This window comes from Chlorocebus sabaeus, chromosome 11 (assembly GCF_047675955.1).
Source record: "Chlorocebus sabaeus isolate Y175 chromosome 11, mChlSab1.0.hap1, whole genome shotgun sequence".
In the NCBI taxonomy this organism is placed as follows: Eukaryota; Metazoa; Chordata; class Mammalia; order Primates; family Cercopithecidae; genus Chlorocebus; species Chlorocebus sabaeus.
In genome coordinates this window covers 104834759-104896925 of record NC_132914.1, presented here as the reverse complement: position 1 = coordinate 104896925, position 62167 = coordinate 104834759, and the positions used below count along the sequence as shown (strand labels likewise).

Genomic DNA, 62167 nt, shown 5'->3' with positions numbered 1-62167 from the left:
GTCTGCAGTGGAGAGTTGGGGGATGTGTTGTGGATGGTTAGGGGTGGCTGCTGACACTGGGTCGTGACACTTCCCTCAGGGCAGCTTTATACTCAGCCTTTTGCCGAAGGCATCCAGCTGGCAGGTTCCCCCATTCTCAGGAAACCACTGGTACTGGAACTCTAAGCTCTCTTTCTTCCTTTATCTCAGTAGCACACACTGGGTTAATTTCCTTCATTCCCAAGACTGAAATGATGCCCAAGATCGTTATGCCTAGTGTCACAGAAACACAAACAGCTGAGGAAGCTTGGAAACTTTTTTAGTGAAAATGTAGCTGTTAGTGCTTAGTATTTACAACTGTCTCTCCATTTTTTTACCTCTTAGTTTTAAATTCTAAGTCATTTTCACAAGATGAATAAATGAGTAAGTGCCCTTTGATATGAATATATTCAGCTTTTTCTGCCCATTTTGGGTGGCCTTATTGCTGCTGTTTAGTAAATGGTCACGGTGAGAGGCAGGATATGTATGTAGACGCTAGAGCCCTGCAGAATGTTCTCTAGTGTGGGCTGTGCTGTGTGATGAAGGTTTGTAACCTTAGCCAAATTATGTAAGCTCTCTATGCCTCTTCCCTTAACTGTAAATGGAAAGTATTAAGAGCGCCTCTTCATTATACTGTTTAGATGTTAAGTTCATACATGTCAGTGGCTCCCGCAGTGTTCAATGTAGAGTAAACAGTAGCTGATATTCTTTAGTTTCCCATTAGTCTACATTTTTCATTTTAACATAGGTTTCTACACTAAAAAAATTGAGGTGTAGAATACCCAAGAAGCCTTAGATTTTAGTAATATAAATAAGACTGGAATAATTTGAGTTTTCAAGGCCAAAGCCTATAAACTAGTTGAGAGTATTCTTGTAGCTCACTGTATGCTTGGCATTTCCTTCTCAAAAAGGTGAGTTGCTCATAATCCTGGCATTTTTGTTGTGCTGAGATTCTCCGCGGGCAAAGAGGTAACAGGAACTAGAGTCTTTGTCAGCCTTTTCACGCTTGACCTGTGTCCCTGCTTTCTAGTAAACACTCCTTTACCTGTGTCCCGAGAAGCATAAACATGCCAGAAGCTGTCAGCCCCTCATCAAGTATGTAAACTTGATTTAATCACCAAACTGCATCTTGGAGGCACACACTAAGGAACGACATATCTCCATATACATAAGTGATTATGGTCTGTTATGGGCTGAACACACCGCCCACCACCAGATTCATATGGTGAAGTCCTAACCTCCAGTAATCTCAAAATGTGACTGTAGTTGGAGATATGGTCTTTAAAGAAGGCATTAAGTTAAAATGAAGTCCTTAAGTTAGGACCTAACCCAATATGACTGGTGTCCTTAGAAAAAGAAAATTTGGACAAAGCCTTATACAGAGGGAAGATGATGTGAAAACAGAGGGAGAAGACATCTACAAGCCCAAGGAAAGAGGCCTGGAACAGGTCCTTCCCTCACAGCCCTCCAAACAACCCTGTCCTTGCTCAGATCTCAGACTTCCAGCCTCTAGAACTGTGAGACAATAAATTTCTGTTTAGTCGACCCAGTCCATGGCAATTTGTTGTGGCAGCCCTGGCACACTAAACAGTCTAATCAAATATATGCTCTTGATAATGATTGCTTAAAGAGGAGCAGCTTCCAGTATAGTGACTTCATTTTAACCCCAGCTTTACAGATGAGCATGAGCAATATAAAGGCAGTCACCATTTCTAGCGGTGTATATTGCCGCCAGCAGATTTCCCTACTAGTGAAAGGGATGAAATCACTCCTTAACAGCTTTTTTGCTCCTTAGTTTTTCTTGCATATGCACTGTTGAGGATCATTAGGCACTCAGGCCTGTGTAGTCCTCAGACAAGGAGAGCGTTCTTTTCAAAAACCCATTTATTAAGTGCTGGCACACTTTAAGGCATTGTAGGGGGAACAGAAAAATGACTAGGGCTCTGATCCTGCCTTTGGATACTCAAAGTTTTGCAGTAGCTCAAAGATCTGTCCTCACATCAGGATTATCTAAGGAAATAAGAGATGTTTAAGTGTCCAGGTGAGCCCCAGCCCTACTGATGAGCTTCCAAGGCTCCCTAGGTGATTGTGAAGCAGTCCACAGGAGTCTTATGCTGGGAACCATGCAAGGTATAGATGGCAGATATCTATACTAATGCAAGCCAGACTGTGGTCAGCCTTATAATAAAGGAACAGAATTTCTTAAGATCTAGGGGCAGGAGCGAAAAGTCACTCCTAAGAAGTCTAAGAAAACTGGTAAAGTTTTAATTAGATGCACTCATGTGAGACTTAGATTCAGAACTGAATTAGGCAGGGAGAGAAGCAGGGCCTGAGGTATCTACTGTGCAGGCTTGGATATTACCAGTGAGGTGTGGTTTTAGAGCTGGTGGTGATGGTGGATGGAGGCTTTCTGATGTGGTAGGTGGCTTCTTGACCATAGAAGCAGCAGATGCACCTTGTGAGTTCATGTCTGTGGTATGGGATTAGGAGTCATTCCTAGAACTCAGCTTAGACTCCATTTTGTCAGCCTTTTCAGTGAGTGATTCCAAGAGTGATCTATATTGCTCAGTAAATTCTTTTTGCTTAAACTAGAGGAGTTGTCTGAAAATATTGCAGATAACAGATCCTTAAGGAAATGACATCTTGAACTACTTATCTGACCTGGCTGGTTTCAAGGCAGTAAAGATCCAGTTACTGTTAGAGGAGGGGAGACAGAATTGTACCTGGCATGCGTGGGTGGGACATGGGTTAGATTATCACCCATGATCACCTGCAATTAAATGTATCCATATCAATAAACAGTTTAAACTGTGTTTTCCTTCCCTGGTCTAGAATCTTCAGAATCTTGCTGACACATATTCCTTAAGATTTTGCCAATATGTTAGGAAATTCTTGCAATTCTGTTAACATGTAAACTTTCTTTTCCAAGGTTTGACTTCGGAATTATAGAGAATTTGAGGGCTTCACCTTGTCATAGGTCAGAAACAATAAGAGGTGGTAGAAGTGGTAAATGTAGAGAATGGGGGACTATTTTAGAAGATAACTACCTGAGGTGTCGTCTTGTATCTTGTATCTTGAATACAAGATATTCAAGAAAATCAGAACCGTTCTCATTAGATAGGGGAGGAGCTACTTCTGTTGGCACATCTTTGGAGTTTTGGGTACTTGGTCATTGTAATGTTCTCAGATATCACCATTCTACTTTTTGGGTTTGCATTCTTTCTTCCAAAATAATCTAATTGTTATTTAAGAAACCTGCTGAAGCAGTGAATTCAACTTACCTTGTATATCAGTAACCTGCAGGATCAGACTCTTTTCTGGTTTTTCACTGTATAACTCTATGGCTACAGAGAGAAGAAATTATTTCAGGGCAGTCACTGCTTCTTTGACCTAGCTAAACATGTCTGTTGTATATGAATAAGAAGCATGCTTCAATATTCAAATTTTCTAAGTTATGTTTTTCTAGGAATTTGTCTATTTAATATACATCTTCAAATTTAATCACAAAAATTGTTCATATCTTCTTAGTGTTTAGTGTCTGTAGTGTTTGTAGTGATGTCTTCCTTTTCAAGTCTGATGTTAATAATTTGTGTTATGTTCACTATTGCTATAGGTTTATCAACTTTCTTAGTATTATAAATAATCCATTTTTTCTTTGATAATTTTCTATATTGTATTTGTTGTGTATCACATTTTTACTCTGTTATTTCCTTCTATCCACATTTTTGGGTTTAAATTACCGGTCTTTTTCTAACTTTTCTTTTTGGAGGGGAGCGGGGACAGGGTCTCACTTTGTCACCCAGGCTGGAGTGCAGTGGCATGATCTTGGCTCACTGCAACCTCTGCCGCCTGGGTTAAAACAGTTCTGCCTCAGCCTCCTGAGTAGCTAGGACTACAGGCACATGCTACCATGCCCAGCTCATATTTGTGTTTTTGGTAGAAATGGGGTTTCACTATGTTGGCCAGGCTGGTCTTGAACTCCTGACCTCAGGTGATTGACCCACCTCAGCCTCCCAAAGTGCTGGGATTACAAGCATGAGCCATTGTGCCTGGCCTCCTCGCTGCTTTTGAATTAATCAAGTATTGTTCGCTTTCTCCCCTTTTGGCTTTTTTCAGTACTCTTGTAGTTCACCTAGAGATTACAACATGCATCCTTGATTTATTAGAGTGTAATAGTGATACTTTTATCCCTTCCAAAACAATGCTGAGATCTTAGAATACCTTAACTCTATTTGTCTCCTTCTAGCCTTTTGTCAGGCATTTTAATCTTCCAGGTATTTTAAGCCCTATATAACATTATTATTACTGTTTTCTGTGGTAATATTCACTTAAATTTACCCATGTTGACCATTATTCCTTCTTGCATTTCTGTATTCCCATCTGGGATCGTTTACTATTATTGTTGTTTGAGACAGGGTCTTACTCTGTTGCCCAGGCTGGAGTGCAATGGTGTGATCTTGGCTCACTGCAACCTCCACTTCCCATGCTCAAGCAGTCCTCCCACCTCAGCTTCTGAAGTAACTGGGACTACAGGTGAGCGCCACCGCACCCAGGTAATTTTTGGATATTTTATAGAGATTTTTTATAGAGATGGGGTTTTGCCCAGGCTGGTCTGGAACTCCCAGGCTCAAATAATCTGCTTACTTTGGCCTCCCAAAATGCTGGAATTATAGGTGTGAGCCATCATGCTCAGCCAAAGTGTCTTCATCTTTTTAAAGAAAGTATTTTACTTACCATAAAATTCACCCATTTAAAGTGTACAATCCATTGGTTTTTAGGATATTCAAAATAGTGCAACTAGTGCAACCATCACCACAATCCTATTTTAAATCACTTCCACCACCCAAAAAGATCATTTTTGTTCATTTGCAGTCACACCCTATTCTCACTCCCAATCCCAGGAAATGACAAGGTACTGTCTGTATGGATTTGCCTTTTCCTCTGAAAATTTCATATAAATGGAATTATATAATATATGGCCTCATGTCCAACTTCTGTCATTTAGCATGTCTTAAAGGTTCATCTATGTTGCAATATGTATTAGTGCATTCCTTTTTATCACGGAACAGAAATCCATTTTATGGCTATCCCACAATTTGTTTATTCATTCACCCACTGATGAACATTTGGATTGTTTCCACTTTGGGGCTATTAAGAATGACACTGCTGCTGAACATCTGCATATAAGTCTCTGTAAGGACATGTTTTGTTTCTCTTGGATATATACCAAGGAGTAGTTTCAGGTTCATAAACTTGTGTTTAACTTTTGCCATAATCTTTTTGGATATTGCTCTCCCTCATCCTATTCTGATTCCAGTTACATGTATGTTAGACTTTTGTACCATGCCTGATATGCATCTTATACTTTTTTATACTTTTTACTCTTTGTATTTTAGTGTGGATATTTCCCATTGACCTACCCTCACACTCACTAATCCTTCTTCAACTCTAATGTTGTTAGTCTCATATATAAAATTCTCAAGTTCTAGAGTTCTCATTTAATTCTTTATAGATTCCAATTCCTTGATGATATATTCAATCTTGTTTTTTCTTACATTTACCAATCCTGCCCATTTCAAAGTTCATGTCCAACATAAGTCCAATGTGTGAATTTATTGTAGGTCTATTTTTCTCATGGTGCTATTTCTTAGTATGCTTAGAAATTTTTGCTGGAATGCCAGAGATTGTGTATGAAAAACTCTAGAAGCTGTGGACGAAATTATCCTCTTCCAGGGAGGATTCACCCTGTCCTCTGTCAAACTAGAGCAGGGACACCTCAATCCAGTCAAAAGCTGAGCTTACTCAAGGCTGGGCTTCAGATTCCTAAAGTTAGCTCTACTGGTTTATCTCAACTTTTGGGGTATAGCCTTTGAAGGATCACAATGAGAGAGCTTGGAGTGTTTTGAGAGAACTTCCTTTTTGAAATGAAGTTCAATTTTTGTCTTTGCTCTGCTCCTTTTTTCAGTTTTCTTACCTTGTACAACATAAAAATTGGTAAATGCTTAAGAAAGTCAGCATAGGCACATGGGTTAATTCTCTGTACATCCCTTCTCCCAGGATCTTTGCCCTCAAGTCCTGGCTGCCTTAGAAGCACTTCAGTGCCTTCAAATAGATGTTGCATGCCTCTTGTTCAGCTTTTGTTTCGTGTAAGCTATACTGTCACATCTAGAAATGGAAGTATGAAACAAGTTGTTTTTGAAATAAAATCTGGCTATTTGTTCTGATAGGATGTTTTAAAAGTACTTATTTTGAAAAGACCTCCCTTGGCCGGGCATGGTGGCTCATGCCTGTAATCCCAGCACTCTGGGAGGCAAGGCAGGCAGATCACCTGAGGTCAGGAGTTTGAGACCAGTCTGGCCAACATGGTGAAACCCCATCTCCACTAAAAATACAAAAATTAGCTGGGCATGGTGGCAAATGCCTGTAATCCCAGCTACTCAGGAGGCTGAGGCAGGAGAATTGTTCAAACCCAGGAGGCGGAGGTTGCAGTGAGCCGAGACCACGCCACTGCACTCCAGCCTGGGTAACCGAGCAACATTCCATCTTAAAACAAACAAAAAACCTCCCTCCACCTAAAAGAGTATAGTATACATTTCATACACCACCTTTACTGAAAAGAGCTTCGTAAGATGTAGTTTGGGTTGTCCTGAAAAATTGAGGCCTTTAAGTTCTACCTGTATAATGCTCATACAATATAGTATCATAGAAGTTGATATTTCTACTTTATAAAACAATTGGTTTTGCAGAATTTGAACTCCCAGATATAATTAGCTGGCACCTGCCTACATCTGGGTATTTTTTTTTTTTCTTTGAGACGGAGTTTTGCTCCTGTTGCCCAGGCTGGAGTGCAATGACGTGGTCTCAGCTCACTGCAATCTCCGCCTCCCAGGTTCAAATGATCCTCCTGCCTCAGCCTCCCAAGTAGCTGGGATTAATAGGCACCCACCACCACACTCAGCTAATTTTTGTATTTTTAGTAGAGACAGGGTTTCACCATGTTGGCCAGGATGGTCTTGGACTCCTGACCTTGGGTGACCTGCCCACCACGGCCTCCCAAAGTGCTGGGATTACAGGCATGCCCAGCCATCTGGGTAAAATTGTTTAATAGTATTGGGTTTTCACTTTGACAAATATGATTGGCTCCATGGCATTTCCACATGCTATGTAATGAAAACACCAGTCACCAACAAACTACCAGTGGTGAAAATGTTTCACGTTGTTCCCCCACTTTCTATGCCAGACAAGCATTCTAAGCCACACATCTTTGGGCTCAGATCTACCCACACTTAGGTGCAAAATGTACCCACAGTAGGAAGTGATGTGGTTACTCTTTCTTCAGTCAGTACGACACAATGGAGCCTCCTTTTACATTTATAATCTGGGCTTGGATTTTAATCCCCATTTTACCTAGTTCCCACAGCTTGACTACCTCTATTGCTTGTCTACTCAGATGTCTTACCCACTGCCTGCACTGGCTTTTATCAGTAACTGCAGGTCCCGGCCAGCACTCTTCTGGTCCCAGGTGCTCAGATCTGCTCCAACCAGCTGCTTCAGAGGCACATTCTTTTGGCTCAGAAAACACCCCATGCATAGCATTCATCACACTAGCACTTTGAAGTTGGAAACAGGTGTCAACTTCATTTACCATTTGAAAATTTGGTATTTATTAAATACAAATTCTTATTTTAGGCAGATCTATATGACTACATAAAGCAGTGAGGGTTATTTTTTATACATAACTGGGTCTTTTCCTGAGAACTGAAAGTCCTGGGAAGATGCCTATTTTAGAGTTACTATTTATAGAAGAAAACATCAAATTTGAGAGAGAATTGAGTTTAAATCTATTAGAGGACTCCCTCTGTTATTTTTAGTGATCTGGGCCTTATTTTGATACTTAAAAGCCAAATCAAAAGAAAGAAACAGAATACTCTATCCTTTAATCTCTTTAATTCACACATCTGTCCTTTGTATAAAGAGGTGTTTTGGTGAACCCAAGTTGTTACACCAATGACATTCCACAGTGTCAACACTAGAATGATTAAAGTCACATTCATGAATTATACAGGAAATATCAAAGGTTCATGAACTGGTTATTCTTCTGGCAAGTTAGGGTTGGGTCTCATATTATCAAACTAATTTTTAATGCCTACTAAAATTCATGCTTTAGACAATCTACAATTAAAATTGTCCCTTGTTAGGTGGAGAGCAAAGACTTATTCACACTGAATCTTCCATGCCTTGTATAGCACTAGGCACAGAATGGCATTCAGTGTTTTGAGAATGAATGAATGGTCTGCCTCCTGTCTTTGATAACAGTGAATATCACGCTAGGAAAACAGGGGCATGTAACTTTTACTTACCAAACTACGAGTTGCATTGAGCATATTTCTCAATCACGAGCATTAATTTGAGAACAGTTAGGAAGGAAAGTGGAGTCTGTGGGGGCACTTGCCTCTGTTTGTGGCCTCCTGTGCAATCTTAGCCAAATAACCACCTTTCCAGGCCTAGGTTTACCTTAATATTACAGGATTTTACGCTTTAAAAATTCTATAAATTACTACTTATTTACAAACCTAGATTAACTGTGAGAGATTACAGTATGTTTAAGGAATTACTTTTTAAAAATCCTTTTTATTCCTCTTTTTTAAGAAATGCAACAAGAGCCTTACAAACCATCCATTTGAAGAGCAAGCACAAAGACCGGCTCTGTTTGTGGTGCCACCACAGTTGCAGAAAGGAATGTTAGGCAGTCAGAAATGAATTGTGTTTCAGTCACTCTGCATGGTTGCTGCCACATATGGAACATTTTTAAGCCAACTTTTCAAAATTTCCAGTTAAGGTAAACAGGAAATTAGATGATCTTCATTAAGACTCCATGGGTGTGTCTGAGCTCCTGCTGCCAAAAGGGCCACTAATAGATGAATTTCTTGCACTCCCGAGAACAAGCCTCTCTCGTCTTCCAAATGCTTCATTTACTAAAATACAAACAAACAGTTAAACTAACAGATCAGGAAATTAAGTCAGAATATAAAAAGACACTAAAATGCAGACTTGAGCAATGAGGTTCTCTATTCTGGGGCAGAAATTTTATGAAAATATACTTAGTACTTTATAAATGGTAAAGTGAGTAACCAACTCAGAAGTCCAAGTTAATGTTCTGAATGAAGTGAATTTTTTAAATGGTCCAATTTATTTTTGTACTTTACTTTCTTTGCCATGTCCTGGATTTATCTGATCTGCCTTGGTAACAGATGTCCCATTCCTTGTAAGTGACTCTCTCCTAGCCTTATTCTACTTCTGATTGCTTCCTACTTTTTCTTTCACTTTTCTCTGATCATAACCAGGACAGAACTTTTTAGACTTAGGACTCACATCAGAGTAACCCAGAGAAAAATCTCAGGATCCTTGTTTTGCATGGAAGGGAGGATGCAGGAATCACATAGTGGGGATACATATATATTATCTCTGTGTTTATAAAATGCACCAGACTACCTCAAAGTAATAAATAAGCAGCCAGGATCCCCTGAAGGGAGAAGAGTGGCCTCTTTCGGAAAGTTGAATTTTGTAGAATTTTATAGTTGAGCAAAGGGTGGATTTATTGACACTGGTAACTGTGGGGCAGAGGGCTATTTGTTGAGACCATGCTGTATTTCTTTCCAGCTTTCCCCAAATATCTTTCAATTTTAAGATATGTATTTGTTAAATGATGTACACTTAAAGTGTGAAGACAGACTTATTTGTGAACATGAACATTACCAATTACATCTGATCTTGTCTCTTTCCTAAGAAGACTACACTACTTTTGCTATCTTCCTGATGTAGTCAGGTCACATATTCTGCACTTGGTCTTAGCCAAAATGCTGAGAAACAATTCGAGTCACACATTCTGTGTCAGTCCTTATAGAACTCATTCAGAAAAAGGAGAGGCCAGCACGATGGCTCACACCTGTAATCCCAGCTACACAGAAGGCTGAGGACCAAGGATTGCTTAAGGTCAGGAGTTTGAGACCAGCCTGGGCAACATAGTGAGACCCTTTTTTTTTTTTTTTTTTAAAGGGGCGGGGGGAGGTGTGCAGAGAACTAAAAATCCTTACCTGAAGAGACTGTGCTTATATCCCAGACCCGAAGCCCTTCTTTTTGACCTCCAAAGGCATAAATAAATGGCAAATCAGGGCAACATGAAGAACAGAAGAGAACTCCCTAGAGAGAGAACAGGAAGATGGTGATTTCAATCTCTTCGGAGAGCCCTAATATCTAGATCTTCACTCTTGTCTCTAAGAACCTATGATTTAAATGGTTACTCAAAACCAATATCACTTTCAAGCCTACTGCACAGGTAGCTCAGAGTCAAGTCAGAAGGGCTATTACAACAATATGAAGCCAGACAAGCACAGCACGCTGGTTCTTCCACGATGGTATGTGCATCTTCTGACCACCCAGGCTGCTCATCTTCATTATCACTCTGTCTCTTAGGGATTTCCTAATATACCTAACGTGTCATGTATTTCCAGAAACTTTAGCTCTCCTTTTAAACAATGACAATGATGCCAGTTTAAATCATTTTTAAACTTTAATTTTTTTTTTACATTTTCATTAATAGGTAATATATATTTGTTACAGAAAATATGAACAAGAAAAATACATGAAAATCTCTCAGGGAGATAACCAGTTTATGTTCTGGGATATAATCTACTAGAGTTAAATGGAAGCATTTAGGCAATTATGCATTTAAAAATAAGCATGAGATGGTACTACAAAAATTGCTTCTGTAACCTGTTTTTCCATTATATTTACATATATTCATTTATTCATACACAATTTTGAACAGCTGTGCAGTGTTATTATGTCTGCAGTCTAACTTATATAACTCAGTGGTTGGCATACCATAGATGCTCAGTGTTACTTGAGTGAATCTGGTTATTTCTAAATTTTTCCTACTATACAGTAATTCAGTGTAGTCAAAACTAGTTATGCAAAGAGATAAAGATACATAAACTGACCCTAATAGCTACAGTGCCCTGAGGTTCAAGATTTCTTGGGATGGTCTTGATTTCAGGGTGAAAAAAAAAAAGCGGCCATTTCATGTGTCCTAGAAAAGCCTCTCCCCAGAGTCCTTGGTCTTACCAAGCAACTGTTAATCATGTGAGTTGGAAAAGAACCAGTCACTGAATTCCCCACAAAGTATTCTAAGTCATAACATCCCACCAAATTTGACTAAACTCAAAATTCACTTCCCCAACACATCCATATTAGTTAATGCAATGGTTCCAACAGAAAAACATGCAACACAAGTTCCGAAGAAAGACAAAGTCAGAAACAGAATAAATAAAAAACAGATACCCAGGGAGATTCTTACCATTTTCATGTCCCTAGAATGAACTAGACTTGGCCTATCTCCTAAGATGTCCCAGATCTTCACGTATTTGTCAGCTGAAGCAGTCACGAGACAGCCCTTGATTTGACTGCTAAGATCAAGACCTAAGGGAAGATTAGTTCAGACACTCTCACTTTGAAATACAGATTTACTTAATCATAAGTTAATAAAAATGAAAGAAGCATTACTCTTGCTCACCAGAGATTTCATCATTGTGTGCATTAAGTGTAAAAATTGGCTTATCTGAACGTGCATCCAAATTATACACAAAGCCGTCATCTGTACTGGCCTAGAAAGAGTAAAAGATGGGCAAGGTCATGCTGCGTCACAAAATCTAACAATGGGTAAAAAGTCTAAGTCATAGTGAAAATCAGCTATATGACTTACTGGTGGAGCTTATGAAAAATTCACATGGACAGAAATCATTTACTTTTGGATGACCTGAGTTTGCACTCACATGGGCTAATTCAGTTGACATGTCTACTGGATATGAGTATGAAGTTGTGGTGAGTGGTCTGGAATGGGGCTAGAGAGGCAGAAGCAAAGAGGCCATAGTTACGTCCACGTGAACAGAGGCCTGGTGAGCATGGCTACTCAAGTTGTAGGCTGAGGAGGCATCCACAGAAGTGGGTCAGAGAGGGAAGAAGGGACAGGGAAGAGTGTCAGGGAACCAAGGCGTGACCAACAGTCTAATCGACCAGTGTGGCAGCAGAGAAATTCAATCAGATAAGGAACTTAAGACTGAAAGGCAGATTAGAGTGGGTTGTTACACTGTCAAGAAAGGAAGAAGAAATGAAGGAATTAAGAGACAGACACAGAGTCAAAAATGGGAGACAGAAACCTGAGCCTGTATACAGGCCAAGGGCAACAGCCAGTACAAGAAAAAAGGATAAAGAAAGAATGGCTGAGGCAGTCTGAAGGCTGGGCCAGGGAAGAGAAGGCTTGGCCCTTCTTTTGAAATGAGAGGGAAGCAGGTGAACCATTTGATCTACTTTAACCTCCCACTTCCCTAAATATTTGGGATTTTAGTATCTATGACCATTTGTTAGCAAATAATCTCTTAAGTTTCCGTGCCTGAAGAGTGAGAGCCGAAGTACAATACAACATTCAAGCACAACTGGAACTTCATTCCTGATCACTGTAAAATGAGTCTGGCTTCAGGCTGCCTGGCTAGGAACAACATGCACCTCTACTAATGGTGCAGAATTGAGATTAAGTATCTCAGAATCATTACTTCAGGAACCTTATTAAAACTGTCCACATCTTTTGAGAAAGCTGTTTTTAAAAAACTCTTTCCCACCTTTGCAACACACTACATATTTACTTGAGGAAAACTGGGCAACAGATTTAACTAATCTTCCCTCTGGATGAAAGCTGGGCTCTTCTTTTTACATGTACTGAAATGTCACTGGAATCTTTGGATGCTATGTGGAAAATCATCGTCCTCCCTAGATAATAAGAGTATTTAGAGAGAGGTCTTATACTTTTTTTCCTATTTGGGAGATAGTGCTATAAATTACACAGGTTAGCACTGTCATCACTAGAGCTCCATTTAAGCACGAGGATTTAAATAAAAGAATATCTTTTTGGACTGATTTAGCCATTAAAAAAACAAAAAAATTAACTATGCTTAGTATTTCAAACAACACTACAATAAAATGATCAAAATCATTAAATAAAACATGGCACACTTCGGAATGGCCGGCAACCAGCAAAATCATTTACATGTTCACTACTTTTAAAATAAGAGCCATTCTCTTATTTAAAAAAACAAAACAAAAACCTTATGCTTTCAACCCTAAACCCAAATACTTCATTCTGTTAAAACAGAAAAGGCGTTTCAGATAATTCTACTATGGAATTTAAAAAGTCATTAGTAACCTAGAAAAGCAAAACAATAATATGCGTACTCTTACCAAAAAATGACAAGGTGAAAAGTGATTCCAGGTCACTCTCTCTATCTGCCCGCTGAATCGCCACATTCGATGGCTTTCATCTGGACTTCGGCAGTCATACAAAGCCACTGACCTAGACACATTCAGGCAAAGTTACGGTTTTAAGAGTTCAATTCTCCTATATGTTTTATTTATAATGAAATAGTAATAAAATAGCACTAGTAATAAAATAGCACTGTGAAATCAAGATTCATTTAAAGCCTGTTTTAAGGTTCTAAATAAAGTAGAAGAAAAATGAGCTGAGTTTCAGTAATTGATGGATTCTGATCTTAACACTTGAAGGCACTGATGGCTCTAATGTTACAGTGGTTTTGACCTTCTCCAGGTCAAATCTTCCACTTGGAAGAAGAATCCTCTCTATGTCCAAAAGCCCAGGACAATTTCTAATTTCCCCTTCTCTGGTTGAGCTCAGAGCCGGGTTACTCATGTCTTAGGCACACTTACTCTCCACAAGCAGGTTATTGTGTTGGGGGAAGCAAGGGATGCACTTTGGTAATTCTGCATGAATCACAAGAAATGTAAACATACCACCAAGGGGGTAAGAAATGAAAATAAAGACTGCAAAGCTGGTTTTGGCTTCTACTATCTGTTTCTCCCACCCATAGACCCAATCTGTAAAAAGGAGCACTAATATGAGGTAGAAACCCCATGCTTGACCAGTGGTCCCAATTCTTCACATCTCTCTATATCCATGGCCTCTGTCATGTGACATGGGAATTCTTCCCATAAAGGCAAAGTACAGCCTCTAAAAGCCAAAGAAGTTCCTAGTTCCTACAGTTATATTATTATGACAGAACCATGTTCCCTTGTAGCCTGAAAGGACCAGAGTTAAAAGGAAAAATAAGTAGTGCAAATAATTTAAACACAAAGGTGGCCTCAGGGATACGTTCTGCCTGGGTATCAAGTGATACTTTTAAAATGACTTCTAGAGGATAAAAACAGAGCAGCAATCATTCCTGCTGTGCTTTCTTACTTATCATACGAGCCAGAAATCAGAGTCTGTGCTTCAAATGGATGAAACTGCAGTGTCTGGACCTAAAGGGAGGAAACACAAATGCAGAGATCTCTGTTTGTTTGCTTTTCGTAAAATTACCTAACATGTGGTAAGAATCTATTTGACAGTATTTTTATAAATGCTTCCCTTTGAAATAAACAAAAGAAACATAAATGTACTGCATAATCAAAGGGCAAACCATGCTCCCAAATAAAGACTGGGCACTTAAAGAAAATGTAGTTTCCCCAAACTGTTTGGCAGAATACTTAGGTCCCTCAAATGTTAGAAGATACTCAGAAGAAAAAGGGAAGTAGTCAAACCCATCTGGTGAATTCCCCATGCTCCAGAAGTCCCAAAACAATGTGCATTAGATCCCTGGGGAATAATGCAGTAATGGGTGTTAATTCTTTAATATCATGGTGACTGACAGCCCTCATCCTTTTTTAGGAGCCTCTATAAATATGTTATAGGGCACTAATGTTCCTAGTAACCGTACCTTTCTGTACCGAATTTTTCATCTCTAAGATGGGCATTATACCTACCACACAGGGCTTTGTGAAAATCCTAAGAGATAACAGGTGAAAGCATGCTGCAAGCCAGATAAAATTATTTTCAAAGCCATATATAAATGTTTGAGATTATTTTTAGCCAATATTTGTGTCCGATTTTTAAGAACCGCTGTGATCAACTAAATCACCATACCTTGTCTGTGTGTACAGCGAGGCTAGCTGCTGATTTCCCCAGGGACATATCCCACAGAATTACAGTGTTGTCCGCTGATGCACTTGCTAAAACATTTCTGAGAAAGGGAAGAATCCAATCAGGTCATCTTTTAAAAGTCAGGAGCATTAAATATGAGAAAAAGATTGCATTTACAATAGCATCGGAAAGATAAAATACTTAGGAATAAATTTAACAGAAGAAAGACTTACATAATGAAAACTACTGAAGATTATGAAAAGAAACAAGAGTATCTAAAGAAGTGGAAAGACACCCCATGTTCATGTATTAGAAGACTTAATAGTGTTAATATGGAAATACTACATCTACAGATGGAGCTATTAACTGATCTACAGATTCAACCAATCTCTTTCAAAATCCCTGATGACTTTTTTCTTTCTTTTTGCAGAAAGTGACAAGCTGATTCACAGCCAGGTACAGTGGCTCACACCTGTAATCCCAGCACTTTGGGAGGCTGAGGCATGTGGATCACTTGAGGTCAGGAGTTCAAGACCAGCCTGGCCAACATGGTGAAACCCCTTCTCTAAAAATACAAAAAATTAGCTAGACATGGTGGTGCACGCCTGTAATCCCAGTTACTCAGGAGTCTGAGGCAGGAGAATAGCTTGAACCCAAAAAGCAGAGGTCGCAATGAACCGAGATCACGTCACTGGACTCCAGCCTGAGCGACAGAGTGAGACTCTGTCTCAAAACAAAACAAGATGTACTACTATTAGTATTAGACTAATAATAATAAAAGCGACAAGCTGATTCCTAAAATGCAAGGAACCTAGAATAGCTAAAATAGTACTGAAAAAAAGAACAAAGTTGGCAAGCTCATACTTCCTGGCATCAAAACTTACTGAAAATCTACAGCAATCACAACAATATGCTACTGGCATAAGGACATACAGATTAATGGACTAAAACTAACAGTCCAGAAATAATCATTATAGTCACTGGTTTTTGACAAGGGTACTGAGGTAATTAAATGCTCAATGGGGAAAAAAGTCTTATCAACAAATGGGGCTGGGCATGGTGGCTCATGCCTATAATCCCAGCACTTTGCGAGGCAGAGGCAGGCAGATCACTTGAGGGGGCCAGACTTTGAGACAAGCCTGGCCTATATGGTGAAACGCTGTCTCTATTAAAAATACAAAAATTAGCCAGGCATAGTGGCATGCACCTGTAATCCCAGCTACTCAGGAGGCTGAGGCAGGAGAATCACTTGAACCCTGGAGGTGGGGGGGAGCAGTGAGCTGAGATCACACCACTGCACTCCAGCCTGGGTGACAGAGTAAGACCCTGTCTCAAACAAAACAAAACAAAAACACATGGTTCAGGGACAAATGAATCATCTTCATGAAAAAGAATGAAGGTGGTCCCCTACCTCACACCATACACACACTAAAAAACCTCAAAATGGATCATGGACCTCAATGTAAAAGCTAATACTATAAAACTCTCAGAAGGAAACATACACATAAACCTTCATGACCCTGATTTAGGCAATGGTTTCTTAGATACAACATCAAAAGCATGAACAACAAAATAAATACACACCATCACATGAAAAACCCGTGCTGCAAATGATAGCACCAAGAAAGTGAAAAAACAACCCACAGAAGAAAATATTTGCAAATCATGTATTTGGTAGGAGTTAGTATTCAGAATATATGAGAACTCCAAAAATTCAACATCAAACACAAAAAACAGGCAAAGGGAGGCCAGGCTTGGTGGCTCATGCCTGTTATCCCAGCACTTTGGGAGGCTGAGGTGGGAGGATCACCTAAGCCCCAGGAAGTCAAGACTACAGTGAGCAATGATTGTGCCACTGCACTCCAGCCTGGGTAACAGAGTGAGACGCCCGTCTCAAAAAAAGTAAGCAAACAACTTGAAAAACATTTCTCCCAAAGAAGATACACAAATGGCCAGTAAGTGCAAAACAAAGATGCTCAACATCACTAATCATTAAGAAATGCAGATTAGGCCAGGTGTGGTGGCAGCCCCTGTACTCCCAGTGACTTGGGAGGATGAGGCGGGGGGATTGCTTGAGCCCAAGAGTTTGAGACCAGCCTTAGCAACATAGTTAGACCCCCATCTTACTTAAAAAAAGGGGGGGGGGAATGCAAATTAAAACCGCAGTGAGATACCACTTCATACCCATTAAGATGGCTATTACAAAAAACAGAAAATAACAAATTTTGGAGATGCTAGAGCCCTTGTGTGCACTGTTGATGAAAATGTAAAATGGTGCAGCTACTATGGAAAATAGTATGGTGGCTCCTCAGAAAATTAAAAATAGAATCACCATAAGATCCAGTAATAACACTTCAGGGTACATACCCAAAATAATTGAAAGCAAGTACTTAAATATTTGTACACCCACATTCACAGCAGCAGCATTCACAGTATCCGAACGGCAGAAGCAGCAATCCAGGTGACCACACATAAATGAACGGGTAACATACTTTACATACAATTGAATGTTATTTAGCCTTAAAAAGGAAGGAAACTCTGATACTTATTAGAACATAACTGAACCTGAAGACATTAAGTCAGATAAGCCAGTTGCAAAGAAGTAAGTCTGTATGATTCCATTCATATGAGGTGCTTAGTCAAATTAATGGAGACAGAAAGTGGAGTGGTGGTTGCCGGGGCTGGGGGTTGGGGAAATGGGGGAGTCAGTGTTTAAAGGGCAGAGCTGCAGTGTGGAAAGATGAAAATGTTCTGGAGATGCATTGTGGTGATGGTTGCACAACTCTGTGAATGTACTGAAAGCCACTGAACTGCACACTTAAAAATGGTAAAAGTGGTGATATGATTTGGCTGTGTCCCCACCCAAATCTCATCTTGAATTGTAGCTCCCATAATTCCCACGTGTTGTGGGAGGGACCAGGTGGAAGGTAATTGAATCATGGGGACAGGTCTTTCCTGTGATGTTCTCGTGATAGTGAATGGGTCTCATGAAATCTGACGGTTTTATAAAGGAGTTCCTCTGCACATGCCCTTTCTCCTGCCTGCCACTACGTAAGACATGACTTTGCTCCTCATTTGCTTTCCGCCATGACTGTGAGGCCTCCCCAGCCATACAGAACTGAGTCAGTTAAACCTCTTTCCTTTACAAATTACCCAGCCTCGAGTATGTCTATATTAGCAGCATGAAAAGACTAATACAAGTGTAAACTTTTATGTTATATGTATTTTGCCATAATTTAAAGAAAAAAAGAATAAAGGAGTATATGGTGAGATGTGAAAACAGAGAAAAATGTCTCCTGGGAAGAAACACAATCCTATTGCACCATGGGCACTGCCAAACATCCTGTTTTTTCCCAGTGGTGGTGGAGAGAGGGCACTTGGTCACCAAACATGTAATGAGCACCCACAGTGATGAGCTGGCAGGTGACCTGGAGGATGCAAAGAAACAGATGGTAGAGCTCCTGCCTGCAAGCAGAGCATCCTACAAGAAAGGAAGATAGATAGACACAAAGGTCCATGGCACAAATAAAGAGATGAGTGTAGGCATGAGGTAAGATCACAATGGCTACAGTCTTTTACAGTCATTCAAATGTTATTTCTTTTTACCTGATTAGCTTATTCCATGAAAGGTCAAGGACAGCATCGGTATGCCCTTCTGCTGAGGAACTCTGCAATAATTGTTTTAATTATTTTTTGTATTAAAGTCCCCCCATAATAAAACTGAATATATTAATTTGCAAGATTCTTTAAACCTTAAGATTGTTTTGTTTTGAGATGGAATCTCGCTCTGTTGTCCTGGCTAGAGTGCAGTTACATGATCTCAGCTCACTGCAACCTCCACCTCCTGGGTTCAAGCAATTCTCCTGCCTTAGCCTCTTAAGTAGCTGGGATTACAGGCACACGCCCCCATGCCCAGCTAATTTTTATATTTTTTGTGGAGATGGGGTTTTGCCACGTTGGCTAGGGTGGTCTGGAACTCCTGACCTCATGATCCACTCTCGGCCTCCCAAAGTGTTGGGAGTGTGAGCTACTGCACCCGACCTATTGTTTTGATATTATATAAACTTTTGAAGACTAAAAGAAATAAAACCTTGTCGCCCTATTAGAGACTCACGATAAATTTCATTACAGGGGCTGGGCGTGGCGGCCCACACCATAATCCCAGGACCTTGGGAAGCTAATGTGGGAACATCGCTTAAGGCCAGGAGTTTGAGACCAGCCCAGCCAACATAGCAAAACTCTGCCTTTACAAAAAAGTCAAAACTTAGCCAGGCATGGCAGCATAAGCCTATAGTCTCAGCTACTTGGGAAGCTGAGGCAGGAGATCAGGAGGATCTTGAGCCCAGGAGTTTGAGGCTGCAGTGAATTATAATCGTGCCACTGCACTCCAGTCTTGGGAGACAGAGCAAGACCTTACCTCTTAAAAAAAAAAGAAAAAAATTTCTTTACAGGGAACAAGGAAGAAACTATAGCATTTTTAAAGATAAAATATCACTCTGTCACCCAGGTTGGAGTGCAGTGGCACACGATCATGGCTCACTGCAGCCTCGACCTCCTGGGCTCAAGCACTCCTCCCACCTAGGCCTCCCAAAGTGCTAGGACTATAGGCACGAGCTAGTTTATGACTGGCCTAGCAGTTCTTTTTTTCCCTTGAGACAGTCTCACTCTGTCACCCAGGCTGGAGTGCAGTGGTGCGATCTAAGCTCACTGCAACCTCTGCCTCCCAGGTTCAAGTGATTCTCCTGCCTCAGCCTCCCCAGTAGCTGGGATTACAGGCACACACCACCACACCCAGCTAATTTTTGTATTTTTAGTAAAGACAGAGTTTCACCATGTTGGCCAGGCTGGTCTCAAACTCCTGACCTCAGGTGATCCACCCACCTCAGCCTCCTAAAATGCTGGGATTACAACAGGTGTGAGCCATGTGCGTGGCCCAGCCTAGCAGTTCTTAATCTAGGTACTGTAATTATACAAATATCATTATGGCTCCCAACCCTCATAAAACCTAAGTTTTTAAAGTTGCAGGAGTTAATACATGGATAATTAGAATTCAACACAATAACAGAATTTTTTTTAAAGATTACTATATCTGTATAAATAGCTACTGTATTTGAAGGAGGCTCATAATCTGAGAGTCCATCTATGGTACCTATTCATATTAATATGCTAGCTTTGAACTAGTTTTGTGTAAGAAAGAACAACATGACAATGGAGGTTTTATGCAATCAGAAATAAGTTTTCTTTGGATGGGCTTTTCAAAACTAAAAATTACAATAATTTCATAACTACCTATCCTATCTCACCAAGAATACCTGATTGAAAAAGTGTATGTTCTTACCCTTCACCCCTACTCCCGAGTAAACTTATCTCTGACATTAGAGTTTAAGTATTTATTAACTTAAGTTTAAGTTATTTATTAACTTCTTTACCTTCTTTCCTTTCTTTTTCTTCTTTTTTGAAAGTTTACTTCCTAGTGTGAAGACTGGCTCTAAAGAGTCCACTATATCAAGGTCCCACACTTCAATAACAGGGGTCATGTTTCCTACAGCAATGTAATTTCCTATGGGAGGAAACAATGCATGTATGATTACACAAAAAAAGACATACAGAACTTCTAATCAAATACATTACACTGTAGATGAACTGAAAATTACTTTAGAGCAGTGCTTCTCAAACTTATATGCTATGTTACATCTGTATGTTACAAATGCAGATTGTATTTCAGGTGGTTCTGGGGGGGCGGTTCTAACTAGTTCACAGGTGATAACCATGCTGTGCTGCTGCTGGTCTTTGGGCCACAATTTGAGTAAGAAAGGCTCAATCTCTTGGCCCCAGTGTTTTCACTTACATAATGAGAATAACCCTCCTCCCTTCCTCCTTCATGGGGTGCTACGGGGATGAAGATCAGATCAGATCATGAATCGTGAACAAGGTTTGCAAACAAGATGTAAGATAGTATAATCAGTGTTTATTAAGCACTGACAGTATAATCAGTGTTTATCTTTATTAAAAAGTACGGACAGGGGCAACTAATAGTGTGCAGATGTGGTTACAAAGACTAACATGAGAACCTAATTACTTGTGACAAGCCTCTTCATTTCGGTTTTACCTTATGTTTTCTAAAACAGGTTATGCCACTGAAATGCAGCTGGTAACATCTCACACATCAGACCATTTATACAGAGTCTGTATGGGACCTTTACAGTTCTACAGTCCAAAAGGCTTCAGGCCCCATCCTTCAGCCTGTAGTAGAGCAGCTACCTCCTTATCTGTCTAAAGTCTGGGGATTTATGGACCCCAAACAATAAAGTGACGGTGTGTTAAGGACTCTAACTTCATAAAATAACAGTAACTTCAGAAAATATCAGCAACAATTCTGAAAACATTCAAGAGAATACATAATTTATGGAGCTAGGAGAAAATACATAAGACTGGAAATCACTGAACAACCTTAAGTTTTCTAATTACCAGTAGAATCATCTGGGCTAGGATCAAAATTCAGCCATTCCACACTCAGAGGATATGCAGACAAGAGTATATCATGGTGTACATAAAAAGAGTCTTCTTCTTGATTATAAACTGAAAAGATTGGGAAAAGAGACTTTAATGCATCAGAACAAGTCATCAAAAATCACATCCCACTCAAAAAAACAAATTCTATTAAATGTATATGAGCCATGTGCTTTAAAGTGAGACATCTGATATTATAAAGAGATTCCAGGCTGGGCGCGGTGGCTCACGCCTGTAATCCCAATACTTTGGGAGGCCACGGTGGGCAGATCACTTGAGGTCAGGAGTTCAAGACCAGCCTGGCCAACATGATGAAACCCTGTCTCTACTTAAAATACAAAATTAGCAAAAATTAGCAAAATTAGCAAAAATTTAAGTCTACTGAAAATACAAAAATTAGCTGGGTGTGGTGGTGCACGCCTCTAGTCCCAGCTACTAGGGAGGCTGAGGCAGGAGAATAGCTTGAACCCAGGAAGTGGAGGTTGCAGTGAGCTGAGATCGCACCACTGTACTCCAGCCTGGGCAACAGAGCAAGACTCCATCTCAAGAAAAAAAAAAAAAAAGATTCCAATATCATGACTAGGCAAAAATTCTGCTTGTCTAATACAGTCCCATCTTGTGGCATACCCCACAGGAGAAAATGAACACTGACATCTGATACTCCACCTGCATCCTTGTCAGATAAATGGTCCTGTCTTCTAGGTCATTCACAGAAAACAAATGTTCATAAGGTCTCCACAAGAAGTACTTATTTTATCTTTTAATGGTCTAGCTGCTTGTAAGCCAAAAAGAACAAACAAAAAATAGCACGGGAGAGAAATAACTCATATTTGGAAATGTAAATGCTTATCAAAAATTACTCTTCTTTAATATTTTTAAAAAAGGTTTATGAAGATGAACAATAGAAACAAAGCTCCCGAGAACATCCTTTTGGAATATGGCAACTAACAGCTCCTTAACATTCACGGCTGTAATGTTAAGCAGCAAAAACACTGTAAAATCAACGACTAAGAAGTCTTTTTAAAATCTGAAACACTGATAAAACAGAACCCACTAATCAGAACCCCTCCCCATATGCTTTTTATTAAGAAAGAGGTAAATATATAATAAGTTAAGGATTTTATTTTTAATTCCTCAGATCACTGCTTCTGGAATCGATTCCAGGATTAGCAGATTTGTGTAATGTTCTATCACATCCCTATGATGAGAATTCACGTTCAAAATCATTAGACTGTGGTACTACAAAAACCTCAACCATGTTCGATATACTCAGCTTACATTTTACATAAAATTGGTAATAATACTTTAAAACATACTCTTAACCACGTGAGATCAATATTCAGATCAGTTTTAGAATATAAATTTGAAGTTATTCTTATACATACTGGGAATTTGGAAATTCCTTCCAAACCCAAATAATAAAGTATATCTATAATAACCTAACTTAGAAGGAAATGGAAATACAACAGCTTTAACTTCTTTCTCAGCTCCTCTTTGATCCTCAGTTCAAAGGAATGACTGTAAGTTCTCAGATAGGAATGCATAAAAAAATCAATGATGACAAAAAAAACTGTAATAAGGTCTCAATTTTTTGAAAGTAGAATTGGTCTTAAAAGCAAAGTAAACAAATGGTTTTCATTTGAAATATGTAAAAGTTCAAAGATATCAAGAGTTAGAAAGAATAACTTCACATTAAATTGCCTGCTATGCATAAATAGATCACAATGAGCCATGGGATAAAACGGGCCTAATCTACAGGCTTCCCATGGACAGCCTTAAAGATTCTGAAGAGTTATAGAAATCCAAGCTAAACAATGGGCGCTGTGATGAAGCAACCTAGAAGATGCCGATAAACATTAAGCCTAAGGGTTTTATTTTTTCAAGCTGTGCAACTGTGTTTCCTGTAACAAAAGGACTTATCAGCCTCATAATCTCTTTGAATCTTCAAAGTTTCAAGATGATCTGAAGACTGCTGGGGGAGGACAGTATCAGGCAAGGATGGACTTGTCTGAAGATATAAGCACAGTGGAAGGGGCATGAAAAACAAAAGGGAGAATCTGTAGGCAGAGTGCTCCAGACATTGTGGAAGTCTACTTTTAGCATATAAAAAACAGATTTTACATTAAAAATACCAAAGTGAGGCAAGCCATTCAATTAATATTAAATCAAAAACAGCAACATTTAAAAATATAATTTAAAAATTCCTATTTTCAAGCCTACTTCTGATTACTGCAAAGCTTTGGCTTCTGGCTTTGGTACAAATATTCCTTGAAGTGGGAAAGGTGATCAAGATGTTTTGGTTCCAAAAAAGAAATGTGGCCCTTTGTGTTGAATTATTATGAAGAAAACAAAATGTTTTGCAAAGGGGAAATATCTAAAATAACTATTTAAAAAACATGAGAAAAACCTGTCTATCCAGTATAATCCACATAAAGAAAAAATAGCCAGAAAATAAATTAGGAGTAAAAATCCAAGGTGGCAAGTTATTAACTCAGGGGAATTGGATTATGCATTTTTATCTCCCTAAGAGATGGGGTCTGTCTTTGTCACCCGGGCTGGAGTACAGTGGCGCAAACACAGAATCATAGCTCACTGTAGCCTAGAACTCATGGGCTCAAGCGATCCTCCCGCCTTAGCCTCCCAAAGTGCTGGGATTACAAGTGTGAGGCACCACACCCAGCCTTCTATTTTCATATACAGTTTTACTTCCAGGTTTTTTATAGTGGGAGTAGGAGATGAGTGAAAAACAGGCAATCCTATTTGAATAAAAGATTAAAAACCTCTATGAGGCCAGGTGTGGTGGCTCACACCTGTAATACAGCACCTAGCACTTTGGGAGGTCAAAGCAGGATTGCTTGAGCCCAGTTCAGGACAGCCTGGGCAACATAGTGAGACCCTATTTATATATAAAAACAAAAAAAGACACCCCTATGAAAAATTTCCAGGGGACTTATTTCCACAAAAAATTCAGATACCAAAGTGATGTACTGGACTACACATGTCCAGAACAATAACCAAGAAATTGGCCACCTGTGTAAAAGTTAACTATGTAACCAACTTAAGCAAGATACAGTAGGATGTGGCACCTAAAAATGAAACGGTAACTAATTCACTTATTATTTTACCATGACTTAGAAAATCTTTTAGTTAGGGATTTGTCACTTACCATGCACCTCTAAATTGCACTGGTCCTGTTCAGCTCGGCCACAAACTATGAGATTATCACTGGGCTTAATCAAGAAATCTTCACGTTCATATTGTTCCTAAGTGAAAGGAAAAACATGTCATTGGCTAGAAGCACAGGGCCAGTAAGGTTTTTCAAACACTTAAGAGCATAGTTAGAAAAATGATGTAAATATTTACTGTATCTTTCAGAGTAACGTAAGGATCTTGATCATTACTCCCGTAGACCGTAAGACCCAAGAGAGATTCACCAAGAGTCTCAGCATCTGTAAGAAAAATTGACAAACTAAAATAATAAAATTGTCATCTTGACAAAAACATTTTTTCTTTTTTTTTTTTTTTTTTTTTTTTGAGACGGAGTCTCGCTTTGTCGCCCAGGCTGGAGTGCAGTGGCACGATCTCGGCTCACTGCAAGCTCTGCCTCCCGGGTTCACGCCATTCTCCTGCCTCAGCCTCCAAGTAGCTGGGACTACAGGCGCGCACCACCATGCCCGGCTAATTTTTTGTATTTTTAGTAGAGACGGGGTTTCACCGTGTTAGCCAGGATGGTCTCGATCTCCTGACCTCGTGATCCGCCCGCCTCGGCCTCCCAAAGTGCTGGGATTACAGGCGTGAGCCACCACGCCCGGCAAAAAACATTTTTTCTATGACATCCATTCTTGGACTGACATGCAACCATCTATTTTATAACTAACTCTGGATCATCTAGAGTTGGGAACGGAAACTACGTAAGAAGAAGCAGGAATTTAAAAGCCATTTGTATTTGACCTTTGGAATGGATTTCAGACAGTCTTGGAATTCAGGATCTTCCAATGAAAGAACTGTATTAGGGAATTAGACCCTTTTAGAAAATATGAGAACTCTCTTGAGATTCTCTACTAGCTCCCTGCATTCATGACTGAAGGTGCTACAGAGAGGCAGCCTTGAGGACCTGCAAATAAAATGACCCTAAAACACTGAAATCAACACAATAAATAAGGGTTGCCTGGTCAAATAAAATTGAGAAATGACTAGTTTCAAAAAATTAACCAGGTTACTCTACTGCACATGTTCTGATACGCTAATATGCCTTATAAGCATATGAAAAATGAAATACTGTATGCTTTTTCCACTAAACTTACTTGAAAATGAGATTGTTCTTTTATGGCACATCTACAATAGTAACGAAGGATAACTCAGGAAAGGAAGATACACTGAATTGTTAGAGGAAGCCACTTTGAGGAGGCAGGACTGATAGGTCTTAAACATCTGATAAGCAACAGGGAAAGCAATTTCTGCTACATGAGAAAGAGATGATTCTGAATGCCATCTCTCCAGGCTGGGTTAGCTCTTTGTTTCTCTGTATATCCATGGCACTCTGTCCCTAACAAGGTTGGAGCCCATAACCCAGAGTCCAGTGGAAAAAACTATCCTCTACTGGACTGTATCTACAGAAAAGATGCAGTAAAAAGAATGAAGGCTTTAGAGCCAGAGAGTGGTCAAAACTCAGCACCATCTTTAACCAGCTGTGTGCCACCGGTAAATGGAGGTAATGATTCCTTTCTAAGTACTGTGGATAATGAAAAACGAAGTTAATAGTAATCCATAGGACAGCTAGCCAAGGGAACAAGGAAAAAGGAGGAATGAACATCTAGATGGAAAAATGGATAAATGACAATTCAATTCAATTCAGATGGAGTGAAGAAATCAGGGTTACTTCTTGTCTGAAGGAAAAGAGGTACACCACCAATAATAAGATGGCAACTAGAGGTATCAATTCTGGAAGCATGCTGCAAAACTCCCAGCTACCTCTGCAATCCCTTTCTTCCATGTCCTCCTCCTCATTCCTAGTGCCCCAAGCCAGGCCCCTCATTGCTTCTGGCCTAATTTATCTTAAGTTTCTGCTCCTCTAAGAGATTCACCCTATCTCCCAACCTGTTCTCCACTGCTGCCAGAGTTAACTTCCTAAAGTGCATGTTCAATTATCATGTGTTCCATGCTCAAAAACCTTTAATGATTTCCTCCCGCACTGAGAACACACAGATTGCTAAGCCTGGTATCCTAAGTTTACTGGGACCCAGTAAGTCTTTTTCCCAGACTTCCCAGCAACTCCCCATCCACCTTCTCTGTGCTTCACTCATGCAGATCAACCTGCCAAGCATTTCCCCTTCTTTGGGTCTTTTTCCAGGCTGTTACCATCACACACATCAGGTCAAGCTCAACACTGCTCTGGCACTAAAGGCTTCCTATAGTTTGTCACATTCCACTAAATTTTCCTCTTACTTGGCTCAGTTCTACCTCCACAATGTTATCTACAGGCCTCAAACATGCCCCGCCTGAGGCATTCAGGCCAAGACAGCTAATTGACTTTGGTCAATCCCATCTCCATCCAGAACCTACTTCCTCATTTCTCATTGCATGTCCGTTGTTTACTGATCTTCGTGTGCCCAACACAGACCATGTCTCATGTCCTATTCTGCACGCACTCCAACCACACTGCTCTTCCAGATACCCCACAGATTGGGTATCTGGAAGTGCTCACCATCAACCCGTATGTGTCTGATTTTTTTTAAAACATTATAGAAATTTTGAAAAATGAACATTAGTAGAGAGGGCATCACGAACCTTGTATTACCTTGCTTTAACAATTAACACTATTTCCTCAATGTCATTTTCGACCCTTCCTCTCCCCATCTCTGGAGTTTTTCAGGCCAAGGCGGGCAGATCATGAGGTCAGGAGATCGAGACCATCCTGGCCAACATGGTGAAACCCGTCTCTATGAAAAATACAAAAATTAGTTGGGTGTGCTGGCGTGTGCCTGTAATCTCAGCACTCGGGAGGCTGAGGCAGGAGAATCGCTTGAACTAGGGATTGGGAGGCTGCAGTGAGCCGAGATCATGCCACAGCACTCTAGCCTGGGCAACAGAGCAAGATTCTGTCTCATACACACAAAAAGTATATTATTTTACTCAGCATTTCAATGATACTCTAACACATACGGATATTTTTAATTGTCTGATTATAATTGCTGTAAGACTCTTTAAAACTTTTTAAATTATTTAGACATGGTGTCTCGCTGTCATCCAAGATGGAGTGCAGTGTGATCTTAGTTCACTGCAGCCTTGAACTCCTGGGCTTGAGCGATTCTGCTGCCTTAGCCTCCCAAGTAGCTGGGATTACCGACATGAGCCACCACGCTCAGCTCTGCTGTGACTTTCTTATGTAGTATTTTAACCACCAATTTAACAGGTAGTTGCGATTTAACAGGTAGTTGTGATTTTACTTTGTCACAGATAACATTTGTATTGAGTTAATTTTTGTTTCAGATCATCTATATTTTGATTTTATAACTTGGAAGTAGCTGATTCTAGCTATCAGGATTCCAGGAGTCCCTTTAGCTCCCAAATATGCAGACTGAGATTTACAAGTTAAATAAATAACTTATTTAACCTGCTCAGTGTGCCAAATGCCTATTTCTCAAACCACTTAGGGTAGCACATTCCAAAAGAAACAAAGCGAGCTTACCCAGCTTTTGTCAGACCGTTTTCCATTTATCTTTATACTTACTTCCCTCAGAAAAGCAATCTACATAGTTGTCATCTCAGCTCACTTTATTCCCCACCAAGGCTTTCTACACAAACTTCTAATTCTAATCTGTCTTCTGCTCTATTTCCTTTTTCTCTTCCCACCCATGATTTTCTTTTGCTTTTTGAGATGGAGTCTCACCGTGTTACCCAGGCTGGAGCGCAGTGGTGCGATCTTGGCTCACTGTAGCCTCCGCCTCCCAGGTTCAAGCGATTCTCCTACCTCAGCCTCCTGAGTAGCTGGGATTACAGGGGCCTGCCACCATGCCTGGCTAATTTTTGTATTTTTAGTAGAGACGGGGTTTCGCCACGTTGGCCAGGCTGGTCTTGAACTCCTGACCTCAAGTGATCCACCCGTCTTGGCCTCCCAAAGTGCCAAGATTACAGGGGTGAGTCACCGCACCTGGTCTCTTTTTCTAATTATCTCCAACAACAGCATCTCAAAATGCACACAGTAGTCCCCTCTTATCCACAGGGGATACATTCCAAGACATTTAGTGGTGGTCTAAAACCGCAGATAGTACACAAACCTTATATACATTTTTTTTCCTATACGTACCTAGAAATCAAATAATTATAATAATGTACTGTAATAAAAGTTATATGAAAGTCATCTCTCTCAAAAAACTGTACTATACTCACCTATTTTCAGACTGCAGTTGACTGTGGCTAACTGAAACCAAAGAAAGCAAAACCGTGGATAAGGGGGCACTACTGTACTCTGAGAAAACCGACTGCAGTTGAGGAAAAGGTATATGGATGTAAGTTCAAGCACACCATAGCATTGTAACTACAAAACTCACAAGTGGGTTACAAATGATTAAACCTGATATATGCAATAAAATACACCATACTTTTTTTTTTTAGATCCTAGATTTGTATCTTACATTAGTGAGTTAAAGTTTATCTTCTAAACTAGTTTAGGAATCATGCTGTCTGCCCAAGTCTTCAACCAGATTATCTTACTGATACCAAGAACAATAAAATCTAAGAGTAAAGCTTTGGAACACCACAAACATGATCCAACATATTAAGCTTATAATTACAAACCAGTAGAAGTGGATACACTCTAACCTGGGTCATCTTCCTCATCATATTTATCTAAGTCGTACTCAGCCAGCTCATCCTCATCGAGCGTCCTGTCATCCTCTGGGTCACCATCCTCCAGGGGCTCTCTTGGGCGTGCCTGGGTGCGTGCACTCTGCATGCCATCTTCTGAAGGACTGCCTGTCTCCTCTTCATCACTGCCACCACCACCTTCTCTATGAGCACAGAAAGAAAAAGAGAATCACCCAAATGGCACCTTCCAATAACAAGACCACACCTGGTCATCATTTAAGATGCAGATTTCATCTGGTCCTAAACTTAACTGCAATTTCTCCTTTGCCTCAGCAATGAGACGTTTTACTTCTTCTTTACTCAGCTCTACCTGTAAGAGAGCAAAGATTTCATTACAATATGTGTAAGGAAATCATCAGAATTCTTTGAATTAAAAAGTAGTTTGCAAACAAATGTAAAATGTAACGCCAAGCAATGTCATCAAGATAAGAATCAAACATCCAGACTCTACATTAAAAAAATATAGATTTCATAGATCCTTACAATTAAGATCCCTCCCCACCTGAAACTTCAAAATTCATGCTCATTCTACTCTACCTCTCAGTCTTAAAACCCCAAAGACTGGTTTTGGTAAAGCGGCTCTGTGGTACTCCTCTGGTTTTCTTCCAACTATCTCTGACTCTATCTAGGGCACCTCCCTCTCTTCCCTGGGGGCATTCCTTAACAAACCACCCTTAAATTAGTCCTCTGTTTTCTGGGTTTTTTTGGTTTTTTTTTGAGACAGAGTGTCACTGTGTCACCCAGGCTGGAGTGCAATGGCGCTATCTCGGCTCACTGCAACCTCCACCTCCCGGGTTCAAGTGATTCTCCTGCCTCAGCCTCCTGAGTAGCTGGGATTACAGGCACGTGCCACCATGCCCGGATAATTTTTGTATTTTTAGTAGAGACAGGGGTCTCACCATGTTGGTCAGGCTGGTCTCGAACCCCTCACCTCGTGATCCACCCGCCTCGGCCTTCCAAAGTGCTGGGATTACAGGCGTGACCCACTGCGCCTGGCCGAGTCCTCTGTTCTTTTCCCTATTATCACTGCCACACGGTCACTCATCAGGCTCATGTCCTTGCAAAGCTCATTCATTCTCAAGACTGAAACCACCACCTCTGAACTGATTACTCCAAACTTTCTTCTCTCTAATCTTGTATTCCATTTTCCATTTCTCCAACTGCCTACAAGACTTCCCACCTGAATATCCTTTAGCCTAATAGTACCAGGTTCAAAGCTGAATTCAATCTCTCTACTTCACAACTGACATTCCCTCACCTAATCAATGCTTCAGTACCTTTTAAAAACACCCCTATCACAGCTTAGTGCAGTGGCTCATGCCTGTAATCCCAGCACTTTGGAAGGCTGAGGTGGGAGGATTCCTTGAGCCCAGGAGTTTGAGACCAGCCTGGGGAACACTGGGAGATCCCCATCTCTACAGAAAATTAAAAAATTAGTCGGGCATGGTGGTACATACCTGTAGTCACTTCAAGAGACTGAGGTGGTCAGATTACTTGGAACCCAGGAGGTTGAGGCTGCAGTGAGCCATGAATGCACCACTGCACTCCAGCCTGGGTTATAGAGCAAGACTATATCAAACAGAAACAAAAACACCCCTATTACAACTAAACTGTAAGCTCTCTGAAGACAGAAACTGGCTTGCCATTGTATACCTCAGCACGTAGTTCAGTGCCTGGCCAACGGTGGTGATGCTTAATGACTGATGAATAAATCAATCACCTAGTTTCTACTACAATGCCTCTAGTAATATGGAAATCCTCTTGAGAATTCCATTGTGGGATAGCTCCGGAAATTAGTTGCTTGATTAAAAGATGCTTATTTGTCCGGTTTATTTATTTTTATTTTTATTTTTTCTTTTGAGACGGAGTCTTGCTTTGTCGCCCAGGCTGGAGTGCAGTGGTGTGATCTCGGCTCACTGCAGCCTCCGCCTCCCGGGTTCAAGTGAATCTCCCACCTCAGCCTCCCCAGTAGCTGGGATTACAGGCGCGCACCACCACGCCCGGCTAATTTTTGTATTTTAGTAGAGACGGGGTTTCACCATGTTGGCCAGGCTGGTCTGGAACTCCTGACCTCAAGTGATCCACCTGCCTCAGCCTCCCAAAGTGCTGAGATTACAGGCATGAGCCACCGCGCCTGGCTTTAATTTTAATTTTTAAGAGATGTGGCACGGTCACAGCTCTCTGCAGCTGTGAACTCCTGGGCTCATGCGATCTTCCCACCTCAGCTTCCTGAATGACTGGGATTACGGGCACGAGCCACCGCAACTGGCTTGTCCAATTTCTCTTATTTGGTCCAAGTTTTCCGTTCTGGGATTTCATAAAATAAATTCAACCTCTTTTTCCTATAAACTCCTCAAATATTGGTTCCCAGACTTGTCTGTACATTAGAATCACCTAGGGAATCTTAAATAATTTAGGCTACACTCCAGGCTAATTACAACACAATACTTGGGAGTGGGACATAAACATCAGTATTTTTTTAACCTCCCCAAGTGTGAGATTTTCAATGCGTAGACTCTCTTGGAAATCACTGTCTTCAAGTATTTGAAAGGCTGTGTCTCTTTTTAACAACTGTTTCCTCCAACAATTTTTTGTGAGATAATTTTCTGTCCCTATCTATAAATATACACCGAGTGCCTACCATCAACCAAACCCTGGAGAAACCGTGGTAAATAAAACACAGTCTGTGCCCAGGTGGAATTTACAACTACTGGGACTACTCCCATCCCTCATTCCTGTTAACTCCATGTCCAAGTCAATCACATTCCTATCACCATCATTATTATCTTGGTCAATTACATTCAAATCAACCCCTTTTACTGTTTGGTTGCACTTACTCCCACTGATACACTATATGTGCACATGTCGACTCCATAAACGCAGGGACTTTTTCTGTTTTGTTTATGCCTATCCCAGGACCCTGAACAATGCCTGGCCTACAGAAAGCTCTTAGTATCCAATGAGTGAATTAGTTAAGTAATCTTCACCTCTGCTACAGTCTTAGTCTTCAACTCCTGTAGGTTTTTCACGTGTTACATTTACCTCTCATCCTCACTGCCACCATCAACATCTCACCTGGATTACTGCAAGAAATTCCCAATTCATCCCCCAGCCTCACGACATGTTAGTCTCCACACTTGTTTTTCTACACCACACTCATCCTCACTCCTTCAGACACGGAGCACAGGAGTGGAAAGTGGAGTTTTCATGCTCTCTTCCCACTTATGCTTGAAAATGCATTTGGGTGCTAGTGAAGCTGTGGTGTGGTCAAAAAGCCTTTGGGGTATTACCAAAACAGCAGCTCACACCTTTCCGGCCCGCTAAGTCCACGTGCTTGCGAATTTGGGGATAGGGCTGGGCTTGAGGGTGGGAACAGTGAGGAGGCGCGGCCCCTGACTCCCCAGGCTCAGGCGAACCAGACTCTCTGAACTGCAGCTCTAATCGCGACAATCCGGGCAAAGCCGCCCTCACCCCAGCCAGTCGCACCAGCCAATCCACCACGTTCCGGGTCCACGTTCCCCTAGCCGGGCGGACCCACAGTGCCGTAAAGACGCTGCTCCCCTTGTCTCCCAGCGACCAGGCCTCACCTTGTCTGGTGTCTCTTTGGCCACGCCGCAGCGGACCCAGGCCACGCACGTCACCTGGCGGCTGCGGTTCATGATCTTAGGTCAAGGGCGTGTCAGGCTAGAAACCCGGCCGCAGCGGGCTGGACCACAGCCTCGCTGCGGCCACACGCTCGGGCTCAGCACAGGGTCGCTGCCAGGGCAGAGCGCATGCGCGGGCTCCTACTCGGGCAGCGTTGGCGCTGGTTTTGACGTCATTTTGAGGCGCCGAACGGGAAATGGGAGGGGACAGAATGGAAGCGGAAGCAGCCCCGCGAGGAATCCACGTGGTGTGGGCTGGGCTGTGTTGAGTATCGAGAAAAGGCTTTTCAGTACTGCATGTGACGATGCCTGCGGGCTTTGTAAAGGCCAAGAAAATATTTGGGACTGTAGGGGTCAGTCAGAAGCAAAGTTCCACCAGTCTTTATTTTGCTTGCAGTTCCGTAGACTTCAAGCTGACAAATGGCAGAGGTTTCTGGTTTGCGTTTTTTTAAAGGTTTCTCCAAAATGAATTTGTCGTTTCATGGAGATCCCACCATTACATTCTTAAATGTTACTTTCTCACTTTAAAACATTGAGCACCAATTATATACTAAGTATGCGGTAGTGATTTAGTATTGGCAAACACAAAGTGCTTGCTTATGTTGAAGTCGCTGTTTTGAGTGCGGTATATTCACGTGATTACTTACCCCTTTGTGGGAGGTCCTATTTCCCTTTTACACCTGGGAAAACAGGGAAAACAGCGATCCTTCCCAAGGTCACACTGCTAGTAAGTGGTGCATCTGGGATATGAACCCAGGCAGTGTGACTCCCTTGTATTTATGTCACGCTTCTCAGCTAAGATCAGTCATCAGTTAGAACTTGTGAGTGGCTGGACGACTGTAGAATGGAAAATCTCAAACTAGCATCCCAGAAAAAACTGGGTTTTGATCTCTTTTTCTTGGCTATGTGGCTCTGTACTGGTCGTTTACCCTCAATGCATCTACCTCTGAGAGAGGCAAGCAAAAGAAACAGGAAGGTGGCTGCTATGGGGAAACAGTGGCTAGGATAAACTGGCAGTACACATGATCTTCCCCAGTAGCATTGTCAAACGGGGGGTGTCCACCTGTGGGCTCTATTCGGGGACCTTTTTGCAACACATTTATCTTTATATACAATATTTTACTTGGTTCTCACAACACTTTGTTTTAAAGATGAAGTTACAGTCCCCAGTGGTCAAATACTTTCCTACTCAGATCACACACACAGGAGCTGATACAACTACGAGTTCTGTCACCAGCTCTACCCAGCCTAGTGCCTTTGGCAATCTCCCAGCCTGAGGAGAGACCCTCCCAGGAGTAAATTGCTCATTGTTTGTGTAGGCAGATTTGTTCATTAAGGCTTCTCCCCCTGCTGTGTTTCTGTAAGATGATTCTTCTGTGGTTTCTTTGCTTTTAATCCATTTTAGAAAGATCATATGGCAGATAATATTTTTCAAGGATGGCTGCAACAATATAGTCCTTCACACATGTTTACCTGCAATGTGATCTTGATATTCCTGCATCAAAGCACACCCCCGCCCCCAACTTGAATCTGGGTAGTTGTAGGTCTGTTTTGGCCAATAAAGTATGACAGAAATGACACTTCCAAGGTTAAGTCATAAATGGGATGCAGGTTTTGCTTCTGCACCTCCACACCCACTTCTCCACCTCTACACTCCCCTTCCCCGCCACTGCCCACTGGTAGAACACTAATGTTTGGAGCCCTGAGCCACCATATAAAGTTTGGCTACTGTATTAGTCTGTTCTCACACTGCTAATAAAGACATACCCAAGACTTGGTAATTTATAAAGAAAAAGAGGTTTAATGGACTCACAGTTTCAGTTGGCTGGGGAAGCCTCACAACCATTACAGAAGGCAAAAGAGAAGAAAGGCATGTCTTACATGGCAGCAGGCAAGAAGAGAGCATGTGCAGGGGAACTCCCCTTTATAAAACCATCAGATCTCGGCTGGGTGCAGTGGCTCACGCCTGTAATCTCAGCACTTTGGGAGGCCAAGGCAGGTGGATCACAAGGTCAGGAGTTCAAGACCAGCCTGGCCAATATAGTGAAACCCCATCTCTACTAAAAATACAAAAATTAGCCAGGCATGGTAGTGCATGCCTGTAGTCCCAGCTACTTGAGAGGCTGAGGCAGGAGAATTGCTTGAATCCAGTAGGCAGAGGTTGAGGTGAGCCAAGATCACGCCACTGTACTCCAGCCCAGGCAACAGAGCAAGACTCTGTCTCAAAAAAAAAATACTAAATATAAATAAATAATAAAACCATCAGATCTCATGAGACTCATTATCATGAGAAATGCACAGGAAAACCCCGCCCCCATGATTCAGTTGCCTCCCACTGGGTCCCTCCTACCACACATGGGGATTATTACAATTCAAGGTGAGATTTGGATGGGGACACAGAGCCAAATCATATCAGCTACCCTGAGCCCACTATGCTGTAAGGAAACCAAACCACATGGACAGACCACATGTGGTACTCCAGTAGACAGTTCTGGTTTTTGAGTTAACCCAGACCTATAAATATGAGTGCCTTTAGATGAATCCAGCTACCAGACATTGATTCACTCCCAGCCTTTGAGTTTGCTCAGCTGAGACTTAGCCATCCTGGAACAGAGACAAGCCATCCCCATTGACCCCTGCCTAAAGTTCTGACCCCCAGAATCTGTGAGTTTAGTAAAATATTGTTTCTAACCACTAACTTAAAAAAAAAAATCCAGCCATCCTGGAACAGAGACAAGCCATCCCCATTGACCCCTGCCTAAAGTTCTGACCCCCAGAATCTGTGAGTTTAGTAAAATATTGTTTCTAACCACTAACTTAAAAAAAAAAATCCTTCCATAATTTCTTTTTTATTCTGGTAAAAATATACATAACGCAAAATTTGCCATTTTTAAAAAAAGACAGATTTAGGGTGGGCTCAGTGGCTTGGCCTAAATCTACTTGGCCCTCCTTTGAGAGGCCAGCACTTTGGGAGGCCAAGGCAGGAGGATGACTTGAGCCCAGGAGTTTGAGACCGGTCTGAGAAACATAGCAAAACCTTGTCTCTACAAATAAAAAAATTAGCTGGGCATGGAGGTGTGCACTCATGGTCCCAGTGATGGCAGCAGCTGCTGCCATCATGCCCGCTACCGCAAGGAGGCACAGCTGGGGCTGCATGCTCCATGGAGCCGGTGGGAGCCCTGCCCCTTCTGAGTTGGGGCGGGAGCTCCCCGGTTACTGCTGCAGTCACCCAAACTGCAGCTGCAGACCCAGGCCTCCTGCTTTATGGAGCAGGCGGCAGCCACCCAAACTGCAGCTGTGGATCTGAGCCTCCCTATGCTCTTGGTGGGGGTGGCGGGAGCAGGCAGGATCTGCCCTCCCAGGTGCAGCTGCAGCCGCCTGACCAGTGACTGCAGACCTGGGCCTCCTGCTCCATAGAGTAGGCAGGAGTTGGGGACAGGTGGGATCCCTGCCCCTCCCGAGTTGACAGGGTAGGAGCTCACAGGGTGCAGCTGTGGCTGCCCTCCAGGGCGCAGGACCAGGCCATCTATATAGCCTGTGGTCTCAGGGGCCCAGGAAGGGCCCCCAACCCTGTCACTCAGGGCTGTCTGCTTCTACTGCCTGACTTCTCTCCTCTCTTGGAACCTGCTTAGATCTTGGAGTGGGCTTGGGCATGAGCCCCAGGGCCATGAATGGCATCAGGAGGCAGACAGATTCCTGGGCTGCAGTTCCCCAGTAAGGCCTGATCTTCAGGCCAGGGAGAGCCTGAAGGCTGGGGGCCAGCTCCCAGTTCCGACACCAGGAGTGGGGACTCATGGTGCCTCTTCTGGGCCACCAGGGGCCACCCATGGACCGATGGGCATGTACTTCCTCCCCTCTGAGGTCCATAAAAGCCCGGGCTCAGCCAGCGCATGAGAGAGGATGGCCAGAGCAGGGCAGAGGACGCAGACTATGGGAGGACCAGCTGCAGAGAGCAACTCTCCTCTACTGATAGCTGGAGATGACAATACGACTTGCCAGCAGAGAGGAGCCACCCTCTCCAGGGCCTCCTCTCTGCTGAGAGCTGAACGCTTGACTGGCTGACCTGCCTACAGAGAGAAGCTGCCCACTGTGGGTCTTCTCTGAGCTGTTTTAACACTGAATAAAGCTCATCTTCAGCATGTTCACCCGTCACTAGTCTGTGTTCCCCATTCTTCCTGGACTCAGGGTAAGAACTCAGACAAAGGTGCCACCTGCCACAGAGGTTTCTGGCCAGAAAATCAACACCTCAAAGATCCCATAACACCAGCTATTCGGGAGGCTGAGGTGGGAGGATTGCTTGAGACCAGGAGGTTGAGGCTGCCGTAAGCCATGATTGCACCCACTGCCTGGGTGACAGAGTGAGATCCTGTCTCAAAAACTGAAAAATAAAAATAAAAATAAAAATAAAAAAACAAACCCTGAGTTGCAGGTTTGGTGCTCCCTTCTTGCAGAGTCCAATAAGAAGAATGAAGTCTGGTATAAAAAAAGTGACTTGGCCGGGCACGGTGGCTCACGTCTGTAATCCCAGCACTTTGGGAGGCCAAGGCCGGTGGATCACCTGAAGTCAGGAGTTTGAGAGCAGCCTGGTCAACATGGTGAAACCCTGTCTCTACTAAATGTACAAATATTAGCCAGGTGTGCTGGCCAAAGCCTGTAATCCCAGCTACTTTGGGAGGCTGAGGCAGGAGAATTGCTTGAACCTGGGAGGCGGAGGTTGCAGCGAGCCAAGATGGCACCATTGCACTCCAGCCTGGGTGAAGAAGCGAGACTCTGTCTCAAAACAAAAGAAAACAAAAAGTGACTTTTAATTCCAAAGCTAGCTTAAGGGAAGAAGTATAGGCTTCCTGCCTTAAGGGTAGGAAGTATAGGCTTCACTTCTGGGGCAGAAAGCTGGGGCTTTTAAAGGAGGACGTGGCATGAATGGCATGCATGGGAAAGGGCAGGCAAATAGGGGCCTATGTGACTTGCTTCAGTGTCTTATCTACCAGATGGTTGAGCTGGTGCCTTCATGGGCAGAATTAAGTTGTAAAAATGGCCCTTGTCTCCAGATACTCTCCAGGTGAGGGAGTGTTTTGTAGGAGACACCCTGTGGTTGTAAATTGACTGTTGTCTCTCGAGGTAGTCTCCTGGTGGGAGAAATTTCCACTCTGGAGCTTTTAAGCACATAGTTAGATAAGCTTGCCCTGTAGAGTGTCTGGTGAAGGGAAGGTAAAAGGTTATAATTGTATTTCTAAAGAGCTAAGTAGGAAGTGGGGAACAGGGGAAAAGGAGAAAAGAGAAAAGAATAATGAAATTTAAAAAATAACTCATTCTCTTAAAAAATGGGGGTGCTTGGTTACAACTCTGTCATCCAAGCTGGAGTGCAGTGGCATGATCATAACTCATTGCAGCCTCAAACTTAACCATTTTTAAGAGTGTAGTTTAGTGGTAGTAAGTACTAAATCACTAAGTTTTGAGGTCATCTTTTAATGCAGCAATAATAAAGCAGGTGAGAACTGTGCTGTATTTAGAATAAAGCGCATGAACTGATTTCTTAGCAGAGGCTGATGTATTAACCCCTGGCTAGGCTTACATGGGCTCACCTGGTATATGGGACTGGGCTTAGGCTTGAGTATTTGACTCTAGGTCTTTTGCCCCCGTGGATTGCCCTCTCATGAGCCAGCTTCTGCTCCATGATGGCCCAGTCCCTGTCAGCTTTGCTGTCACACCCAGCACAGCGCCTGGTGCAGGGTGGGCTCTTATATTAACAGTTGTTAAATGAGTGAATAAGTTAAATAATAGAAGGTAAGCTAGGACTCCAGTTATTTTGGGCCTGCTCAACTCAGCTTCTTTTACAGGACTTATTTCTGACATTCTGCCACTTCAGCCCAAGCTGTGAATTCCTTTTAAAAATGAAAATCCCATGGCAGCAGGTATGATTAGTTCCTTATAATGAGAATTGAAAGAGATTGAGCTTAAGTAGCTCTGTTTCTGAGCCTTATTATTGGGAACTGATGAACATATTTAACTCGGAAAAGTCTCTTTGCCAGAGGCCAGAAAAAATGTTGGTGGTGGCACGCTGGCTATTCTTAGTTAAGGGTCCTAGAGGATCGAACCCTGGGCCATGCCAGGCTCTTGTTACACCCTCTAGTTCAGTGTCATCTGTACTTTGGCTCATAATCAATTTTTTCTAAATGGCATTGAGTGCTGGGAAGGAAAAGAAGGCTGTGGTACCCTCCTCCCCCATTGTACATTTTGTATATTCTGTTTCTTGCTCCTCCTCTAGCTGACCCTACAATATTAGCTGATAAGGAGTGGGAGGAATGATAGCTACCAGTTACCAAGTGCTAGAGACTTAGACCACAAATAGATTTGACAGTGACAAAATCAGGTGTACAAAAATGAAACTTGATTTTTCTAGAACTGAAGTTAATTGGCATTTTCACAAGGACGAGCACCATGAGGGTCTTGTTACCAACAGTATTGCCAACACCTGGCAGAGTGCCTGGCACAGCAAATTTCAGTAAATATTCGTTGAATAAATGAATAATATTAGAGTTCTAAACTGAAGTTCAAATACATTAGGAAGGCTAGGCGTGGTGGCTCAATCCTATAACCCCAGCACTTTGGGAAGTCGAGGTAGGTAGATCACCTGAGTTCGAGACCAGCCTGGCCAATGAAACTTCGTCTCTACTAAAAATAACAAAATTAGCTGGGCATGGTGGCACACGCTTGTAGTCCCAGCTACTTGGGAAGCTGAGGCAGGAGAATCGCTTGAACCTGGAAGGCAGAGGTTGCAGTGAGCAGAGATCGATCGTGCCACTGTACTCCAGTCTAGGTGACAGAGCAAGACTCTGTCTCAAAAAAAAAAAAAAAAAAAAAATTCCGGAAACTTGCCCAGTGTCGCAGAGTTAGTAATCGCAAGATACTACCCCGACCCCTGAGATAGGATCCTGTCTGTCATGTGACACACGTTTTCTAGTAGAGTTGCTCATCAGTTCATTCATTCATTCCTTGGTCTGTCAGGACTCCATTGAATGCAATTGACAGCTAACCAACTCCAACTGCCTTGGGCAAGAAAGAGAATTTACATGCTTGGTAGCTCAAGAACCTACTGACGTAAATAGCTTCCGACATAGCTGGATCTAGGGGCTGAAGCCACTGTCATCAGGATTGGACCTCTCTCCCATATTTTGTCTCTGTCTTCCAATCTGTTCACTTAACTTTAAGCCATCAGCAGCTTCGGGTTTGCTGCATCTTTACTACTTGCAACCTCAGCAGAAAAAGCACTTGCATTTCTCTCTACTTCTCTCTTTCTCATTTGCCTCTTTGGTTCTGGAATGATCACTAGTCACTGTGGTCAGGAGAAGGTGATGTTCTGCTTAGCAAAGTCTGAGCCTTATGCCCAGCCCTGGAGCCAGAGACAGAATTAGCTGTACAGGGAACACAGACTGTGGCAGCAAGAATTCTCTGGAGGAAACCTGGGGTGCTGCTGCGAGGAGGCAAGAAGAACTGTCACCCATGCCATGCAACAATTGTTTTCTTTGCCATCTTTATGCAGGACAGTTTGGGAGACAGGGAGCTACAAAAATGAACATGACACAGCCCTTCCCTCCAAGGACTTTGTACTCCAATGTAGGATCAGACGTTTATGGTCGAGGGAAAATTAAATAAGACGTGCAAGCAAATGTGGTTGTGACAGTCTGATTGGTGACTACTTCATTCTGTTCACCATCCAGTTGCTGGGTGGCAGCTGAGGTTTCTGACCATCTACCCTTTACCAGAAACTGCATTCCCTCAGTCCCCTCCTCCTTGATGCCACCACCATCACCACCTGTCAGAAAAACTCCTTTCCACGGACTTGAGTAGTTTTCTGCCACCTCTAGCTTCTGTGTAACAACTCAGTGTTAAAGTGAAACTTCAACCCTATACGCTTTCCAACTCAAGTTCTACCTTGGTTTTCTGCTCCAGTCTGTCTCCAGATGACCAGCTGTGTGGTACCAGGGTCACAAACCCAGAGGTGAGGCTGGAGCAGTGTGAACAAGGAGACAGAGAAGAGGGGTGACAGGGAGCCAGATGATGTGGTCTTGCTGTGGGTGGTTAAGGAGGCACAGGGCTGTGGGGCGGGGCGTAGGATGATGAGTGACACCATTTGACTTAGGTTTCAGGTCATTCCAGCTCCCGCATGTGGAATGCAGGGGTGGGCAGAGTGAATGTGGGGAGAGCTATGAGGAGGTCATTGCAGTAATCAAGGGGCAGATTCCGGTGACTTGGACAAATGTTGCCTGGCTGCAGGATCGAGGGGAGCGGAGAAAGATGCCATCTCCTGGTGGGAAAGACTGTCAAGAATTTGTGGTACATTTAATCTACCACAGCTGGGAAGACTAACGAGAAGAAGGAGGTGACAGATCTAAGACCACACATCATCTAAGTGTCAAGATGGGGGACAGAGCCTGGGTTTTCCAACTTTAGTCCTGTGTGATTCCTTCCATACCCATGCCACCTCTTTTGGAAGGAAAGACAGAAATGTGTGCCCAGGGAAAAGTGAAAGCCTCCACCAAAGCCCTGGATATAATGAAATCAATCACATCCTTGCCATCTCAAACCCCACCTGATATGGTGTGACTGTGTCCCCACCCAAATCTCACCTTGAATTGTAGCTCCCATGATTCCCACGTGCTGTGGGAGGGACCCGGTGGGAGATAATTGAATCATGGGGGTGGTTTCCCCCATACTGTTCTCATCATAGTGAATAAGTCTCATGAGATCTGATGATTTTATAAGGGGAAACCCCTTTGTCTTCATTCTCATTTTTTCCCTTGCCTGCTGCCCTGTAAGACATGCCTTTCACCTTCCGCCATGATTGTGAGGCCTCCCCAGCCATGTGGAACTGTGAGACCATTAAACCTCTTTTTCTTTATAAATTACCCAGTCTTGGGTATGTCTTTATCAGCAGCATGATACCCCACTTATGTGGCACTCACAGAGATTTCTGAGAGGACAGGGAAATGGAGCAGACTGTTCATGAGAAGCAGAGGAAGGATGGGCTGGGCAAACGTTTTGATCTCTCCCTTTGTGATGCCAGAGGAGAAAAGAGGATCTGAGCATGGTTACTGGGCCCCTCCAGCCAGGCTCTGGCAGGTGTCAGTCACCATGTAGGTCAGGCTGAGTGGACACCGGTCATATGTTTGTCTTCTCCACTAGATGATCTTATCCATCTTAGCATGCCCAGGGACTGGGAGAGAGTACACACCAAATAAATACTCAAGGAATAAGTGGAAGGTGACTTCTCAGACCTTGTTAAGGATAGGATGGTGTACTTGTTGCATGGCTGTGAGATTCATCACAGAAGCAAAGAATTTGTTGCCGGAAGATAATTACAGCTCCTAAGTACCGAGTTTAGTGTTAGATTCCCACGCCTGGCACAGAGTGAGTGCTGAGTAAATATTGAATGAATGAATGGATGACTGAAACTTCTCAGTCCCTCACTTATGAGCCACATTCATGCTCTTCAATAGAAAAAAAAAAAATAATTAAATTCTTGGGAACCCAAGAATGCAGAAGTGTGGCTCCACCTAGTGGACACTCCAGGATTATGCCTGGCCTTTTTCTTTTTCTTTCTTTTTTTTGAGAGTTTAGCTCTTGTTGCCCAGGCTGGAGTGCAATGGCGGGATCTCAGCTCACTGCAACGTCTGCCTCCCGGGTTCAAGCGATTCTCCTGCCTCAGCCTCCCGAGTAGCTGGGATTACAGTCATGTGCCACCACGCCTGGCTAATTTTGTATTTTTAGTAGAGACAGGATTTCTCCATGTTGGTCAGGCTGGTCTTGAACTCCTGACTTCAGGTGATCTGCCCGCCTCGGCCTCCCAAAGTGCTGGGATTACAGGCTTGAGCCACCACGTGCAGTCCTTTTTTTTTTTTTTTTTTTTTTAAAGACATGGTCTCACTCTGTCATCCAGGCTGGAGTGCAGTAGTGTGATCTGTGCTCACTGCAACCCCTGCCTCCTGGGCTCAAGGGCTCCTCCCACCTCAGCCTTCCGAGTAGCTGGGACTACAGGTGCACACCACCATACCTGACTAATTTTTGTATATTTTCTAGAGATGGATTTCCAACATGTTGCCCAGGCTAATCTTGAACTCCTGAGCTCAAGAAAATCTCCTGCCTCTGCCTTCCAAAGTGCTGGGATTACGGGCATGAGCCGCCACACCTAGCCTATGCCTGGACCTTGAACATTTTTTTCCTGCTTGTTTTGTTCTGTGTCTTCTCCCGTTGTTCCTGCTTTACCCACTTTGGCACAGACTACCAAGTATGGCAGTGTGGTCCTGCAGGTGGGCAGAAGCCTATGTGGAGCCCTGAAATGAGCAAGAAGTTGTAGGGGGCAGAGTGGACTAGATGATTTGGCTTAGAGCTGCCGATTCTATGCACAGGACAGTGGACCAGGTGTGCTGAGGACTGTCACTAGTTTGCTGTGTGCCCCTGGGCAGCCCACTTTCTCTTTCTGAGCCTCACTTTCTTTTTCTTTTTTTTTTTTTTTTTTTGAGACGGAGTCTCACTCTGTCGCCCAGGCTGGAGTGCAGTGGCCGGATCTCAGCTCACTGCAAGCTCCGCCTCCCAGGTTTTTACGCCATTCTCCTGCCTCAGCCTCCCGAGTAGCTGGGACTGCAGGCGCCGCCACCTCGCCCGGCTAGTTTTTTGTATTTTTTAGTAGAGACGGGGTTTCACCGTGTTAGCCAGGATGGTCTCAATCTCCTGACCTTGTGATCTGCCCGTCTCGGTCTCCCAAAGTGCTGGGATTACAGGCGTGAGCCACCGCGCCCGGCCTAAGCCTCAATTTTATTATCTAGGAAGGCAGAGGCTGAGATCAGACACAGCTGTGATGACTGAGCCCTTACCTTGTGCCCCGGGGGCTAGTTCTCAGATTCCAACACAGCCTCGCTTGACTGGTGGGGACGATTAGGCTTTAGGTTAAAGTAAGGAGCCCAAGGCCTCACGGCTAATAAGGGTCAAAGCCTGGAATTGAACTTGGATCTGCTTGACTCCAATGCCTGAACCACTCTATACACTTTCTGAAGCCTTTCTATGATTCTACACATCTTCTTGAGTCTGCCTCTCTCCTTATGAGAGGATGTATATGAAAATGGCTAAGGGTGGTGGCCTCTGGAGCAGAACTTTCTCAGTTTGAATCCTGATTCAACTTACATACCTACTCCTGAGGTGTGTGACCTCGGGCAAGTCACTCAGTCACTCTCTGTTTCGGTTTCCCCATCTGTAAAATAGGAAGATGACAACAAAATGTTGCCATGAAAGTTTACACATGGCACACACCTGTAATCCCAGCACTCTGGGAGGCTGAGGTGGGTGGATCACCTGAGGTTGGGAGTATGAGACCAGCCTGGCCAACATGGTGAAACCCTGTCTCTACTAAAAATATAAAAATTAGCTGGGTGGCATGACAGGCACCTGTAATTCCAGCTACTTGGGAAGCTGAGGCAGGAGAATCGCTCGAACCCAGGAGGCGGGGGTTGCAGTGAGCTGAGATTGCACCACTGCACTCCAGACTGGGTGACAGAGTGAGACTCCATCTCAAAAAAATAAATAAATAAATAAAAATAAATAAAAGTTTGTACACACGCACGTCACTTAGAATGCTACCCAACATATCCAGTTTTTATGTTTTAACTATACATAGTTATACATATATGTGTACAAACATGTAAGTACTTGTATGTTTTAACTATCATTTTCTGCCTCTGAACTTTTGTTGCTCCTTATGATAAAGCCTCAAAGAGCTGTAAATTTTGATCTTTAATATATTTCTAAGTAAGTATATTTATAGTTACAGAGACACACTGACAGGACTGAGGAAAAGAAAGCTTCCTTCAGGTTGTACCCTACTGTAAGGCAATCCTGTCTCTAGGGCACTGTGAATTAATATATAACTTGTATAAATATTGCAATTATATTGTGAATAGTACAAGTACATTGCATTCCATTGGTGGGGGGGTAATGGGGTAATTTCTTAAATGCAAATATTTATATTTCTTATGTGCAAATATTTAAAATAAACAGAAATTTTTATAATCTTATTTTGGCCTCTTTTTGTACTTTTGTACTTTTTTTTGAGTAGATTCCGGTTTCACCATTTTGGCCAGGCTGGTCGCGAACTCCTGACCTCAAGTAATCCTCCTGCTTCGGCCTCCCAGAGTGCCAGGATTACAGGTGTGGGCCACCACACCCAACCTCTTTTTGCTTTTACAATTGGAGCCTCTGGGGCAGTTCCAAGATGGCCGAATAGGAACAGCTCCAGTCTACAGCTCCCAGCGTGAGCAACACAGAAGATGGGTGATTTCTGCATTTCCAACTGAGGTACCGGGTTCATCTCACTGGGGCTTATAGGACAGTGGGTACAGGACAGTGGGTGCAACCCACTGAGCATGAGCCAAAGCAGGGCGAGGCATTGAGAAGCACAAGGGGTCAGGGAATTCCCTTTCCTAGCCAAGGGAAGCTGTGACAGACAGCACCTGGAAAATCGGGTTGCTCCCAATACTGTGCTTTTTCAACGGTCTTAGCAAACGGCACACCAGGAGATTATATCACACGCCTGGCTTGGAGGGTCCCACACCCACGGAGCCTTGCTCATTTGCTAGCACAGCAGTCTGAGATCGAACTGCAAGGTGGCAGCGAGACTGGGGGAGGGGTGCCCGCCATTGCTGAGGCTTGAGTAGGTAAACAAAGCTGCCGGGAAGCTCGAACTGGATGGAGCCCACAGCAGCTCAAGGAGGCCTGCCTACCTCTGTAGACTCCACCTCTGGGGGCAGAGTGTAGCCAAACAAAAGGCAGAAGAAACCTCTGCAGACTTAAATGTCCCTGTCTGACAGCTTTGAAGAGGGTAGTGGTTCCAGCATGGAGTTTGAGGTCTGAGAACAGACAGACTGCCTCCTCAAGTGGGTCCCTGGCCCCCGAGTAGCCTAACTGGGAGGCACCCCCAAGTAGGGGCAGACTGAGACCTCACACAGCCAGGTACCCCTCTGAGACAAAGCTTCCAGAGGAATGATCTGGCAGCAACCTTTGCTGTTCAACAATATTTGCTGTTCTGCAGCCTCCGCTGCTGATACCCAGGCAAACAGGGTCTGGAGTGGACCTCAAGCAATCTCCAACAGACCTGCAGCTGAAGGTCCTGACTGTTAGAAGGAAAACTAACAAACAGAAAGGACATCCACACCAAAACCCCATCTGTACGTCACCATCATCAAAGACCAAAGGTGATAAAACCACAAAGATGGGGAAAAACAGAGCAGAAGAGCTGAAAATTCTAAAAATCAGAGTGCCTCTCCCCCTCCAAATGGAACGCAGCTCCTTGCCAGCAACAGAACAAAGCTGGACAGAGAATGACTTTGATGAGTTGAGAGAAGAGGCTTCAGAAAATCAAACTTCTCCGAGCTAAAGGAAGAAGTTCGAACCCATTGCAGAAAAGCTAAAATCCTTGAAAAAAGATTAGACGAATGGCTAACTAGAATAACCAGTGCAGAGAAGTCCTTAAATGACCTGATGGAGCTGAAAACCATGGAACGAGAACTACGTGACGAATGCAAAAGCTTCACTAGCCGATTCAATCAACTGGAAGAAAGGGTATCAGTGACTGAAGATCAAATGAATGAAATGAAGCAAGAAGAGAAGTTTACAGAAAAAAGAGTAAAAAGAAATGAACAAAGCCTCCAAGAAATATGGGACTATGTGAAAAGACCAAATCTACGTCTGATTGGTGTAACTGAAAGTGACAGGGAGAATGGAACCAAGTTGGAAAACACTCTGCAGGATATTATCGAGGAGAACTTCCCCAACCTAGCAAGGCAGGTCAACATTCAAATTCAGGAAATACAGAGAACACCACAAAGATACTCCTCGAGAAGAGCAACTCCAAGACACATAATTGTCAGATTCACCAAAGTTGAAATGAAGGAAAAAATGTTAAGGGCAGCCAGAAAGAAAGGTTGGGTTACCCATAAAGGGAAGCCCATCAGACTAACAGCGGATCTCTAGGCAGAAACTCTACAAGCCGGAAGAGAGTGGGGGCCAATATTCAACATTCTTAAAGAAAAGAATTTTCAACCCAGAATTTCATATCCAGCCAAACTAAGCTTCATAAGTGAAGGAGAAATAAAATCCTTTACAGACAAGCAAATGCTGAGAGATTTTGTCACCACCAGGCCTGCCCTACAAGAGCTCCTGAAGGAAGCACTAAACATGGAAAGGAAAACCGGTACCAGCCACTGCAAAAACATACCAAATTGTAGAGACCATCAATGCTAGGAAGAAACTGCATCAACTAACGAGCAAAATAACCAGCTAACGTTATAATGACAGGATCAAATTCACACATAACAATACTAACCTTAAATGTAAATGGGCTAAGTGCTCCAATTAAAAGACACAGACAGACAAATTGGATAAAGAGTCAAGACCCATCAGTGTGCTGTATTCAGGAGACCCATCTCATGTGCAGAGACACACATAGGCTCGAAATAAAGGGATAGAGGAAGATCTACCAAGCAAATGGAAAACAAAAAAAGGCAGGGGTTGCAACCCTAGTCTCTGATAAAACAGACTTTAAACCAACAAAGATCAAAAGAGACAAAGAAGGCCATTACATAATGGTAAAGGGATCAATTCAGCAAGAAGAGCTAACTATCCTAAATAGATATGCACCCAATACAGGAGCACCCCGATTCATAAAGCAAGTCCTTAGAGACCTAAAAAGAGACTTAGACTCCCACACAATAATGGGAGACTTTAACACCCCACTGTCAACATTAGACAGATCAATGAGACAGAAAGTTAAAAAGGATATCTAGGAATTGAACTTAGCTCTGCACTAAGTGGACCTAATAGACATCTACAGAATGCTCCACCCCAAATCAACAGAATATACATTCTTCTCAGCACCATATCACACTTATTCCAAAAATGACCACATAGTTGGAAGTAAAGCACTCCTCAGCAAATGTAAAAGAACAGAAATTATAACAAACTGTCTCTCAGACCACAGTGCAATCAAACTAGAACTCAGGATTAAGAAACTCACTCAAAACTGCTCAACTACATGGAAACTGAACAACCTGCTCCTGAATGACTACTGGGTACATAACAAAATGAAGGCAGAAATAAAGATATTCTTTGAAACCAATGAGAACAAAGACACAACATACCAGAATCTCTGGGACACATTTAAAGCAACGTGTAGAGGGAAATTTGTAGCACTAAATGCCCACAAGAGAAAGCAGGAAAGATCTAAAACGGACACCCTAACATCACAATTAAAAGAACTAGAGAAGCAAGAGCAACACATTCAAAAGCTAGCAGTAGGCAAGAAATAACTAAGATCAGAGCATAACTGAAGGAGATAGAGACACAAAGAACCCTTCAAAAAATCAATGAATCCACGAGCTGGATTTTTGAAAAGATCAACAAAATTGATAGACCACTAGCAAGACTAATAAGAAAAAAGAGAAGAATCAAATAGACACAATAAAAAATGATAAAGGGGATATCACCACTGATCCCACAGAAATACGAACTACCATCAGAGAATACTATAAACACCTCTATGCAAATAAACTAGAAAATCTAGAAGAAACGGACAAATTCCTGGACACATACATCCTCCCCAGACTAAACCAGGAAGAAGTTGAATTCCTGAATAGACCAATAACAGGCTCTGAAATTGAGGCAATAATTAATAGCCTACCAGCCAAAAAAGTCCAGGACCAGACCAATTCACAGCTGAATTCTACCAGAGGTACAAGGAGGAGCTGGTACCATTCCTTCTGAAACTATTCCAATCAATAGAAAAAGAGGGAATCCTCCCTAACTCATTTTATGAGGCCAGCATCATCCTGATACCAAAGCTTGGCAGAGACACAACAAAAAAAGAGAAGTTTAGACCAATATCCCTGATGAACACCAATGCAAAAATCCTCAATAAAATACTGGCAAACCGAATCCAGCAGCACATCAAAAAGCTTATCCACCATGATCAAGTAGGCTTCATCCCTGGGATGCAAGGCTGGTTCAACATACACAAATCAATAAATGTAATCCAGCATATAAACAGAATCAAAGACAAAAACCACATGATTATCTCAATAGATGCAGAAAAGGCCTTTGACAAAATTCAACAGCCCTTCATGCTAAAAACTCTCAATAAATTAGGTATTGATGGGACATATCTCAAAATAATAAGAGCTATTTATCACAAACCCACAGCCAATATCATACTGGATGGGCAAAAACTGGAAGCATTCCCTTTGAAAACTGGCACAAGACAGGGATGCCCTCTCTCACCACTCCTATTCAACATAGTGTTGAAAGTTCTGGCCAGGGCAATCAGGCAGGAGAAAGAAATAAAGGGTATTCAATTAGGAAAAGAGGAAATCAAATTGTCCCTGTTTGTAGATGACATGATTGTATATTTAGAAAACCCCAGCATCTCAGCCCAAAATCTCCTTAAGCTGATAAGCAACTTCAGCAAAGTCTCAGGATACAAAATCAATGTGCAAAAATCACAAGCATTCTTATAAACCAATAACAGACAAACAGAGAGCCAAATCATGAGTGAACTCCCATTCACAATTGCTTCAAAGAGAATAAAGTACCTAGGAATCCAGCTTACAAGGGATGTAAAGGACCTCTTCAAGGAGAACTACAAACCACTGCTCAATGAAATAAAAGAGGTCACAAACACATGGAAGAACTTTCCATGCTCATGGATAGGAAGAATCAATATTGTGAAAATGGTCATGCTGCCCAAGGTAATTTATAGATTGAATACCATCCCCATCAAGCTACCAATGACTTTCTTCACAGAATTGGAAAAAACTACTTTAAAGTTCATATGGAACCAAAAAAGAGCCCGCATTGCCAAGACAATCCTAAGCCAAAAGAACAAAGCTGGAGGCATCATGCTACCTGACTTCAAACTATACTACAAGGTTACAGTAATCAAAACAGCATGGTACTGGTACCAAAACAGAGATATAGACCAATGGAACAGAACAGACCCCTCAGAAATAATACCACACATTTACAAACATCTGATCTTTGACAAACCTGACAAAAACAAGAAATGGGGAAAGGATTCCCTATTTAATAAATGGTGCTGGGAAAACTGGCTAGCCATACGTAGAAAGCTGAAACTGGATCCCTTCCTTACACCTTATACAAAAATTAACTCAATATGGATTAAAGACTTAAATGTTAGACCTAAAACCATAAAATCCCTAGAAGAAAACCTAGGCAATACCATTCAGGACATAGGCATAGGCAAGGACTTCATGTCTAAAACACCAAAAGCAATGGCAGCAAAAGCCAAAATTGAGAAATGGGATCTAATTAAATTAAAGAGCTTCTGCACAGCAAAAGAAACTACCATCACAGTGAACAAGCAACCTACAGAATGGGAGAAAATTTTTGCAATCTACTCATCTGACAAAGGGCTAATATTCAGAATCTACAAAGAATTCAAACAAATTTACGAGAAAAAAAACAACCCCATCAAAAAGTGGGTGAAGGATATGAACAGACACTTCTCAAAAGAAGACATTTATGCAGCCAACAGACACATGAAAAAAGTGCTCATCATCACTGGCCATCAGAGAAATGCAAATCAAAACCACAATGAGATACCATCTCACACCAGTTAGAATGGCAATCATTAAAAAGTCAGGAAACAACAGATGCTGGAGAGGATGTGGAGAAATAGGAACACTTTTACACTGTTGGTGGGACTGGAAACTAGTTCGACCATTGTGGAAGACAGTGTGGCGATTCCTCAAGGATCTAGAATTGGAAATACCATTTGACCCAGCCATCCCATTACTGGGTATATATTCAAAGGATTATAAATCATGCTGCTATAAAGACACATGCACACGTATGTTTATTGTGGTACTATTCACAATAGCAAAGACTTGGAACCAACCCAAATGTCCATCAGTGATAGACTGGATTAAGAAAATGTGGCACATATACACCATGGAATACTATGCAGCCATATAAAAGGATGAGTTCATGTCCTTTGTAGGGACATGGATGAAGCTGGAAACCATCATTCTCAGCAAACTATCTCAAGGACAAAAAACCAAACACCGCATGTTCTCACTCATAGGTGGGAATTGAACAATGAGAACACTTGGACACAGGGTGGGGAACATCACACACCAGGGCCTGTCATGGGGTAGGGGGAGGGGGGAGGGATAGCATTAGGAGATATACCTAGCGTAAATGACGAGTTAATGGGTGCAGCACACCAATGTGGCACATGTATACATATGTAACAAACTTGCATATTGTGCACATATACCCTAGAATTTAAAGTATAAAAAAACATAAACTGGGTGAAGAAAATGTGGTGCATATATACCATGGAATACTATACAGTCATAACAAACAATGAGATCATGTCTTTTTCGGGAACATGGATGGAGTTGGAGGCCATTATCCTTCTCAAGATAATGCAGGAACAGAAAAACAAATATCGCATATTCTCACTTATAAGTAGGAGCTAAGTGATGAGAACACATGGACATATAGAGGAGAGCAACACACACTGAAGCCTATGGGAGGGTGGAAGGTAGGAGGAGGGAGAGGATCAGAAAAAATGACTAATAGGTACTAGGCTGAATACCTGGGTGACGAAATAATCTGTACAACAAATATTCACGACCACAAGTTTATGTAACCAACCCGCACTTGTAGCCCTGAACTTAAAAGTTTTTTAAAAGGCTGCAAAAAAAAAAAAAAAAAAAAAAAAAAAAAAAAGGAAAAGACACTTGTACTGTATTTCCACCATATGGAGGACACAATGAGAAGGGGCTGTCTACAAGCCAGGAAGAGAACCCTCACCAGCAACCAAACCAACCATGCTGGCACTCTGCTCTCAGACTTCCAGCCTGCCTCCAGAACTGAGAGAAAATAAATTTCTGTTGTTTAAGCAATAATAATAATAATAATAATAATAGGAGCCTCCAAAATGTATGTGACCTGGGTTTCTCTTGACCTCCCAGAAGCCGTAATCTAGGTCGAAGAACCAGGATTAGAAGAAGCTAAAAATCCCTCTGAAGGGCCGAAGTGTCAATACCTGAGCTCTGATGTCATAAAGCGCCCTAGGGTGACACAACCGAATGGGACTGGACTTAGCTCTGGAATGCAGCACAATCTAGCTCATCCCAGAGGCTGTTGATGTTGCTTTTCCTGTGGTTGGAGAAACCATAGAGGAAGTGCTGGCCCCTATTCCTTCAATATTACTGTGAATATTCCTGTGCTTTGCAGTGAATGGAGGCTCAACCCCATCTCCCAGAACAGAGCTTCTTAACCTCAGCACTACTGACATTGGGGCTGGAGAATTCTGGGTTGTAGGGGACTGTCCTGCACCATGTAGGATCTTCAGCAGCATCCCTGGCCTCTGCCCACTAGTAGCACCCCATTGCCAGCTGTGACAACCGAACACATCTCTAGACACTGCCAAATCTTCCCCAGTAGAGAGCCACTGCCCCAGAAGAAATAGAAAGACTCATGAGGCAGGTGGTTTGCTAAACTTTTTCCAAGTAATGTGACTAGTCTCCCCTGGTCTGATACTTTAGCAAAAAGCCATGATGATGTTGTATATAGTGGTAGTGGTGTCGGGGGTGGGGGTGGGGGAGAGGTTGGCCTTTTATTATCTGGATAATTGATCGGTCCTTCTTCATGCCATGTTGTAGACAGGACCATGGTCTCCTTTGGATGAAAAGAAACACTTTTTTTGTACTACTGAAAAAGTCGTGTTTCATTAATAGGATGACAGGGACATAACCTAAAGGCTGAAATCTTAGGAGTTTGGGGCATTCTGTAAAAATCGATTTCTTATTATTACTTTTATATTCTCAGAGGACATTTCTAAGGAAGACATTTCAAATTGTGACTTTTGCCCCCTAGATGTACCATTCAGAAGGCCCTCTTTAAGCTGTCTTCATCCATCTGGGCTGCTCTCACAAAAATGCCATAGACTGAGTGGCTTAAACAACAATTTATTTGTCACGGTTCTGGAGCTGGGAAGTCCAACATCAAGGCACCAGCAGATGAAGTATCTGGGGAGAGCCTGCTTCCTGGTTCATAGACTGCTGTCTTCCCACTGTGTCCTTCCATGGCAGAAGGGGCGAGGGAGTTCTCTGGGGTCTCTTTTATAGGGGCACTAATCTCATTCATGTGGACTCCACTCTCATGACCTAAGCATCTCCCAAACACCCCATCTCCTAATACCATCACACTGATGATTATGAATTTTGGGGGGACACAGACAGTCTATAGCATAAGCCATACAAAAACTTCCTTCTCTTTAATCCCTTTCTCTGCTCTCTCCCCTTCGTGGCCCATCTGCCCTACTTTGGGCACAAGCTGGTTTTGGCAAACCTCACACATGTGTATGTGCTTTTAGAAAAAGCCCTTAACCTTCTGTGTCATCATTCTCCAGAATGGAATGGTTTTTGTCTAATGATTGGTAAAGTGTCAGCAGAAGCAGGTGGCTGGAAAGGGTGATTGCTTGCACAGTGCTCTAAAGCTTTTTCACAGCGTTCCCCTGGTGAGAGACAGCAGGGGAAAAAAACATCTAATGGGTAAGGTAATTTAACAGACATTCATAGTGGGCTTGAAAAACATCTCACACCTCTAGTCAGAGGGGAGATCATTGGCAATAGATGGGTGCACAAATGACTTTCAGAAAATGCCTCAGAGAACATGGAGTTCTTAAAGTGACTTATTACAGATAAATACAAAAACATCGTAAAGATCTTACCTGAGTCCTGACCATATATATATAGATGATCTCTTTTTTTTTTTTTTTTTGAGAGTCTCGCTATGTCATCTAGGCTGGAGTGCAGTGGTACGATCATGGCTCACTGCAGCCTCAACCTCCCAGGCCTAAGCAATCCCCCCACTTCTCCCACTTCAGCTTCCCAAGTAGCTGGGACTACAGGTGTGCACCACCACACCCAGCTAATTTTTTATTCTTTTGTAGAAATGGGGTCTTACTATGTTATCCAGGCTTGTCCCAAACTCCTGGGTTCAAGCAATCCGCCTGCCTTGGTCTCTCAAAGCGCTAGGATTACAAGCATGAGGCACCATGCCTGTCCTAGATGGTTTGTGTGTGGTTTTTTTTTTTAGGTATTGTTTCAAGTATCCTCTGAGAGAGAGGAGCAGAAGAACCCGATACCGTCGCAGTGACTTGGGAGAACAGAGCAGTCCTCCTCAGACCTCAGTGTGCTCAGCACTGGGCCTCTAGTTAAAATGCAGATTCCATGGTAGTAGGTCTGGAATCGAGGCTGAGATTCTGCATTCCCGACAAACTCGCAGTGATGCAGAAGCAACTGTCCGGCTTCACTTTGGAAAGCGAGGAAGTCGAGTACTTATTGGGGGAAAAGCCACAAATGCTCACAGGGTTGGAGAAGCAGTGACCCAGCAGAGAAGTTACTTACCTTGCCCAAAGTTGCAAACAACAGTGAGAGTGAGTGAGATCTGTGACTGGCGCTCCTGGTTCCTGAGCCCGTGTTCAAGTCTAGTTGATGCTGTTTCCCTCATTCCAAGTACAAGGAGTAGCTGCTGCACGGTAACCTCCCCATCGGACAATGAAAGGATTTTACGCCCCACTTCAAGCTGCATCCTACCCAAATCTACCTAAGGAGCTATTACCCTTCTTTAAAGCAACTGTGTGACCACTTAGGAGTGAAACAACTCCACACAATGAGCCAGAACCATCCAACTCAAGGCTGGCATTCCTGAAGGCTTGCACTGGGAGGAGCCCACCCTGCCGCTCAGCCCTGAGTCCACAACCCCAGCTGCAAGTTGCTCAATGTCCTGACCTCCTGCTGCCTCGACATCAGAGCTATTTACCGATTTCCTCTCTTTACTAAAACAACCACCACAACAACAAACTTCTGATGAACTGGGGTTTCCCAATCTGCCCTCGCACTTTTGCTCCCCAAGAATCCAGTGCTGTATTTACAGTGGGAAATGGAAACAATGGAACTATGTTTCAGCTGAAACTGGCACAAATATAAAAAAACACCAACCACAAAAAAAACTAGAATGCCTACATTAGCTTGGGGATTTTTTGGTGCTTTATTCTTAAGACGCTTTTGAAAGATTGTAGCTAAAAGTAAAATTTGTTTTGGTGGCATTCTCAGCAACAGAAAGCAAAGGAATGTCTTGTCCTCCCCACGGAAGTAAAAAGAAGGAGCCCAGTTGCTGCTCTGCAGAAAGTGGCCACAGAATTTGCCTTCTCTGTCCTTAGAAAGAGCGTCAAGGCAGCCTTCATTTGCAGGCTTTGCAGGACTTTGCTGATATAAAAAACCTTAGAAGCCGTTGAGTCTTTGAAGTCTTTCTTGACTCTAACAGGAGGCTAAAAGCCAAGTCTCTCGAATTCAGATTGTTCCCCGGGCCTGGAAAGAGACTGAAATCCAGCTTGGTGGTCACCCAGCCACACCTGCTCCACCACACCCTGTGGGAACAGAGTGAGACCCGGAGGCCAGCAGATGGCCTTTTGGGGGTGTGTCCCTGGTAAGTGAGGTGCCTCACTGAGTGACTGTTTGGGGTGAAATCAGCCTTTAGGGAACATTTCTCAGATACTTTTCTTGCTTTACCAAACGAGGCTGAGCACCCAGGTTGGTGGGACCTTGGCCCAATGAAAGCCAAAAATCCGAGTTAGTGTATTAGTACAGAGAAAAACAAAGTAAGTATGAAAAAAAAAGTATTTTAAAAATCTGAGTTAGGAAAGGTGCAGGCTCAGATAAAAGAAGCAAAATGGGCCAGTCACATCTCCTGTTGAACCCAGTGCCCAGCTGAGCTTGACCATGACAATCAGTAACCGTGGACCCACCTGCCAGAGGTGCCTGGCCGTCCTGGGGTGGTGGGTCCTCAGTGGCCGTCTGTCCCCACTCCTGCCCCCTCACTTCACACCCAAAGAGTTGGCTTGGCAGCAACTAAGTCCCCCAGGCTGTGTCTGTGTGTCAAGGAGCAGCTCGAGGGACCCCGTCTTCCACACCTCTGTGTCCCCTCTATGTCCTCAGTCCCATTAAACATTGATCTATCTACATCGAATCCTCATGCCACCCACTATCTCTTTCTTCCCCAAACAATAATCACCAAAAACATGACATCCAGAACAAGTAGACCGGTCATTACAGTTCATCACAGATACACAAGACTAACATTTGTCTTAGCCCAGAAAACTCTTTCTTCCTCCTTCTCCTTTTTTTCTTTTTTCTTAAAGACAGGGTCTCATTATGTTGCCCAGGCTGGCCTCGAACTCCTGGGCTGAAGTGAGTCTCTTACTTCAGCCTCCCAGTATGTCGGACTACAGGCACATGCCCCCACACCCAGCTGATCATTTTTTTTTATTGATTATTACTGTTTTTTGAGACAGGGTCTCATTCTGTCACTCACCCTGGAGTGATCTTGGCTCACTGCAACCTCTACCTCCTGGGCTCAAGCCTCCTGAGTAGCTAGGCCTATAGGTACCCGCCACCATGCCCGGCCAATTTTTTTTAAATTTTTTGGTAGAGACGGGGTGTCACTTTGTTGCCTAGGTTGGTCTCAAGCTCTGGGCTCGAGCAATCTGCCTGCCTTGGCTTCCCTAAGTGCTGGGATTACAGATGTGAGTACTGTGCCCGGCTTGATCATATTTTCCAAAGCAGTGGAGAGGAGAGGCGCATCTTATTCACTCCCCTCTCTCTTTAGAGCAGGCATTGTAACTGAAGAGGCACCGCAAAGAGTTGGGCTTAGAGGTCAGGTCAGCCTAGGTCCACATTCCCTCTCGGCCACTTTTTAGCCTTGTTGCCTGCACCTCAGTTTCCCTATCTGTAAAAATGGGAATCAAAATTCTTATCATATAGGATTTATTATGAGAAGTAAGATAAAGGCATAAAGAGGAGCACAAAATATAAAGGAATGGAAAACAGCAGCCTCCCATGTACTGAAAATCGCCCATGATGTTTCAGCCACGTAGAGGCGTCTCCAATGCCACACACAGAGGCACGGTGTTCAGGCATCGTTTCCATTGCCTCTGGGATGAAATGTGACAACTGGCTGACAGTCACATAGTCACATTCGCTCCCGAAGAGCTCAGAGCAGGAGATGAACAAAATGCTGGGGTCCTAGGGGACTCTGGGGAATGAGGCTGTCAAGAGAGTGCCGCGAATCAAACGAGCCTGGTGGATGAATCCTCATACCCCACAGTGGAGTAAGAGTGCAGCCAGTAGGCTGCCTCAGGCTGATGGCTTACAGAGCCACTGCTGGCCTTTGGGGACCTGAGACTGCTGGGGAGGTGGAATTAACCAATCCATGATAAAATTGAAGGCGGCCATGTCCAGGGCACAGAAAATCCCTCTCTTGCCTCTTGCTTCTCCCTTCATTTTGACAGAGTTCTCCCTTCCACCATTGCTGCATTAGTGTCTCTCTGTCACCTGTCATGTTAATGCAATGACATTCCCATTCTGCAGGAGGGAAGACTGAGGCTGACAGGAGACCTCACTCACCAGCCACTTGTGCCAAACTGATGCATGACTCATGGGTTTTCTTTGTTGAGTCTGGTTTAAAAAATGCCTATCAGACGGGTGGACGTGTGCAAATTCACATACCTGGATTTCATCCTACTCTCAAAAATGGCCTTTCCCTAACTTGATCATTTTACTGAAATGCATTTTTTTCTTTATAAAAAGAAGTCCTACTTTTCAGTGACCAAATTGCTTCTAGCTACTTTTTCTCTTCCCAGCTGGTAAGGTTTTGTGGACAATTTTTCTTGCTTCTGTATTAGATAAGTAAGAATAATGAATTGATCTGTTGCCTCACAACCTGATGAAGATAAATAGGGTGGCATGCTGTAATAAAATGCAGCAGTGGCCAAAAAATGAAGACTAGGAGGTCATTACAAATTCTACGTAAGCTATATCAAGATTGATATCCATTTTCTGAGGCCAAATAGATGATGTGTATCAGAAGGAGAGAACTAATGATGACAACACCCCTGAGTTGTAAGGAACCTGTAAATTCTACCCTCCCTTTATTGCTTGAATCTCTATCGAGGGGTTGGCTAGCATTTTCTGGAATGGCTCCTGTCATGGAGAACTCACTACTACCTCTTCATTCCATCTTTGGAAGGCATTGCTCTGACTGTTAAAAGTTCTTATTTATACTTAGGTGAAATCTAAATCCTTCAAGGGTCTGTCACTGGGACAGCTCTTATCCTTGTTATCATACTGAACAAGGTAGTTCCTTTTTCTTTTCTTTTCAATGGGGGTGTCGCTCTATTGCCCAGGCTGGGGTGCAGTGGCATGACTGCTGCTGACTGCAGCCTCTACCTCCCAGGCTCAAGTGATCCTCCCACCTCAGTCTCCAGAGTAGCTGGGACTACAGGATGAACCACTGCACCTGGCTAATGTTTTTAAAATTTTTTGTAGAGATGGGGTCATACTATGTTGTCCAGGCCAGTCTTGAACTCCTAGAAACAAGCAAACTTCCTGCCTCAGCCTCCCAAAGTGTTGGTATTACGGGCAGGAGCCACCACACTCAGCCTGATTCCTCTTATCTGTGAGGCCTCTTCTGCTGTTTGAAGACAATTAAAATTAAGATGGTCACCCAAGTCTTTTCTCCTACAGGCCAAATATCCCAGTTCCTTTGGCTGTTCTTTTTTTTTTTTTTTCTTTTTTCTTTTTGAGTCTCGCTCTGTTACTCAGGCTGGAGTGCAGCAGCATGATCTTGGCTCACTGCGACCTCCGCCTCCTGGGTTCAAATGATTCGCATGCCTCAGCCTCCAAGTAGCTGGGATTCCAGGTGCCTGCCACCACACCTGGCTAATTTTTGTATTACTATTTGGTGTTTTTGTATTAGTAGAGATGGGGTTTCATCATGTTGGCCAGGCTGGTCTTGAACTCCTGGCCTCAAGTGATCCACCCACCTCGGCCTCCCAAAGTGCTGGGATTACAGGCATGAGCCCCCACGTTCGGCCTCTTTGGCTGTTCTTTCACCTTTGGTTACTTCCTTCTGATGAGGCTGCAATTTCTCTGCGACTTTCATCAAGCACAGGGGACATCTGTCATGTTCATGGCTACCCATCATCTCTCTATATTTGTAGAAATCACACAGTACATTTCCTATCTCCCTAACGTAGCGGCGAGAACTGAAACTGCCAGCCTCCCCGGCAGCTAAGGTGCAGGCATGTGACCTAGGCTCTGCCTGTCAGATGTGGATGTACCCAGTGAAATTTTGATACTAAAGAGCCAACACGAGGAGATGGGAGCTTCCATTATGTAGTGCAAGTGGAGGCAGAAGCACTGAGCTTTTTGGGGTAGGCCGAGTTCCTGATGTAGGAACGACATTGGTGCTTGTGGAAAGAGCAGTGACTGAAGCCAGGTTTCTGGGAACTACAGAAATACCGTTAGTGATTTCTGCTTCCATATCATTTGGTGGAAGCAGTGGCAGCAATGACCTCATCAGGCCAGTTCAGTGTCATGGTTTATAAGTTACTACAAAAGGTTCTGCCTTTAATGGTTTCTCCAGCCTTCCCGACAACTGTGTACATCTTCTAATAGTTTTGAATAAACCCTCTTTCTTGTTAAATGAACCAGAGTTGCTTGCTGCTAGAAACCTTGACTCATGCAGGACATGATCTGAGTGCATAATTCCAGCAGAAAGCCCTCCAGTGCACAGTGGAGCACCATCACCTCCATCATTCTAGCAATCTGGCTTCTATTAATGTAGCCCATAGCTAAATGAACTCTTCTAAGCAGCCACATTACACAGCTGACTTGCATTAAACTCACTGGTCAACTGAAACCCTCACATTTTAGGGGCAAGGAATCATTCCTTGGCTCAAGGAATTTCTAGAAGAAACAGACTTCATTTACTTTCTCATTACTTATTCAACAGAAAACACTGAGTTTTTTCCTTCCCCAAACAAAATATTTAATGTATGACAGCGAGTCCCTTGAAGTGCCGAAAATGCAGTCGTTCCTTTCACAAGTAAAGAAAATAATGAGAAATTATGGATAAGATCCTACCAGTTTTTCTTCTTCCCCACCCACTCATTCCCTATAGCATACAACTGAGAAGTATCAGGGTCACCCAGCAGCCATTTTGAACCAGATACTCCAGCGTCCCTCTCCACTATCAAAGTGTTGTGAAGTGGACAGGGAGGGGCAGCGTCTTTGATTCTTCCCTTGTTGATTCTCCTGGGTGTCTCTGCCACCCCAGGGGGGCTCTGTGAGTGCAGAGAGGAGCCTCAAAACATAGTCTGAAAATAAACAAGAATCTTTTCTTTTCCTTCTGCCGCCAACCCTGAAGGAAACAGGACAAAGAAAAGGGGTGAGGTCACCTTTGGTTACCTTTGCTTAATGCCATTGCACAGAGGTGGGTCTCTTATATTAGGGCATCAGTAAATACCCGTGAAATAAATAAACTTGATTTAGATCAACAACAGACCAGGGAAAAGTAAAGCAGAGTGAGGTTATGAGTAATTCCTTTGCTTAATTCAGACTGTTAGAGCCCTCCACCTAGGAAGACAGAATTACATTTATTTATTTTTATAATTATACTTTAAGTTCTAGGGTACATGTGCAGAATGTGCAGGTTTGTTACATAGGTATACATGTGCCATGGTGGTTTGCTGCACCCATCAACCTGTCATCTAGGTTTTAAGCCCCAAATGCATTAGGTATTTATCCTAATGCTTTCCGTCCCCTTGCCCCCATACCCCGACAGACCCCGGTGTGTGATGTTCCCTTCGCTGTGTCCATGTGTTCTCATTGTTCAGCTCTCAGTTATGAGTGAGAACATGTGGTGTTTGGTTTTGGAAGACAGAATTTCAATGATTTTTTTTCGGATGTATTGTGAAAATATCTCCCCTGGGTCAGAAAGAAAGGCTCGTAATAACTCTCAAGGTTGAGATTCCAGAAAGGCCAGGTGACAGAACAGGTGTCACAGGTTGGTCTGGCAGGAGAAAGGGCTTGAGATGAATCTCTGACTTCCAGACTCCACACCTTTGCTACTCAAAGTGAGGCCCCTGGACCACCAGCAGCAGCAGCAGTGCTGGGATGCTTGTTAGAAACAATGAATTTCAAGCCCCACCCCAGCCCCATAGAGTCACTTTAACAAATTTGGGAAGCACTGCTCTACACCATCAGTGAGATGTCTAGAAGTCGTCAATTACAGAAAGACCTAGTTTGGGAGTAGCCTGGACAGCATAGCATAACCTCATCTCTACAGAAAATGAAAAAATTAGCCAGGCGTGGAGACTCCCACCCGTGGCTACTCTGGAGGCTGAGGTTGGAGGATTCCTTGAGCCTGGGGAGGCTGAGGCTGCAGTGAGCTGTGACCACACCACTGTACTCCAGCCTGGGTGACAGAGAAAGCCCCTGTCTCTCTCTGGTTAAAAGGTGATGGGATGCTGGGGAATGCTACTCAGCAATGAAAAGGAACAAACATTCCATATGTGCAGCCTCCTTGGATGGGTCTCTGAGGCATTCTGCTGAGTGCAAAAAGCCAGCCTCGCTGTCTGAGGTGCTAACACCTGTAATCTAAGAACTTTAGGAGGCTGAGGCAGACAGATTGCTTGAGCTCAGGAGTTTGAGAGCAGTCCTGGCAATTGGCGAGACCCTGTCTCTACTAGAAAATTTTTGAAAAAGTGATCTGGTAGTGGTGTGCATGCCTGTGGTCCCGCTACTCAGGATACTGAGGTGGGAGGATTGCTTGAGCCCAGAAATTCGACACTAGCCTGGGCAACATGGTAAAATCCCCATCTCTACCTAAATAAATAAATAAATAAAAATTGGCTGGGCATGGTGGCTCACGTCTGTGGTTCCAGTTACTTGGGAGACTGAGTCAGGAGGATTCTTGAGCCTGGGAGGCAGAGGTTGCAGTGAGCTGAAATCACACCACTGCACTCCAGCCTGCGTGACAGAACGAGACCCTGTGTCAAAAATAATAATAATAATAAAAACACCAATCTCCAAAGGCCACTTACTATATGGTCTCATTGACATAACATTCTTGAAATAACAAAACTATAGAGATGGAAAACAGATTAGTGGTTGTCAGGGGTTTGGGATGA

At 42.9% G+C, this 62167-nt stretch overlaps 1 protein-coding gene across 2 annotated transcripts; it reads right to left on the bottom strand.

Moving 5' to 3' along the window:
- Positions 1–7948: 7948 nt before the first annotated feature.
- PWP1 (PWP1 homolog, endonuclein) lies at positions 7949–33206 on the bottom strand. 2 transcript variants are annotated; one of them, XM_008004562.3, is made up of 15 exons: positions 33004–33206; positions 29668–29726; positions 29372–29559; positions 24914–24999; positions 24717–24813; positions 21509–21619; positions 20470–20600; positions 18647–18708; positions 15044–15140; positions 14321–14382; positions 13309–13420; positions 11591–11681; positions 11375–11496; positions 10113–10218; positions 7949–8993 (listed from the first exon to the last, which is right to left on the bottom strand). In XM_008004562.3, the coding sequence occupies exons 1-15, from the start codon at positions 33073–33075 to the stop codon at positions 8884–8886; spliced, it is 1506 nt and encodes a 501-aa protein (XP_008002753.1). In that variant the 5' UTR covers positions 33076–33206; the 3' UTR covers positions 7949–8883. The 2 variants fall into 2 exon arrangements, with proteins under 2 accessions (XP_008002753.1, XP_072877169.1); XM_073021068.1 differs by having other exon boundaries at positions 29671–29726; positions 33004–33205.
- Between the last annotated feature and the right edge of the window lie 28961 nt (positions 33207–62167).

Excerpts from the sequence above, each read along its gene's own strand:
- PWP1 (XM_008004562.3), bottom strand. The coding sequence starts at position 33,075 with ATGAACCGCAGCCGCCAGGTGACGTGCGTGGCCTGGGTCCGCTGCGGC. Across the intron at positions 21,620-24,716 it reads GTGCAATTTAGAGGTGCATG|TTTATAATCAAGAAGAAGAC; the intron begins GTAAGTGACAAA and ends CAATCTTTTCAG. Across the intron at positions 20,601-21,508 it reads TAGCCCAGATGATTCTACTG|GAAATTACATTGCTGTAGGA; the intron begins GTAATTAGAAAA and ends TTCCTCCCATAG.